This window comes from Amblyomma maculatum, chromosome 3 (genome assembly GCF_055883805.1).
Source record: "Amblyomma maculatum isolate TAMU_Amacu chromosome 3, ASM5588380v1, whole genome shotgun sequence".
Lineage (NCBI taxonomy): Eukaryota > Metazoa > Arthropoda > Arachnida > Ixodida > Ixodidae > Amblyomma > Amblyomma maculatum.
Genome location: NC_139346.1, coordinates 100,013,188 through 100,085,276, shown reverse-complemented (window position 1 = coordinate 100,085,276; position 72,089 = coordinate 100,013,188). Strand labels below are relative to the sequence as shown.

Genomic DNA, 72,089 nt, shown 5'->3' with positions numbered 1-72,089 from the left:
GTACCTGTCCATATGCTTGCCGGTCTTGGAGTATGCGTCGGTTGTTTGGAATGGCACTTGCAAATCGAACTTGGACAAGGTTGGCAGAGTACAAAAAACATTTTTACGGATATTTCATTATCGCTTTCCTTGCGCAACTTCCCCCTCTCGATCCACCAGGAGCGCCCAACTGAATCTTCCTTCTCTTCACTGCCGTCGTATCAGACTTGATATAATATTTCTGTACAAACTCCTTCATGGCCACATTATGTGCCCTCAGCTCTTAGAGTACATCCTACTGCGTGATCCGCGAAAGAGCATGAGGCAATTCAGACCATTTCAGGTATCTTCTCTTCATTCCCACTCCCCTCTGGACAGAATGCAGTGGTTATTTAACTCTTTTTGTCCTCACCTTGACATCTTCCAAAACTCGCTCTGTTCATTTACATTGGATGTTCGTAGCGTTGTATTCTAAATAGTACTTTACTTTCTAGCCTTAATGTTGTATTAACTTCACTTTTTGCTTTTTCTCATGTTTAATGCTGTCTGTATCTTGAACTATTTTTTATCCGTTTCTTACTTATATTTCAAATTTAAACTTTATATTCGAATCTTACAGTCCCTTGTTCAATTTTACTTCTTTATTGTAATATTCTGTACATCTAGCCTGTGTTTTAAGTACCATGCACTTGTTGCGCCTGGAATGGTTGTTTATTTGATGTAAATTTCTTTATTACTATATTCAATGTCAGTTATTTGTTGTTTTTTTCTCTTCTATCTACCGCTCTTTTTTTTTCTTTCCTTGTGTGCTCAAAAATTCTCTCACTGTGTATATAAGTGATGCTACTCATTGATTGCTTACTTTCCGTGATACTTTTTGTTTCAGTTTCATTTCATGTATTATTTATTTCTTTTTTTCTGTTATCGTGTGTGTGTAAACATGTTTGTGCTTTTTCATTTTTGTTTTTTTTTTATTTGTGCTGCAGCACAAAGACCACATTGTTGTTCCTGCGCACACTAAATAAATATTGATTATTATTATTATTATTATTATTATTATTATTATTATTATTATTATTATTATTATTATTATTATTATTATTATTATTATTATTATTATTATTATTATTATTATTATTATCGTCATCATCATCACCTGCTGATATAATGGCTTGCGAATATTTAGGTTTTACAATCATCCCGATATGTCTCATTCGAAATCAGCAGGCATTCAAACGCAGAACCAAATTAACAAATGATGAGCTTATACTCTCTTTAGCGTCAAAACGCAGTCGCACCTAGACTTCATCAACAGTTTCTATGGACTATCTTATTAAATTCATATATAACGTAAACCAAAGTTCCTACACATTTATTAGGTTTCATTTAACCCAAGCGAGGACTTTGTATGCGCTCCACGGCACGGCAAATAAGAGAGCGAAATCTAGTCATTAATTCAGAAAAACATTCAAGATTAAATCTTATTTTCTCTTTATAGTTGCCCAATAGCTTTGGGAAGCAGGATTCAAAGGTCGGCCTGTTTGTGTGTGGCCTCTTTCGCGGTGGTCTTTTTTGTCCGGTATAATTCTTCTTTGAGAAGTGCTGGGAGAATCGTTCTCACGATCTTTGTGGATGATACGGGAGTGTTGTTTATAGAGTAAAAATGTTCATTTTATCGGCATACTTAAGGGAAAAATGCACTGTTTTATTCCTTTCCACTTAGTTGAGCGAAAACAAATTGTGCTGCATTCGTTTGATGCATACAAAGACAAATATTTAAAGCACATGGTTTCGGCAGGAACGTGCGGAAAGAACGCAACTCCACAAACACCGGGGCGACACATAAAACTGAGCTAAAAGCTATGCAGGTAGGGAAAGCGATCATTTTGAGGAGCGGAATAGGGGACATGAAAAAGACCGTGCTTCGACACACCGCCTAAGTCCATGGATGTACTGTACATACCAGTTTTTCTTCCCACGAGAACAGTAATGTCCATGGTAATAATTTTGTAAGAATTAAAACTTAATAATATGATTGAAACATGGCTGAACAGACCCAGACGAATATTTACTACTACAATATTGTCGTATTTGGCAATTGGAAATATGTAAATTAAATTAGCTTACCTCTTGATACACAAATCTCCGACAAGATTGTGATTTATCGTGCTTAAAACCATTTTATTTTTCAATGCGGGGAGCGTTTTATTAGTAAAATTTTCGTGATATTTTACGACTGGTGTTCAGCCTCAAACCTATCGAAAAGCAGGTATTAACCTCAATAATACACCCGTAAAGTGGAATGAAAGACAAGTTAAGAAAATAAATACAATACGACCAGCGGATAACCTTTTATTTTTTTTTCTTGATGGGTGCGATTGGGTGAAATTATTAAAATAAATTCCCTGTAATAATTCAGCTCTAAGCTCCACAATTATCGCGTGGTACCTGATTATTTTGCATGCATGCGGATTTTAAACTGCCCGTGACTCGTCAGCTTATTTCCAGTGGTACGTTGATATGTTGATCATGACTGCATCGTCACATGCACCGACTGGCTGGCGCGGGCGAAGAAACCATCGTAAATATATCAGCCTGCCACTGCAGATTTGCCTTGGAGCCACAGCAGCAGCTGATACCGATCACTCCAACCAGGCATTAGAGAAGCACAATCCTTGCGAGCGAACACGCTAGACACGCGACTTTTTTGTGTGTGTGTTTCGCTGGCTGCCTTTATAGCTCGAAAACGAGGTACACAAGAGGCTTTATCTCAAATAAATGTAGTGGGGATTTCAAAATCTGAAATTTACATTTAATAATGCGTAAGAATAAAGTGGTTGTGTCCGAAAAAGCTCGTCCCCAGAGTCACGAATACCGTGAACTGAAAAGAGTTAGACGAAAAGAACAATTGTGTACAAAAGAGGGCTGAAGAATCTCGCAAAGGAAATCGTGCTCTCGTAGTTGAATCAATAATTTGTTATGACAAAAAAGCCACTCAGCCGTTTAAATAGCTCAACGAGGTAATTTCGACGTCCAAACGGGCGTGTTGTCAAGTAACCGGAAGACGACATGTGTATCGAAATCAGTGCGAAACGGTGCTAGTAAATGATTCAGATCGATCAAAACGGGATCAATGAGTGTCAAATATTTAAAGAAAATATCATTGTATGTAAGTATGTGGTATGTGGTGACGTCACCTCGGTGAGGTTGCCACGGTGACCGCCGCCGGCGTCTGCATGAAGCCGCCATGGGTACCCTAGAAACCGCGTGCTATCATGGCCTGCCCCTAGCAACGGTGAGCACATGGAGGGCGGGTGGCGCAGCCTAGCTATGCACATTGGGAGAGGAGGCACGCTGATAGAAAAAAAGAACTTCATGGTGGCGTTGGGTAGTGTAAGAAATGGTTACGCATTCTTTCAATGCGTGTGGCCGCAGTAATCTCAAAGAGTTTTGTCTACAACCAATATATAGAAGGTTAGAAAATTATTCTGATTACTAGTTAATAGCAAAAAAGAATTGTACATAGTGTGCAAGGTGACTGGCAGCTCTATGCAACTTGTTTATACGGCCTACCTAAATGGTCTTATTTTTACCTCGTAGCTAACTTTAGCTGGCACACTCGGTACAGGCTCGATCACTCCTTCCTGGGGCACTAGTGTTGTATGTTGCGGAGTAACTTACGTCATATGTTAACGCCGCTTCTTTTTCATGGGCGGTGCGCTTGGGGTTCTGCGATTCGCATGGATTTACGGCTGCGCTCAAGCGTCCGCATTATAAATAAATACCAGTGCCTAAATTGGAATTTAACTTTGTGTTCTCCGTATAGCACCTCTCGAGCGCTTTAAAGTGTTTAGCTGGTTTTGTGGGGTTTACCGTTCCAAAGCTGCTCATGCTATGAAAGACGCCGTAGTGGAGAACTCCGGAATTTTCGAACACCTGAGGTTGTTTAACGTGCACTGACATCGCGCAGCACACTGGCGCCTTGCTTTTCATCTCTATCGAAAAGCTGCCGCCGAAGTGTGGTGGACACTGTAGTGTTACCTTCATATTCAGAGTTACTGGTTGAACACATAGGCAAGCAAACTTGTAATGCGTTTCGGAGGGCGACAGTGCAGAACATATATAACCAAGTAGATTGCTATAGCGGGAACATTTCAACATGCCTTGAAATTTTCCGGAATATGTGAACAAGTACTATTTTTTGTTAGAAAATTAAAACATCGCACGCTACTGTATCTTCATCGCTGATTATTAGCTGATGCCGTGCACTGGGGTACGATGAATTCTGTAAGTAGCATGTTCAAAGGAAAGATTTTTGCAAGGACGCTACAGTCTTTGATTTTGATGCAGCCAAATAACTGTAGCGTGCAATATGCAATAAAAATGGGCACTATAAACGCAGCTGAGAACATGCGCTTGAAAGAAAACTCTTGGACAAGTTTAAACTGATGTGTAAACAAACGTACACGAATAAAGATAGTAAACGATGGCTAAGAGGCAGGCTACTGCTTTACCAGTGCATTTAATAGCTACTCAGAAAGAGAGTACGCCTGGCTGTATGATTGTGTTGAGTAAATTTCATGAATTGCTGTCACGAATCAAAGAACACCACACAAGTGTTAAAGGGGCGCTATAGTTCGCAAGCTAACCTTTCGACCCGACAGCAAGAGGGCTATAGGAGTCATTTAATCAAAACGTTGGGTCTGAGGCTCTCTTTTTACTAATGATCTGTTTTCTTAGACGGTGTGCAGCCATCTTTTGCACCGCATTCTGCCTTAGTACCGACAATAAATGATATAATGGTTTACATCCGCTGAGTGGTAAACTCAATCAGAAAAAAAACAAAACACTCAGATTTGAAAAAAAAGCATAAATAATAATGCTTCTGGTAATAATAATGTGCTGATAAGCGTGCATAAATGCACATGCAAAAATTTGCGTACATAACAAGTGGTGTTGTCCCCAATTGTATCGATTCTCCCAGGGCACTCAATCCGGCATCCGATTGGTATCTGTGACAAAATAAGACATTCGGAAAACGATTTTAAAATATAAAAATATTGCACAGAACATAATTGCGTAACAAGTATTGACATTTACTAGATTCACTTGCCGCTCTCAATGTGGTGTTTCATGTTTTTCTTCTTTGCCTGGCGGGGAAAAATTGGTTTGTTGAATCACTGCTCACGTTAAGAGCGAGGCCATCAGAGTCGCGCCTTTTTGACCTCCTTGTAGCATTTGTGAGAAGTAAATACGCATACGTGATTGCGAATAATGATATTATTTTAATAAGGCTTCAAGCTTTTTCTCTGGCTTTTTGAGGAATGCACTTAATGACATTATTTATCCAGTATGTATGCTCCCATTACAATAGCAAAACGGGCAGGCCTTTGTAAGAAACACAAATTAAGTTTAACTTAAGAGAATGGCTTACACTTCCTTCTTCTTAGTGTGGAACAAAATGCCGAGCCACGAGTGTTATTTAAAGAAATTGATATGAATAATGCGTTGCACACGTGCAACTGTGATGTCAGCAATGGACATCACATACCTTGCAAAAGAAAAAAAAACTTTCGTTAGAACATACAGACACAATCAACTGGCTGGAATAAAATTCAAAACTGTACTCGTAAGGCAAAGGTAAAGAAGTGGCAGGGAGCCTTTTGGTACTACTATATACCAAGATATATAATTCGTTGTTCGCAACGGCGGGATGTCTGCGAAACAGATAGGAATACAAAACTTAAAAACAAAACATGAAAACAACCGCAGAATCATAACATGGCCAGTTCTGGCAGAGCCCTCTATCAAATCAGTAGTTTATGCACGGCTGAATAAGGTTAACCATATTTAAATTTTCATAACCGGTATTATTATATTTTGATGTAGTAAACTTGTTTTGCCACGATGCCGCAATAATGCACTATGCAATACCTTAAAAGAATGTTTCATTTTCAACGAACGATGCTATTTGTAGTTTGCCTCGTCAATTAATAATTGGAATGACCACATTGGAGTTTGTAAGAATGGCTTTTAAAGATTTTCACAGGATGCTAAACCTTACTTACCGCTTTCTAAACAGCGTTGCTTATTTATATGTATTGCACAAGAATGGATCATTCATACATAGCTTGGTTATTTACAATTGCCCATATCGCGAGATGCAGTAACAGCACTCATTTTAAAATCTGTGAATTCAGAACGTTCACAAGACACAACGAACAAAGCGCGGAAATTTGTAATGAAGCTGCAGTATCCTGTTTTGAGACAGTCGTTTTGAGGAGAATATCGCCGCTAAATATTTCCGCTAATGCGACAATCTTCCACAAAATTAGAAAAGCTGACCACTGCGATGAAAGATTCATATTCAAAAAGTGAATTCGGATGATATGCAATAAAATGAGATGGTGGCATGTGTTCAACACCATGTAGGTACTAAGTGGAAGCATGCGCTCCAAAGCTTGCCTATGTCATTTTTGTTTTGGTACAGTAAGCCAAGTAGAAAAAGCTGGACAACAATTGCAAACACCGAGTAAATACGGAATGGTTGGTATTCAATATTACCTAGGAAGAGTATAAACGCTCCTGTCTCCAAACTTTGCTATGACTAGGTTACTTGGGTTGAAGTGTCGCTTCCTTACCAGTATGTTCTCATAGCATACCATTGGTCATTTTGAAGGCAAACAAAATATAGTGATCGTTCAATGAATATTTTATTTATTTTCTCCTTAAGAGCCCGAGGTAATTGCATAAGGGCATAAATTGGCAAACACGTATGATTATTCGAATCTCTTCGTAGACTGGAAATCAGATAATACCCCGGAAATTGCGATTATCAGGATGCTGCGGCGTTATCCGCTAGATCTGCGCAGGCTCTAACAGGAAGCTGTTGCAGCCGTCCATTTTGCTTGATGATTAGCGACACTTCTTTCAAGTTTCGCGTAAAGGTTCTGCGACGAATCAAATTCGCGGTCGTATTCAGCCTCAAAACAATTATTCTTGAAGTAAAACCCACACATGCGGTTCTTATCGAGAGCTGGGTGAACTTGTTTATGCTGAGTTAAACCCGCATAATGCTCAGAGGCGATCAAACGGCCTTTTTCAATGATGCCCCCTTTTTCCCAAACCTAAAGGTGCTTTTTTTGTTCTTATTGAACCTTGTAGTTTTCCAAGCATGCCTAATTCATCGAAGCCGTTATATGGTAAAATAAAAAACTCTTTTCATTCAGGGAGGCAGTTACGTTATTCTCGAGCGATATTTTTTTCTTTTAGTTAGAAAACCTCCGTTCCTACAATTGTGACTATCCTTGATTCATTTTTGGCTTTTAAACTGAATCAATGAAAGAATGACTCGATCAATGAAATAATTAAAAACGTATATGAGAAGTCAGAAGAATATTATTTAGTGTTTGGGCCCTCCATCTAGTTTGGTAATAAGCTTTGCAATGACGAATAATATTTTATATCAGCGAGAAACGGCTATCTACAGAAGGTCTCATACCCCAGTCACATGGCACTTCTCCAAGGTGTTTACTGCAAAAGAGCTTTATGTTATTAAAATAGCAAAACTGAAAAGGAGAAGTGGCGCAGCTACACGATAAGTGCGAAGAAGATGGATGAGAATGATGATAGGCATTCTCTGTGACCGCCATCTGTCGAATGGCAATCCCAACGGCTGCAAACCGTAGCGCTTCAAATGGCGCTAGTAAAAGCTACCATAACATAAGTAGACGATATCTTTCAACTTGAATGATAAGTGAACAAGGCGGGCTTTGTTTACGCTAGGAAAAGTAACCTACTTATTAATATAAAAAGATTCTCAAGGTTTGAAGCATGAAGGGTACTTTAGTAACAAAAGCTTTTCCTTTTTCCTTTCCATTCTGACCACGGTAGACGCGCACTCGTTGTTCGGCCTGGTTACGCGTGCTCGCGTGCTAAGCATACTTGAAGAAATCTTTATATGGTGCGTTCGATCAATGTGCGTGTTACAACTATGAGCGACGGGGCCCAGGACGTAGAAGCGAAGGGCGAAATCATAAGGAAACATTGTATTTCGATGCGGCTGTTGAACCGTTCGAACTCTTCTATCAACACTCAAGATTTTAAATTGTTGACTGAAATGCAAAGTTAATGCCTAAAGGACCACCCACATGGAGCGAACTTTACGAACTTCATGAGGCGCAGCGGAACGCCGATGCACCGTCGCCGTGCCGTACCACATGCAGCGAAAAACTGGCGGCATCGGCACCCGAGTGAGAAAACGCACGAGCTAGTCCGCTTCAACAACGCACTTTTCACACTAAATGCCATTTCAAGAGCAACACATAAAATAGGCAGCGTCTAAAATGGCGCCCGACAGCGCTTGTATATATACAGCATTCGAGTACGCCAGACGCCACCAGCAACAGCTATAGATATACTGCAGGCGCATGGCTCTACAGCAGGGTTTGAGAAAGTGTCGTTGAACGAAACGTCGAGAAAGGTCCCACTTCGGCTGCATCATCAAAAACAGACAAAATCACAATGCTTACAGCACCTTATGACGCGACCTTACCAAAGCGCAAAGCAGTGCCGCCCGCTAGCGCGGCGGACAACAGTGCATGCACTAGCCGTGCGCTGCTTCCTAGTCGTCGCTACGCCTGTTTTGTTTCGCACCGATGGCAGATGAAACAGCGCTCTGAAATTCCTTCGTGCTCAGAAAATAGTCTGCTCATAGACCTGCCTAACACTCAGTCTCATTCACTAGTAATGAAAGCAAAATATGATTAATTTCGCAAGGTTTGCAGCGGGGCAATCGCTCCATGTGGGCCAGCCTTAAGTAGCGTCAATTAGGCTTAAATATAATATTACAAATTATATTTGTGTCAACTTTTTTCTTTCTCTGTTTTTTTTTTTTGTCCGCTCCGTGGCGTTCAGGTTCGGGCTGCTCCTTTACGAAGCTGAAGGCCGCTGACGACCGCCTTTAACCGCTGGGGGCCTTTATCTCAAACGGCTCATGAATTTGCCGTGTAGCTGCGCGTCAACCGTCTTTGGAGCAAAGAACCTTAATTCTCAAGGCCTTACAAGGGCCCGTGTGACAGGGGTATCAGTAACCTACCTTCAAGGCTGTATGCGCTGCAACTATTGTTTGGTTTAATTTGAGGGGTTTAACGTTCCAAAGTGACTCAGGCTATGAGAGACGCCGTAGGAGGACCCGGAAATTTCGACCACGGGGGGTTTTTGACGGTGCGAAGACGTCGCACAACACACAGGCGCCTTGGTTTCCACCTGCACTGAAAAGTGGCCGTCGAGGCCGGGTTTCGATCTCACATCCTTGGGAACAGTAGTCGAGCGCTGCAACCCCTGTCCCACCCCGGCGGGAAGGTTGCAATTATCAAACATATGCATAGGTAACAAAGATAAAAAACTGGCGGTGGTTTAATTTCGGCTCAACCTAGTGTGAATAGACAAATGAAGCAGAGTCCGGGCTGAAGCACGGGGACGAAGAAGCGGCGGCGCCAACGCACTTCTTTGCTGCTCGTCACTCACACCTTGCAGCATCGTCGCGGCGTGCTTTCGTAAGACACTCCTAACGTTGTTGCGGCGTTTCCGCTGCCCTTTTGGCTTCGGCCATTCTGTTCTCCGCAAACAGTCCACTCGCAACAATGTCCTCCGGCTAATCAGTGATCGACGTCAGCAATCAAATGTCTTGCCACACAGCTGCTCCTCGATAAACTATTGCCCCCTTCAGTTGACCTTGCACTCTGACCTTTGTTGGAAATATAGCTACCCAAAGTTGTTGTGGTTTCACCCCACCGCGGCGGTGCCATGGCTAAGATGCGCGACTACTGTGCCAGCGTACAAGATTTCTATCCCGACCTCCTGCGGCTGCGTGTTCGATGGAGGCAAAAGAGAGGGGCGTCTTTGTGCTTTGCGATGTCACTGCAAGCCATAGATCCCCAGGTGGTCGAAGTTACTCAGGAGTCCTCTACTACCACACCCTTTCTTTCAGCTTTCACTTCCACATTCCTTCCTTCCATTATGGTGCGGTACAGGTTTCCACAGAACAAGTGTGACAGATACTGTGCATTTACTTTCTTGTGAACCAATGAAATTCAGTTCCAACTTGACCTAAAACCTGTTTGAAATTGTTGAGCTTGGATTTACTCGGGTAGTGAATCTGTCGCTTCAATATATTGCGAGAACAATAGGACAGAATCCAGAGGCTTAGGATTGTGCGCGTTGCCGTCGTTTCTAAACACAGGCGTCCTTTAAGACTAAGAGAGAAATGGTGGGGGCCCACCGATTGTTTAAAAAAATATCCATCCCAAAGAAAAACCCTCGTTTAAGCCTTCAACAATCCCAAAGGTAAAGACTACATAAAGTGAAAAAAATGGCTTCTATTTAACCTGACAACATGACGCGCAACATTGACGCGCTGACATGTTTGTCCTACTAGTTTTCTCTTTTTTTTTACCCGTTCTTTATCTTTTGAACCCGATGTCTTGAGGCAATAACCACCATTATTTGGAATAAGAAACCTTTATTGATGCCACTCAGGGTTATATATGTCCAACCTCTGTTAGTCCTGTGGCAAAATTGAGTCCATTAATGACTGTTTTCTCTCCTGCCAATGGTTTCCTTCTCTGTAGAAATTACTTGGAGATAACAACAATTTCTACGCCAAACTATTTGAACCCTTCACTCCTTTTTGATGGTCAATTTTCCGCTGTGGGCATGTACCATTGCGACGGAGTACATTATCATCCTCTGCATGAAGCTGACCGAAATCTTTTAAAGAAAATTTCCGGGTTAAATTCATCAAAACAAGCTATATCTCTGCTCGGTAAATGTATAGCAAGCATACGATGGTTGCTGCTTTCTGAACGTTGACGGTAGCGAAAGCTTCACTACGCCTTGTAAGATCAAGGTGGCCGTACAAACACTGACGTGCTACTGCTAATGAGCCCTAACAATGTAAACCAGCTGCACTTATCCACAGGTGTTCTGCCGCTGCGCACATTCCAGAGAGGAAGATGAAAGCAGCGGCATCCCAGCAGATGAACGTGCTGTCGCAGAGAGCTGACCGATTGATTGGCGTAGGAGAGCATCTGCCGGCACCGCATTTGCCGGACTAAAAAGTGAAATCTGGCTAGAACGCCGGTGAACATACATTGATGCGTTCAACATAATGATGGATATATTTGATGCAACTGTCGGTCTCCGAAAGCCAAAGCTCTTGCTCTACATTTGGTTTAGCAGCGTTGAACAACTTTTACTTTTTCACACACACACATAAAGGACATACAACTCCACCAGGACTACACTCGGTAATGTGAGCCTAGAATATAGTGCTGGAATATGAAGTTAAGCGTCCCAAAAGACGCCATGGTCTATGAAAAATATGCTGGTGGAAAGAGGCGGAAAATTTTAAGGCAAAAACATTTATTTGCTTATACTCGCGGCTATGACCCTATCCGTCCGGCCTCAAGAAGTGTCACAGAAGGGGCATGTGATGTCATCACACAAACGCTAATGATGTGAGCAGACAGTGAAATAAATAAATAAATTTTGCCTCTACCAAGAATCGAATCTCAACCCCATGGATCCCCAGCCGAGCGCTGTAACCAACTGCACCACGCCCGGAACCGTGAAACGAACATCCTAATTCTCCTTGTCTACCGTGAGGATGATAGTAGTATTGACAATGGCGCTACGATTAGTAATAATGACAATGATGATATTGGCAATGATAATGATGGTCTATTTAGCTGATAATGCTAACGAGAGCAAACGTGATGCACCGAATGCATCAGCCAAGCTTAGGCTTTCGCATTTCTGCTGTGTATATTCCACAGTACACTTGGAATATTTTTTCACCCTTTGTTGGTTTTTGAAGTGCCCTGACATCACAAACTACTGCATCGAAACGAAATTGCCAATGTCGAGATTGCCCTCGAAAGAAATAAAAAAGCGAACGTTGAACGTACGGGGTCCAATATATCGCCCCGTAGAACGCCTAGTGTGTCTCCTGCGTGCACATTCCGGTTTTCTTAAGGAGGTAGGAGATCAAAATTAGTTTTACATCCTATGATAAACATGCTGGAATTATATTTTAAAGTTTGTTTAATTATCGTGGGAATCAATTTTGTTTACATACAGCGGCGTAGAACTTAGCGGGTAAACCTTCTCGGCGATCGGCCCAGTTTTCCTTCATTGAAATATAAATGAAAAATGCTAATTCTACTGCCACAGCGAGTGTATATTTGAGAAGTTTTTAGTTCATACGAAACGTTTATTATCCATATTTTGAGGTGCTGTCTGTGTTTCAGATTTTTTCAGTACGGACTTGTGGTCCGTGACGAGGCTCATTCCTCCACCAGCTGCTTTCCGAACGCAATATAATTAATGGCAGTTTATGCATGACGGTAGAAAGTTGCCTTAGCCATGTAATAAGCATTAGATTTCTGATAGCTGGAGAATTCTGCTACTTCGCGACCAGTGGCTTCGTCAGAAGATGGCTGTGTACTGTCAGCGTAATAATATGTACCAAACAAATAATGTCCTCGTGAAAATAAATATAGGAATTGGTTGTGAAGACGGGAAAGTAGCACACACAATGTCTCTGTGAACACTGCCGCCTTACCTTTCCTATCATTCTCTTCTATCTTTCTCCTTTAAACTCCTCATTCCCCTTCCCCAGTGCAGGGTAGCAAACCGGAAGCTTTCCTGGTTAACCTCTCTGCCTTCTCTCTCTCTCTCTCCCTCACCCGGGCCGTGAGGGAACGATTGAAAGATAGAGGGGATGAAGAGGCGTCTTAGGGGAGCAGTTCTATATACGTTTCACCATGTGATCATTTACCTTGCTCGTGCAATGCATCAGGACCCAGGCGGCTTTTCCGTTTTGATTACACCGAATTGCAGCCGTCCCGTTCTGTAGTGGCCGTGCATGATTGACCTCAAAAGCTATGTGCACCAGTCAGAAAGCCACACACATGCAACATGATGGCGGCCAACGGCATCGACGAGGGTCTGCCAGGAACCACTGGTGAATTTTTAAACGCTTCGTCATCTGTCACGGAATGACTTTATAGGCTTCCGGCGCTCTCTTGTTTTGTTCTTCCGTGCAGCTTCGTGATGTCGCCTTTTTACCGTTTCTTATAAGGTGTGTATTTGATGGCTAATGTGATGAGTCTAGGACACACTGTTTGGGTTTACTAATTTTTAAAAGCGTCAGTTTTGCGTAAGGAGCCGCAAACTTCACCTTTCGCTCTAACCGAGAGGTGTAGCCGTGGTGTTTCAGTTTTATCTAAGTTGCTGCGCAACTGATTTGGGAAGTTGTATACCATAATCATTTTTCGTGTTAAGTACGTCTTGGGTGTTCAGTCGGCCTTTTAGGATGTCTGAGCTACTGCTCATAAAGAAAAATAACAACCCCACAGCCGGCGAGTTTCGTATTCGTCAGCAAAGTTTGTCTTAGGAGAAGCCATCAAAGAAAATTTACAACAGAAGAACCCAATGAATGACAAGTGGTTAAATCGCCGTGAATTGCCGTGAATATCGCTCTACATTATGAAGACAAAGATCACGGCATTTTGCCCGATCAAGTCTTGGAACATACAGGTACAAGAAGTGGAAGCCCAGAAGTGTTTTCACTTGGGCTCCAAGATTACCTCAGAAGTTGGCTGTAGTCATAAAATTAGGAGACGCCTGCTGCTGGGAAAAAGAGCCATGGCTATCCTCAACAGCCTAGTAAATAGCAGAAACATCACACTGCCAACAATTATCCGGATATATCGTGGTATGGTTTTTCCAGTTGTGATGTATGGACGCGTGAGCTGACTGCGAAGTTCCGATCACTGAAAAGTTGACGCTTTTGCTTTGTGGTATGCTTGATGATGGAGAGTTTCTACCATTGAGAGATATCAAAGGAGTCAACACCGGTGAGCATAAACCCTGACTAGTCATTAGAAAGTACAATTTTAAATGGAAAGGTCAGCTATTTTGGTTACCTGATGCGAAGAGAGGAGTCACTGGAGGGATTCTGGGGAAGATTGAGGGACACGGAAGAAGGGGTAGGGAGCGACCGCGATGGCTGAATGGCATGCTCGGTGACTGCTGCTAAATCTGTTTGATATTCGAAAGTAGTGGGCGACAAGACCGCTAAGCCTAATATTGTATATAGATCAGCAAGAGTCGGAAATGATTGAACGACTGAACTGAACTTAAACCATAATATATGTTGCGGGTGGCGCGTTGCGAGAAAAGAGCACACGATGTCCATGCGCGTGAACTACGCTAGGAGACGTTGGGAAGTGGGGCAAATACGGTGCCACCGTGGTGCATTGTAAAATGTAAACAAATCTCTTTTTCGAAGGCCTTCTTTAGAAGCGCTACGTCCCCGCGATTTGCAGATGTTTTGTCTAGCCTTATATTTGTGGCACTAGGCACAACACGCACGCTTTCTGCGTAATTGCAGTTGGCGTCACATGAACTCATTCTCATTGCCTGCATCAGGCACGGCACTCGACCTTCCCACTAACTGCACTTCGCTCGATGCCGTTTATCGTATTATCCTCTCCTACTAGGGTTTTCCAAGTTGGATTGGAACCACAGAACAGTACAAGAGCACCAAAAATCGTTAGGAAATTAACTCCTGCTTCCTCATCACACAGAAATACGTTGGGCAAGAGCCTTGACACATTTTTGCTAGGATCCTCACCGGAAAACATAACTAGTTTTTCGGTAGGGATGCATCTGATGCATATTGTGGTACTGGACTAAAGGCGTTCTACAGGCACCAACCATAAGGTTGATGTATATTTCGAGCCTCATTTATTGTTTAAACAATGTTGACAGAACTAGTTAGTAGTGCCTGCACCATCTTTCTACTAGTAAGCCACATAATTTACATGTTGGATTCATTCGAGGTTTTAGGTGTTGGGCGTACCGGTTCCTCAAGACATAAGCAGGTTCGCACTCTAAAATGGTTAGAAGTTGTGCTTCTGCTTCACATATCAGCCACCGAGTTTTCGCATAGCTAGAAAATAAAGTTGGATTTAGACTACACTAGAGTTACAAACATAACATACTTCACGCCCTAGAGTTTGGATCTATAACAGTAAAGTACTTTTCGGTAAACATTCTGAAACCGTGAAGAGAGATGTTATTAATTATAAAATCACTAGAGCGGACTGCGGCGGCCGGATATCCGTTGTCTTGGACTCGGAGTGCAGCTGCCTAGTTTTTCGAATACATCCGGTTCGCACCTTGTTTAATGTTCAGATGTCAACTGCGGCAGTATAAGAGCCCCGCGGTCTTTCTTCTTCTCAATCCTGCTTTCGCGAGCTCACAGGCTCTACGCCTATCACATACGCTGAACAAACCATACGCCTTCTTTGGAAACGTTTTGCTACGCCTTTTGTGTGGAACACATGCACCCTATTCTGGGAGACTGAATACATGCCTCTTTTTTTTTGTATTTCCGTCATGTTGGATATTGTGAATGTACTCACACGCTAAATTGTTTTACGATGCCGCTCCATGAAGCTACAGCTATATATAGTGTATAGCACATGTGTTTCGCACGCAAAGCAAATAGCAAAGTCGCTAACGTGGTACCAAAAGAAAGCACATACTTTCCAAAGTCATGTAACCAGGAAGTGTATGCATCGTGTGCTACACCCATTGCTGCATTCTTGATAGTTTTTATGAATGGTCGTCATCCCTATTGTGATCAAGCTGTCAATTCATCATCAATATAACACAGAAATATATTTGAGGACGTTTTCTGTTCTAGCATTCTGTGTTTCATTGGGGTCCATTGGGCTAATTTCGCGGCGCATGCCACATGTAGTGATAAAGCGATCTGGTTTTCATTGGGTGTTGCAGAGGCGAGAAGAAATTCAAAGGACGCGTGAACCTTTGTGATCACGTATGCTGTCGAAAAGCAACACGATGCAAACGCGAGGCAATCGGTAAGTCAAACGTCTTGTCGAATTCGCTGATGAGAACAAATAATATATTTGGCGATCGACAGAAATCGGCACAGAAAGAAACAATAATAAAAAAATCTTTTGGATTTTACGTTTTGTGGGTAGCGTTCAGTTATCACGGAAGAGCCAAGCACAACATACGTGGGGAATAAGCACTTCCCACAAAATACTAATTGCAATCGCCATTACGCATATCAACATCATCATTTATAATTTCAGCAGGACAGATATTTGAGCTAGTTTCCACAACGTTCGCCAAAAGTGCTGAGCCCTGGGGTCCGGCTTCTAAACCGCCTACAGGCGCTGATTTAGCATTAGTCAAGGTCTTTCCCATTTTAAAGGGTAAGGCGAAATATCTTCTTACTATCAAGAGATTCGGAACACTGAAAATGCATTACTAGCCACACGAATTAGTTCAGAAGGAGACCCCCTGGGCTCTACCCCTTTGACAAAGACTGGTAAACTGGACGGAATAAAATCGCGAACACGAAAATCAAAGAAGAAAGACGAGAACGGTGTTGGCTTTCAAGTAATTGTTAATTAGAAAAACACGCAAACTATATCTTTTGCCCAATCAGAAGTGCACGTGCAAAGCAAGAAGCCATACTTATACATTCGTTCACAGTCATGCACGCAAAAGTCATGGTTTTATCAAACGCTTCATTATTTTCCATTGTAAGTTTATATTTGTCTTTGTGGACGATCGTGGTTTCATTAAAAAGATGGTTTTATCAAACGCTTCATTAATATCCATTGTTAGTTTATATTTGTCTTTGTGGATAATCCTGGTTTCATTAAAAAGATGAATGCATGGTTGTACAGACGTTTTTAATCTGAAAATCTATGTATTTCCCTTTTAATAAAAAGCATCCTGCAAAAACAGAAATGCAAGCTATTAAAGGATACCAATGAAGCTCTTCACATTCAGAAAAAAACAATGGGGCCCGTACGTAAGCGCCATTTCCGTGAATGTTCATGAATGTTCAACGATTTCGGTTTTATTATGGCTTCTGGCTTTACGCATGTGCTCCTGGTTGTGAAAAGAGTACATTTTGCGTGTTTCTAATAAAGTTTCATTTGACAGTGAGCGCCGGACCTGTCTTCAATTTATCCCTCGTCTTAGCGCTGGTGTTTCATTTAGGCCTTCAGCTCTTACTGTCGTGACAAGTAAATTTGCACAAAAGGTGGCGCCTACGCACTCCACTTCTGAATAATATATTTGTTGCGCTTTTACATGGTGGCAAGGTGACGTTGCTGCACCCGTCCAAGTTAGAGTGCTGGGTGAACGCAGCATTATTTTTCTCGAGCATTGATAAAGACCGGAGTAAACAAACTGGATGAGCACAGCGTGTGGCGGCACGCTTTTTCTTATAACATTTTTTTAAATCTAATGCCGCACGAAATCTCGTCTGTTCGGGTAACACATTTATTTGAACAACAAAAATACCACCGACCAAAGTTTGGATGAAGAAAAAAAGACGTTCAGGGGGTCGTGTACAAGATTGCCTGCAGCGAATGCGACCATGCCGCGCCGTATGCAAGATGGCTCGGACGAATATTGAAACCAACCTAAACGGAGCTTTATGGAAGCAGAAACGTCGTGTTTTCTGGGCACAAACCTATAGTCAATGTTCCCTTTGTTCTTGAAATGAATTTATTAATCAACCAGACCAGATTTCGTCCAACCTTAGATTTCATACAGCTACGCCTGTCGTATGGCCAGTTTTTCAAAACTCAAGTCCGCCAGTGCGTTTCCATGGTTGTCAGAGTGTCCTCGTTCAAGGATTATTTTAAATTCATCCTCGCCTGCAAAGCAAGAAACCTGATCCTCAAGGTCCATTCGATTGCTGCGGTCTGCAAACTTGTCATTTGGTCACAACGTCATAGCAAATACGGAACGTCAGATACTGCAGGTCAGGTTCCTGGACTGCGAAGAAACAACCAGGTACCTTCAAAATCAACTTTTCTTTGCTCGCCGCCGCCTTGAGTACATATGCCCGGACGAATCCGCGAGCATTAAGCTACATGCCAACTACAAAGCCAGCCTTCACTCCCGGTAACGAGACACGACTGCAGGAACAAACTCATGACACTGATGCCCCGCCACAAAGGAAACCAGCTCTGTTATTTCCCCATTAGGCCTGAGTTCAACAGTCCATAATATTTCTACCTACAAGCCTATCCAACCTGCGGCAGCCATGCTTGAACTCGGAATATACTTCAATGCAGGCCCCACGCTTAAAGTAGAACGAGAGTTGTAACAAATTTTGATGGCGTTTCCCTCTTCCCCCCCCCCCCCCCACACACACACACAACACAAGTCACTCTACTACAGCCTCCTGTACCGCAATGGGTCCGCAGCCGCTTTATACGGCATTCTGAAAATATACAAATTATGCGTTCCTATGCAAACAATAGTAGATTTCTCCCCTTATCCTATATGCCAGGTGTCGGGCTACCTCCATTACGTTTTTGCGCCGCTAATTGGAAAAGGATCCACGTTTCTACGAAACTTTTACGAATTCATAGAAATCATTCGTGGACGTTTACTGAGGACGACATAATGTCTTTCGGCGCCAAGTCGCTATTCGCCAGCATTTCCGGGGAACCTAGTGGTGCAAGCGTGCGCGGTTGCTCTTGAGAATGACAAGAAGCGCAGCGAAAGAACACCTTTTCAGGCGCAGGACTTATTGAGACCGCTGGAACTCTCCTCGAAAGCATATACTTTTATTTTTATTTTTTTTTTTTTTGGGGGGGGGAGAGGGGCACCACACTCGCTATGAAAGCAATAAAAAACCGGGCCCTACCAACTTTCAAACCCCGACCTAAGTCTTCTTGTGGTACGTTGATGACTTCTTTCGTATACTGAAATGAAGGATGCACTTACCGCATTGACCGAGCTTTATGGAAGAGTATGGAAGTATGGCAGAGTATGGAAGCAGTATGGAAGAGGCCATCAAGTTTACCTACGAGGAGGAGGCTGCCAACCACGTGACTTTTGTGGACGTATTAGTGAATCGTTACGACCTTATCCGTTCCTTCAAAGTATTAGGAAGAACACCCACACAGGCAGGTACCTGCATTTCGATTCGGTAAATCCGGTATGCCACAAACACGCTGTAGCAGTGTCGCTCTTTCAATGTTCCAGAAAATCTGCTCTAGACTTCAAGACCATGCCTGGGACCTGGTACAAGAAGGCCGTGAACTGACCAGTTGTGGCTACACCAAAACATTTTTGGATTCCGTGGAGCGCCACTCGTTGCAACCAGAAAACATAGTCCGCAGTTGGTGTCAATCACGTGCCGCCATTCCTTATGTACCTGGAATCAGTGAGGCGCTGGGACGTGTGCTGAGTACATAAGATGCGCACATTGCCCATGTTACTACCCCCAAGTTGCGGAACGAAGTCGTTACTGTGAAAAAGAAACTGAGCAGAGGAAAATTTCAGGGAGTCGTGCACAAGTTTCAGGGTGGCGATTGCGACCATGTCTACATAGGTGAAAGCCGGAATTTTGAAAGACGTTTGAAGGAACACGTGAATGATGTCAAGAACAGGAAAGATGCCTCCAACGAGCTTGCCGAGCACGCCATGTCAGCAGCGCACAGTATCTGCTGTGAAGGAGCCTCAAATATTGTCAATCAAAGGAACTGGCTTTCACGCCAGTATCTTGAATCACTTGTGATACAGACAACGGGAAAAAACTCTTAACCTCGTGAATGGCAATCTCCCACTGACGTATGCAAGATGCCTCGGACGATTATTGAAACGAACTCTTCAAATGCTTCTTTCCAAGCGTAGTTGTTAGTGAACAAGGCTTCCGTATGGAAACCCAAACGTCTTGTCTTCTTGACGCAAACCTTTGGTTGGTGTTTCTCTTGTTTAAACTAACTATTTTTTGCATCTGTATTTTTATTCAGTAAACATCGCTTCCTTAGCGCCACAAGCTTAGCTGTGCAGGTGCGTTATTAAAGGGGCTGATAAATATTCTTACCATTTTAGTTCCATTGTTGAGATACTGAATGCCGCAACTACCCGTTGCCTCGTTCGGACTACCAACTGAAAGAAAAAAACAGCAGTCGCTAAATAGGTTGTCCATATTGAACCTACGCATTAAAAAAAGGGTCTTTCCAGCAAGGTAGATGGATAAAGGCTGCTTTATGCGTTTTACCATTGTACACAGCTGTGTAAAATACTGATGACCATGTTAAGTTGAAACAGTTGTTCATGGCAGGAACAAACGTAAATTGTAGCATTCTTCAAGAAAGTGTTAATGGCAGAGAGGTTCGGAGTATCTTGCGACTGAAAATGCATGCCTGAAGGTAACGACCAGATTTAAAAACACACGAAATACACAATGGTGCCTAAATTTAAAGAGAAAAAATAACATTTTTCTTGATTTTCAATGTGTGTGTAACTCGCTTTAACCTCCCCCCCTTCGTTGCCCAGCAGACTAAAAGCATTGCACCGAATTGCGTGAGGGTTAATGTTGTCTTCAATTGATCACTAATAGGCTGCGAGGTCGTGATTGAGGAGATTGAGGAGATTTGTACGCTAAAAGGCAAGATATGTAGGAACAAAACATCGCAAAGAAAAAGGCGCTTTTTATGTTTATATGCCGACCTGGTGCAGTATCCTGGTAAAAGTATGACGGCGGGAAGTAAAATCACTTGTGCGCCATTTCAAACATAAATTTGAGGAATATTATATAAATAAAGAACTCGCAGGGGGCAGTAAATGCTTTCCACATGCTTTTTATCTTAGCCCTTTGTATTGCCTTATAATTACAAATCTGGATTCTTTAACGAGGTGGATCTATTTGGGGAACGTAGAACAAATTCTGAAAAAATTTTATCGCGGGAAATAAAGAGGGTTTGGTGTTTAGGTTTGCAAGTTTTTGTAAAAAGATTTTGGGGTGAATAATAATTATGTACTTTTTTTAGAACGTTCTTCATCGCCTGAATAGGCACCATTTAGGACATATCTATATTTACCTGTTAAATTCACAACACTGGTTCTGGCTCTATGAGCAAACCAACCCAATTTTCAACAGTACCCCGCGACCGTGCACTTTCCATTGCAATGGAGCCGAGCTGAAGAAAAGCGGAAATCAAGATTGCGAACTAGCCTGGGGCGCAGTGTTAATGCTCGTCTGCTTCGAATCACGTTTCATGTCAAAATTGTGAGAGTGCCTATTATATCTGCTGTGAACTTGTGGCCCTGAGTGGTGCAAACTTATGTGATGTTTATATCTTTTACAATTTACTCTTTGGAATGCAGCAATTACAATTAATTATTTGATATTCTAGGTCTTTTATCAGAAATGTGCGCTTTTCACCGATGTCATTCGCCCTATAGGTAGCGGCAGTGGATAAAAACATCCAGAGGCGGCTTCCTATAGCTCCCATACATAGCAGCCAATTGTTGGCAGGAGTGCTGCGCACTAATCAGAACATTCCAGCATACCATGCTCAATGCGGCAGCAGGAATCTGGAGCTTGACATTTACCTTTCTTGCCTCTCATTGCCAACGACTTCCGGGGCAGCATCGCCGGGAAATCGGCGGTTGCCCGGTAGTGTTAAAGAATTGTCCGGGTATACAATCCTCAACATATACTTTCTAGAGTTTCTTTTCCAGGTGCCCTTTTTGTGTCGATTTATAGAAATGAATAACTGCGCTCCTTTTCTTCTGAAATTGAATGAATCCGACTTGCTGATCATAACCCGTTTTACCTCTTTGTCACTGCATAGGCCCCCTCGCCGCGAACATGTTGTGGGAAATCCCAACCTGCTAAATAATCATGTTAGGACAACGTACCCGAGTCTAAGCTAAAGGCAAGCAAGGTTTTAAATATATATTTGCGCCCTAGCACAGTGAAAGTAACACAGACCTGTTATGAGTCGCTTATCCTAATCCAAAGTTTGTTTTTTTGTTTAAGTCTAATAATTAGTAAATACCATAGGCTATATTCAGTTAATCGGTGGAGGCATAAATATGAAAGCAAAAATAGTATCTTGCCTCAAAAAAAAAAAAAAAAACGCTAGGTACGTTTCCTCCGTCGCACTACGTTTCACAGCAGCTTTATTTTATGTGCAGCTTATAGCAGCACATAAACTTGCTGCTATTTTAAATCATTCGTCAAGTGCATACAAAAAGCTTTATTGGAGAAGGCAATACAGAGAAAACGAGATTTTTCTTTATCTGGGAGGTGTCTCGGAACATTGAGGTGGCGCCACCGTCACGAGGAAGTGATTTTTGTAGCGCCGGCTATCGTTTACGTTGGTAAAACGTCAGTTAACGTGAGCGCTAATTTGATGAAAGCAGCGCAGCCATCCTTTTTTAGATAAGATCTGCCCTGTGAATAATAATGTACCTTATTATCTGTGCTAATTACTCTCGCGAACGAAATGAAAAAAAGTAGAATATAAACATCCTCTAACTGGTTACCCTGAGCAAGGGCTCTTCATGTTTTTCTAATCTTGATAATATTTAGATGGTACACTCTCTGCATGGTATTAGCCTCAGCACTAGTCGGAGTTCAGCTCTGACAACCGCTTGCAAAAGGGTGCATCATGCAGCTGCTGTCAATTCTTGCTTTTTTTTTTTTGCTTTTGAATTTTCAAACCTTTCAATCTCTATTTTTCTTCCAATCTGCCCATATTCCTTGCATATCTTTCGTTAGCAGTTACTGCTAAACATATCATATCGGATAAACATAGGCTATAATATTTTGTTTATTTGAAATCTCTTTTTCTAGTGTTGTTTTTTGCCCTTACTCATAGCTGACTAAACGATTTATTACCGTGAGCTATTTTCTCTCCTTAACGCACAATAAAATATTCCTTAAGCTGTCTTTTACAACCGCTTTTTAAGAGTTGAAACTCCAATAAATTCTCTACCACTTTGCACAAAGCAATAATTATGAAGGTAATATTCATGACGCTAATTTTTTGTAAGATAACTAACCTAAACGCACAGAATTATACGCACGTCGACATAATTACGTTGAATCGACTAAAATAGTAGCCTTTTACGCCACCCTTGCGTTCTTAGTGAATAAAATCTGGTACATGGTTCATGATAGCAAAAAAAGTTGGAGAGTTTAAATTACATTTTTCACAAAATATATTTCATTGGTTTCTCTTTATTTTTAAACTGTGATAAATATTTACTCTCTTCCTATAAATATATGACGAGCTGCAAGTGTTTTAGCACAATTTACATTTTTAATTTATTTTTATCTTTGTTTTGTGGTTGGCTTGGCTTGTTTTGTGCTTCAGGCTTATTCACATGGGCATTCTGCTTCGCGCTATTTACCAAGTTTCTCCTAAAAGTGCGTGAGTGTGGGTTCCACGTTCCTTAGAGCATTGCTGCCCGCCTTCTGAGGACAGATACATTTGTTTTCTTCGTAATGTGGTAGTGTAGCGCTTCTTGCACAGTTGAGCTTCCTGAATTTTCAACTCTTTCTTTCAACATCTTAACGTAGAGGAGTTTTATGACAACCAGCATTTATTTACAGAAAGTTTTAGCGAAAGATGCTTCCACATTCGACATATATCATTTACATTAACAAAAGAATATGAAATGTCTTCCAGATATACGCGCGTAATTTTTTTGTACAATGTTTAGCGCGGTATTATTGCAGTCATGGAAGCACTCCATTCGGTAAAGTGCAGCCAGAAATGATTCATAGGGCTAAAATACTTAAGAAATGGCCTTGCTGTCCAACAATTTGTGGAATTGTTGCTTATTATTCGAAAAATAGTTGAGCCAGAAGCAAAGGGCCATATAAGCGGAAGAAAAAGATTCTGTTAATATGCTCGATACTCGAATGGGCGCAATAGCGTTCTATCGCGCGCATTTAAGAAGATGAGCTTCTGTGTACTTACGGTTTATATTAATGTCCAATTTCGGCTCTGGAAAAATAAAAGCTCGTTATGTCAAACAAAAATTACAGAAAAAGAATGCATGAAATTATTGGAAACATTTAGACAGAATTGTTTATTTAATATTGCGATTGAGAAAACTTTCTCGGAAAACAAAACAGACATTACTGTTAGTAAAATACCTTTGAAGGAATTTACAAACTCCACATAATTATCCTCAGGATAAAAAGAAATTCAGAAAATAGCTCCGTGGGGCACAATATTTTAACCGAGTGATGAGAACGAGTATATTTGGATTATCGCGCTTGAAAACTGTCTCATAATTATGTTGTTCAGTACGGCTCAAGCCCGCCACGCGGCGGTGATAAAGCTGTAGACGCCCTGTTGGGCCGTAGGCGACAAACAAGCAGACAGATGCGACACGGAAAGTAACTCTTTATGATGCAGACGCGCCCGCAGGAATACTAAGTGATTCGGAGATGTCGATGGCAGCAAAATAGCTCGCTGGTCGTCTCAGCGATCAATTCAGAGCAGCCGAAGCAACACCTGTATAAAGTTGTCAAAAGCGCCTAGAATAAATTGGAACAATGTGCATGTAAACACGAGTGGGTGTAATCATTCGAGATATTTCTCGATCTATCTTGCGCGACAAACAAGATACTCAAAACCGCACCAGGTGGCATATAAGTGCTCAAAAAGTGCATTTAAAACAGTCGCGCCACTGCATATATCATTAAGCGCGTTACAAGGGACGTGACATGACCACTTGCCTTTGGCTAATAACAGCAATAAAAAAGATTTCAAGAGTTCGCTGCAATGCTTCCCCTTTGATTACAGTGCCCCAATCTCCGAAAAAAATTAAGAAGGATAAACATTAACATTAGTAAATCAAATATTAGCGGGTCATTTACGCTCGCAGCAGGCCTTAAGGCAAACAAAATGCCCTAAACATGGGGGCACGCCGTCGGGGGTGACTTCGTAGCCCAGCTCTGCGATAAGGAGAAGTGCTTTGTATGAACTCGAGTACAGCTGTAAAAGCTTTTCACTCAGTTTGCGACAGTGAATTGGCTTACATATCCAGGCATTGTTTCCCGGCTTGTTCTGGGTGTCGCGACTCGTAACGTCCAATGTCGGCTATCGATGCATTCCTGGTCACTAATGCGTAGTCGGGCGAGTCGTCGGGCTTGTTCGGCGCTTTGACGTAGAGGCGACGCAATTTTTTTTTCGTCTGTGACAAACTTACGGGCTCAACACGTCAAGTGGTGCCTGATGCCTAGGCTCCCTGCCATTGTGGGGCTGGAAAGGGATGCATCTGATCATCTCCTGGATCGCGGTGTTATAGGCGAAGATCACATCTTGCACAATGACATACCATGTCTTGTGTTCTGCGTAGAGGTAAAGGTGATCCATTTCTAGCTATAACACGGTCACTGCTTTCAAAGCAGCATTGCGTCGGATGCAGGCGCTAATCGAAGCAAAGCGATATATGCACAGTGGGACGCGGAGGTGATGATTCGCATGGCCTGCCTCCTAGCTTTATGGAATGGCCGGGTCAGACGCAATGATGCTTTGAAAGCAGTGGCTGCGTTATAGCTAGAAGTGTATCACCCTGTATATGGTAGTCACGTCGGCATTTGGTTTGCTGTGTCGGTAAATAGGTGTTCTGGTCTAGGGATGTTGCACTGTTGAAATTTGGTAGGTTTTATCGCTAGTCCGAGATCTCAAAAAGCTCAGCCGTAAACGTTGTGCGTCTGTCCTTGGTGAGCAATTCTGCTGTGACGTGACTTATAAACTTTGATAGAATAAAAATTCATCACTCCCGCCGCAGTACAATTTGCGGGGGTTTTTACATCAGCGCAGCGGGTAAGTTAGCGGAGGTCACGATTATCCATTTGTTGCCAGTTAATGAAGTTGGGAAGAAGCTGATGAAGTCTGCTCAATTTCTTGCAGCCGTTATAGAGCTCCGTACACCTATAGTTCTGGTCTAGGGCGTCTTGTGTCGTTGACATAAAGGGCAATTTTTTACATAATGTACATTGCAGGCTGCTAACCGCGGCCAATAACTCACTTCACACTTCCTTTGAATTCGGAGCAACTTGCGTGAAAACTTGAGAGGCTCTGCAGTCGGCCCATCGCAAGCAGCTTGCGGAATTTGTTGGCCGCGAAGTTTTTCCGGTTGGCTCCATTGTGTAAAGTGAAGGACGGCAACTGACGTCTGAACACAGCAGGAGAGGAAGCGGTCATATCCTTCAAGGTAATTGGCCATAAATATTGCAACTCTGGATCCGAGTGCTGCTGTTGCACGAAACTTCTGGCGCTCGCCAGTGACAGGTAAGCGTTGTCGTTGTGTTCTTTGGAGGGAGAGTTCACGGGGGCTGGGTATAAGCAGCCTGCGTTGTTGACCCATGTTGACCAATGACACAGGCTGCAGGGCGACGCCATGATGATACAAATATGTGCGGATGGAAATCGGTTCAAGTTTTTCCGGCGGCAAAAATCCGTTCGCTACTGGAATGGCTTTCTGTCGAGATTCCCGGCAGATTCGCTGCCGCGGTGGTATATTTTGCTCGCTTTCACCGCCGAATGCTCTTGTGTTAACGAGCCACAAAAGACGTTGCAGGTGCGGTGATGGGCGAATGATTCCTCACAAATCACCGCTAATACGGGCCTAGTTCAATAAATCGGACCACAACTTTCGTGCCACCAGGCTGTTGAAAATTTGCGATCGCAGCTGTTTCCACAGGTATAGGTGAACTCTGTCCATTCTTAAAATAGGACTTCAGAACAACAGCGCCCCCTATGCGAACTATCTCTTTGACCAAAGCCGTTTCATGCTTTGTTCAAAGTTATAGTTGAGAAGACAACGACATCATCTAAGTAATCCACACAAATATGCCATTAAAGTATCCATTAAGATCTGAAACGTTCGGGTATGGATTATAGGTCAAATGACATTGCTTTGCCCTTTCTACCTGTCTTAAGGCCTTTCGTTTTTCTCCAACTTTTCTCCAGTACGATGATCAGTATGAACTCTTTTTTTATTTTGGCAGCGCTTGTCCCGTGTCCCGCCTTTTCTCTTGTGTGCGTGTGTGTTTTTTTGCGCTAAGTATGCTGTCTGAAGCTGAAAACCATCTAGCCCGTCTAAAAGTTCTTTTTAACCGTATGAACTCGAACAGGTAGTCTGGCGTGGTAAACGCAGTCTTCATGGAGCTTCCTTCATAAACATCAATTTCCCACCAGCCGCAGCTCAGGTCTATGGTTGAGAAATGCTTAGCTTTGGACCGACGGTTCAGGTTTCGTCTGTGCGGAGAGAGAAGTTTGCCGTCTTTCCTCTTCACTAAAACGTCTGGCGCCGCTCATTATAGTTCCGATACCAGATGACACCACCTCGAAGCATTTTCTCCAGTTACACCCGGCTGGTATGGGGTCCTCATGGCGATACACGGCGGAGGCTTTGGCGCAGAAGACGGATGATTTCGAGAGAGACAGTATAGTACTTGACCACAGTACTTTGACGTATATTAGATTCTGACGAAAAGTACTCGTTTTATAAAATAAAAGTGCGTATTTGGTGTTGGCTGAAAATAGTGCTGGGTTGATGTCCAAGAGGGAATGGCAGCCTCGGTTAGGTTCATGTTCTTCGGGTTGATTGGAAGGTTGAAGATGGCTCGGATGTCTGCTGGCTCGTTGAGGAAAGCTATTGTTGTGATGCTTTCTAGATGCGCTAGTCACCGGTAAATTTAGTCACCATCTCATCAACGTGTCCTTTCCGATACCTTTTGCAATACCAAATCTTCGTTCCAAGTACAACTGGGCGTTTCCTTCGACGACGCCATTGGACGGTTCCGACGACTGGGGTATCTATGTGGATGATAACGCTCTATCGGGATGGCACGTTCAATTATTTACCAATAATATTTAGAGTGGCATGATACTTCAATGTTGTAGCCAGTGGCTGTAATAATTCGAGATATTGCTTGACGCATCTTATGCGGCAAAGAAGATTATAAAGGCGCTTCCGGTGGCCTGAGCGCCCATAGAGATACGTACCAAAATACTTGCGGCATCGGCTAGGTAACTCTGCGGGTTACGAACAAGATGATAACGCCGCATATCTGCGGTTGTTGAAAGCACCTAATACGGATTACAACAGTTCGCGGCAATATGTTGATTCATAACGTTGGTCCAGTGGAGAAGAAGTTGACGTCAGGAGCAATATTAAACATAATTTCCTCCTTCGAAGCTGAATTAGATTATTACTTCCTAGTAGCAGTATTTTGGCTGCCAATTTAGGAACACAGTTAAACCTTGGTCTTGCACAACACTTGGCACATTTCGAGGTGAGAAACATGTACCCATAAAGACAAAACTTAATACTTAGGCGCATTGGAACTTTGTTACGCGGAGAAGGAATGTAAAAAAGCACCTTACAGACGAAGCAAATTGTTGGTTGGTTGGTTTGGTTGGTTTGTGGGGTTTAACGTCCCAAAGCAACTCAGGCTATGAGAGACGCCGTAGTGGAGGACTCCGGAACTTTCGACCACCTGTGGTTCTTTAACGTGCACTGACATCGCACAGCACACGGGCGCCTTGCTTTTCGCCTCCCTTCATCAAAAAGCTGCCTCCGAGGCACATTAGATAGAAAGGAAGTATGAGTATAGTCTTGTTTACGGTATGCTCGCTTCAACAAATTAACCTAAAATACTTTGCACATGTGCCAGGATCACACTATTTTTATTTTACTGTGGAGTAGTTGAAGCTTTTCATTTGTCTTTGGCGGTCCACACCACGGGAAACAATATATTTTCGTGTTGAGATATTTAGGTTCCTACTAGATAAAACGTGGCCTTGATAGCCGGCTTTTCTACAGATTCAAAAGTAGGCAACCTTTTTACTGTTTCATATCACAACGCGTAAGAGCACTCCACGGCCCCAAAATAACGAAAGTGATATTTACGCTGCCTCTTGAATCTTGAATTGCTTGTGTACCTTGTGGAGGTAAGCCCTACAAACAACTATCTAGCGTAAAAGCAATTTGTGTAGTTCTCTTTTGATAACCGATTGCGATTCTTTCTGTTCTCTTGTTCTATTGAACGTCATGATAGCAAATACAATAAGGCAGTGATGATATAAATTGGATCAGTAAGTTGTCTTACGGGTACTTTGTGCCTTGATTGCCGAGCATGTGAGGACGAGGTAGAGAATCCATTGCATGCCTGCGGAACGCTGAAAAAAGTATGTTGGGATAACACTTGGTGCTAAAATTCGTCTATTCTTTCAGCTCTATACATAAGGTTTTAAAATTGATTCCTAAACTAGAATGTCTACAAAGCGCTCGCATCTATTGTGTATTTAAGCTGCACTGAAAAAACGATGACAAGCGAAATGCCACCAACGTGCGTACTGCATTTGCAAATTATTTTTGATTGTGCTTTAAAGCAAACAAGGTTTAAGGTTGAGGTACATGAAAATGATCGCGAGATAGCGTTCGAGGCTTCGACCGGAAGAGCATAAACGTGTTCAACGAAAGTGCTCATATTATATTTAAATCTTGAATAAATTTATAGTAATAACCTTGCTTCCTTTGGGAAACAGCAAACTAGCAATTGTATCGATATAGAGAAATGATGCACCAGTCCCGCAGTGTCATGGAAGAAGGCAATGGGAAAATGTCTATACGGCCTGTGTTTCATTGTGTGTAAAAAGTTTCTCCGTTATTATTAAGACCTATAAGACAAACCATAAACATTTGAGAATAAGAGTCTTTTGTGGCGTCATTTCAGTAATATATCTATATTACCTCGCAATCATTTTGATTCACATTAAATCCTATATTGTTCCGAAGCAGAAAAAAAAATCTTCCTCAGGTAGATCACCTGAAAACCAAGCCAAACACAACATTACAGCATAAAAACAAGGCAATGTATGCTGAGAGTCCCTACGATGAGGCAACTATCTCTTTGTACCTTTTATAAACAACGTTTTTGAAAAGTGAGGGGAGCTTTCTTAAAGTGTATTCTCATTGCGCAATAATAATTCAGTGACCGCCGGCGTGTTTATGTTTTGTTCCAACTGAGTTTTCACCAAGGTTGCCGACTCAGCGAGTTGGCACTGATTCATCTTAAAAGCAGCCAAAAGACAAAACACAAAGAAGCCTCGTGCTGTTTGCTTCTGATCTGTGTGATCTGTCGTTTGGCTCAGTTTACGGTGCGTTTTCCTTGGCAGCACAAAAACCGTTCTTATCCAACGTTTATTGTTCCTTGGGTATACACACTACTCTGAACATATCGCAATGGAATCAAAAGTTAAATATAGTGCAGATGATCAGTATGTATACTAAGATGAACAAAGCGTACGAATTTCGGGAGCAGAATAAAACACCGAGATCAAGTGCACTAGCCATTAGGTTGCATTTATTGTTGTTAGCTCGTTTAAGTGTAGAACCGTATTCCACCCTTAGGAAATCATGCCTAGTTTCATCTACTTCCGGTTCATAGGAATCTCTCATAGAGTGTCCCTTTTCATAATAGTGCAATTTACTGCAAAAGTAACGGAATATATTGCACACGGTTTCAACATAAAGCCTCTATAGAGCTGGCACCATACCTCAAAATTTAGTGTACAAATACAATCATTCGATGTGAGCAGTACGTACATTGGTTCTCATCCTTTCCAATGGACGGGCGATAGATGAAAGGCTAAAACGCTGTGGTTGCTTATTCTTATTCTAAAGCGTGACTTGAAGAAAAAAACGTCTGCTGAAGAGCGCTTTTCTGTATGAAAGCCAATTTCAATATGCTTTACAGTACCCTTTGTAAAGCCCTTTCTATGCACAAAACTTTTATTTAGACCTGCATTTACTGTTCTCGCTGATATTTTGTTTGCTCAAACTGAGGATAACATGAGGGCTCTGCACAACGACACATAAATGCTAGTCGAGCAATCCAACCGGCATCTGTCAGCATGATATGCGCCTTAATGTCCCTTTAATGTTAGCTTCCTGATATTTTTGAAAGGCTTATATAACACAGGACACACTGATGTGCTTATAAAATTCTTGGGCTGCTTTGAGCTGCATGATCGTAAACACAGCTGTACTGATTCTGTTTTACGTTCTTTTTGCCCGCTCTGAATGGACGCATGCGGCGATAGCATAAAGCCTGATATATAATTTTATATTTCTTACCATATACGCTCTCTAGCGAGGTAATTTCGTGAAAATAATCAAGTTTTGATCTGCGGAAATAACAAATCAGCATGGCTAGGAGCCTTTTCTTCATATGTTCTGGCGTTCAACCACCCTGTTACGACGTAGAAGTCAACATATTGAAGTTACGAAGTGCAATTTTCTTACCTAAATTGAAATGGCAAGTAAAAACTGAAGCGATGTCGATCTCAAATAAGAATCTTATGCTGTTAGGTGTGGTGTGGGCTTGCCGTGTGGCCAAACGCAGCATCAAATAATGAGAAGGGCTCGTAGGCGAAGAAAAAGGACAACATGGCTGTGGAACCTAAACGAATTCTTGTACACCACCCCTTTGTTTCTGCAAGCTGAGTTTTATCCTGAGCAGAGTATGTGCCAATAAGAGCCTGCTTTCACATCGCGCCATTTTCGAAGTAGAAGATTGACTAATGAAGTTTATTGCCGATATATACTTGTCCCTCCAAGTTTGAGACTGTAGTCCGGCACCGATTCAATTTGTACCCCCCAGGCATTTCTGAGCAGCAGCGATGGAGGAGTTACTATTGCCGCGCAAAATGTTTAGGAATGGTTAGTGTCGTGTTTGCGCGTCGTCGATGTAGAAAAGACGTACGCGCTACTGTTAAACTGTTAACTTTGTTTATTCACCAGACACGAGGGTGCGACCGGCGTCGGCCGAGGCATAAGCCGAACTGGCCGGGCGAAGAACAGAGGGAACTGAGACCAGAGATGGGGATGGGGCTTGCTTCCCAGAACTAGAGGAAGGTGAGGGAGCCGGCCGTGGGGGGCATCGCGCTGCACGCAGGCAGGTGGTGAGTTTTCCTAGCGACGCGCGAGGAGAGTTGTCGGGGCCTGTCCATTAACGCGCACTGCTTCAGTCACAGAACGGACGAGGACACAGCACTTCGAACACAACACTTCCTTCCCCCTTAAAAAGTTGCCTGATAGCGTTCAGGGGGTCGGTGAGGACGCGTGGAGACGCGCTGGCTCTGTGCGCACAGGGAAGAACCAATTGTAGGCTGGATGTTGCCCGCTGTGCTTTGTAGGTCTGCCCTGGGTTCAGTCTTTTCTTCTGAGAAGTGATGTCATGCTGTGTGGGAGGATGGTTCAGATGTCCTCGCTGCTGCCAGACCGCTCTCGGAAGGCGTCGTAAATCCACGCAGCTGGTTGAGGTGTCGGCGCGTCACTGTTCTATGTATGTTGACGAGCCAAGAGCGCAGGCCTATGCGTCTCACAACAGTAGCTTCCTCCCAGCATGGTTGTCTGAGAAACTGGCGGGCGAGGACGCGCTGCTCCTCAACAAGTGTCCCGCCTAACGGAATCAGTCTTTCTTTCCGGATAATCTCTGTTTCTTGCTCGGGGAGAATAGCTGTGAGCTGCGGTCGCATTTCGCGCTCGAACTGCATTTTCTCTCGGGTGTGGCCCGTTGTGTTTTGAACTGTCGTGTGCTGCTTGAAAAGAAAATGTGCAAGGCGGTGTTGTAATATCATGAGATATTACAACGTCTCAATACCCGACGCTGCTTGGGAATCCTGTCGCTTGTGTAATCTTAATTAAAATGTTTCAACACATAAGAAGCACTATACTTGACTATTGTCACTGAACGTTTTCTTTGATGGGAATTATTGGCTTGCTATTTCGCATCCTTTAAATTATATGCCGCAGGTTTTATTTTTCTACATATCTCCTCCTAAAGGTTACCTATGTTGTTTTCTTTTTCTCTTCATTTCTGTCCTAATCCATTTTATCTAAATATATATATATATATATATATATATATACCGGGTGTCCCAGCTAACTTGAACCAAGGGTTACAAAATAATGTATTTGAGGTAGGTCAGTGAAATCAAATGCATACAACTGCCTGCCTGTTCGTGCACTACAGGCAATTTTTTGTTTTGCGTTTACTTAATTAGCTAATTATGTTAATTTCTCTATTTTTTTTAAATATCGACTTTAGACCAAAGATGTGAATTGGAAAGTTGTAGAGCACCTTCAGAAACCCCCATTCCATTAACTTCGATAAAGAAAGTCTCACGTGCATCTTTTTTTCCGGGCTCAGAAGAAAGCGCGCGAAATACAAATATTACCACGTGACTAGCGCATTTGTGCGCCGCGATTGTGGTGCTCTCAGTCGTGGTTTGAGCGAACGACATAAGCTGCGTCTGTGACCCGATGGTCCCGTTGCAGCAGCAGGCAGAAATGTTGGCGATGGTTCGAGCGAGCTCGAGCTCGCCCGTCGCCACCGCGATTTTGGCCACGCCTGCGCACCGCAGCAGCCTACATCACTACAGGCGGATGGCGATAAAAAACCGGCAAATGAAGGTGCAGCGCTAATTTTAGTCGAGTCACATGATGTAATCTCTCCCCTTTACCCAAGCCTGCATGCGCAGATTCAGTGGCTGATACCTTATCGCTCATTCGTTTGTCGCGACGTTCGCTGATGGGAGAGAAGGAGGCCTTGTTAGGATGTCGGTGGTGTCGGCTCGCCGCTCTCGCTGCTACTGCACCGTCACGTGGGCTGGTTGTCTGAAGCGGGCGAAGAAGCCATCGCAGGCATATCGGCCTGCCGCTTTAACGGGGCCAAGAAGACACGGCCGCAGCTGATTTCGCTCGCTCAAACCACGACTGAGAGCACCACAATCGCGGCGCACAAGTGCACTAGTCACGTGGTATTATTTGTATTTCGCGGGCTTTCTTCTGAGCCCGGAAAAAACGATACAAGTGAGATGTTCTTTATCGCAATTAATGAAATGGGGATTTCTGAAGGTGCTCTACAACTTTCCAATTTACATGTTTGGTCTAAAGTCGATATTTAATAAATTAGACAAATTAACATAATTAGCTAATTAAGTAATTGCAAAAGAAAAAATTGCCTGTAGTGCCCAAGGAGGCTGGCAGTTGAATACAATTGGTTTCACTGACCTACCTCAAATATATTATTTTGTACCCCTTGGTTCAAGTTAGCTGGGACACCCAGTATATATATATAAGAAATGCGTTGGGGATGGTACTTTATGTCTTTCTTTTAATGTTTACTTGGATTGGATAATAACAGAAATTAGTAATGTAATCTGTTTAGGGGACAGATAATTAAACACAAAGTAGAAGAAAAAACAACGTGCTAATGTTGGGAACCGAACCCACGACCTCCGAATATCGCGTCCGGTGCTCTTCCAACTGAGCTACATCGGCCGCTGTCCCCCCTGCTACTTTCTTGGGTATTTATGTTGTCTGTATACGAACCTTGAGAGTGTTCACCAGACAACATAAATACCGAAGCAAGTAGCAGGCTGGACAGCGGCCGATGTAGCTCAGTTGGAAGAGCACCGGACGCGATATTCGGAGGTCGTGGGTTCGGTTCCCACCATCGGCACGTTGTTTTTTCTTCTACTTTGTGTTTAATTATCTTTCCCCTAAACAGATTACTTTACTCATTTCTGTGATTATCCAAGTAAACATTAAAAAAAAGACAAAGTACCATCCCCAACGCTTTCCTTGGCCTCGCCGACTGTTGGCTTCTCTCCTTCACACACACATATATATATATATATATATATATATATATATATATATATATATATATATATATATATATATATATATATATATATGTGTGTGTTTGTGTGTGTGTGTGTGTATAGTATAAGTAAATAGACGAACTTGGTTGCTAGAGGTTACATACAAGAGAAAAATTGCTTCATACTGTTTCCAAATTTATTTGTAGTAGATGTTTAGGCAGGAGCCCTGCCTTTCTCAAGACTGAGGGTACATGATTCTTGTTCGTCTTCTTATAGCGTTGGTAAGAGGTGATACAAACAGAATATGGGCACATACAGGTGAATTAGCTGGACACGCACAACACACACATACACACACATGTGTGGAGAGCAGGCTAGGCCCAAAGGGTCATCAAACCAAGGCACCGGCCGCCGGGAGTCATCTGTATACAATACAATACACAATACAGGCAACCGCGGAACAGCCTTGAAAGGAAAAAAAAGGGGGAAGAAAACAGGTGGGGAAACGTGTTTGCTGCAGGTGGTGAGAAAATTAGTTTTCTTGTTCTCACTAAAAGATGGGAGCACCCAGCGTGATGAAAAAACCAGGTGGACATTGCTGGTTAGAAGAACTTGACAGCGGCGAGTAAAGTTCGAGCAACTCGCGACGAGAGATGAACCTCAAAGAAAGAATAAGAAGAAAAAAAAAATAAATATGTTGGACAGTAGAATGGTGAAATACTTTGAGGTTTTCGCTAAAAGATGTGAGGGCCAAGCAAGAGAAGAAAACAGGTGGGGGAACGTGTTTGCTGCAGGTGGTGAGAAAATTATTTTTCATGTTCTCACTAAAAGATGGGAGCGCCCAGCGTGATTAAAAAACTAGGTGGGCATTGCTGGTTAGAAGAACCTGACAGCGGTGAGTAAAGTTCGAGCAACTCGCGACGAGAGATGAACTTCAAAGAAAGAATAAGATGAAAAAAAAAATAAATATGTGGGACAGTAGAATGGTGAAATACTTTGAGGTTTTCGCTGAAAGATGTGAGCGCCAAGCATGATGAAAGTTTTTACGAGAAGTGGGATGTGGAGGGAATCTAAGAAACGAAAAATAAAAAAGGGAAGAGGGGGAGGAAAAAAAAAGAAAAAAGAGAGAAAAAAAAAACGAGGAAAAACTGTAAAGGGATAATGATTGATATATGTGCATAGCATTAAACTTGCAGGGCTCGTAAGGACGACATTGCCCCAATGTTTTCATTTATCCCAGTAATAATTGTCCTAAACTTATAAATAAAGTACGACTCACGCTGCTCCCGCTCCCGTGTATTTTTGAATCCCCCCTGAAGAACTGTTAGTTTGACTGAGTCGAATGAGTGCTGTTTCTGGTTGATATGTTTTGAAAAAAGGAAGGTTGGGCAGAGAGCGAACATGAGCTCGGTGATTATTAAACCCCATTCGTAGAGGGGTAGCTGTCTGGCCAATATACTGCATGCGGCATACACCGCATTCTAGGAGATATATAACGTTTGAGGCATCGCAATCAAAGTTACCATCTATTCTCCACTTAAAATTTGACGCTGTGCTTGTTGCGCAGCTTGATGTCTGCATGTGCCTGCACACCTGGCATCTACTCTTTCCGCAAGGCCGGCACCCCAACCGCGGGTTATTACCTATTTTTGAGTGGACTAGGATGTTGTGGATGTTTTTTGGTCGTCGGTAGACAACCAGGGGAGGAGTCGTGAAAATACTGGAGAGACGTTCGCTCTGTTCTAGAATGTTGAAGTGTTTATTTAGGATTTTATTCACGCTTGGGGGGTTACTGGTGTAGTTTAGTACCAGGCTTGTTCGGCGGTCTATGTTTTCCTTTCGTGGACGTCCCTCCAGTATTTCCTCTCGGTTGAGTTCATATGCCTTTTTTATGGCGTCGTCAACAATATTTGGCGGGTACCGTTGTTTAGTCAGGACTCCCCGTATACGTTTTGAGTTTCGTGCAAAGTCCTGATCTTGGGAACGAAATCTTTTGAATCGATGAGCCTAAGAATATGGAATGCTTGTTTTTGAGCGATGAGGATGACAGCTTTGAAAATGTAAGTATTGTTGTCGGTCCGTGGGTTTTCTGTATACGCTTATGGTGAGTGAACCTTCATGAACCGCAATTTCAACGTCCAGAAAGTTAATTTTGTTTCGGGAATATGTGTGCGTGAATGATATGCTAGGATGGAGGAGATTGAAGTTTTCAATGAAATGTAGGAGTGATTGTTCTGTGTCAGTCCAAATTAAGAAAATATCATCCAAGTAGCGTTTGATAGGGTGGGCTTAATAGGGGAAGTAAGTAAAAATTCAAATTCGATGCTATGCATGAAGATATTCGCATAAGTAGGGGCCATTTTTGTACCCATGGCGGTGCCGTTAATTTGTAAGTAGTGTTCGTTGTCGAATTCAAAGTTGTTGTATTCTAGTACTAGTTTTGTCAATACCTCTAGGACTTCTGGAGTGGGGGATCCTTCCTTCCTATTCTGATTATATGCCTCAATTAGAGCTTTGATTCCGTCGGAATGCGGGATATTTGTATATAGAGAGACTACATCTAAGGTTACAAAGAAGGCCCCCTGAGGAAGATTTAGACCTGCAATTTCGCGAAGGAAGTGGTTTGTGTCACGTATGTGGGATGGGTGTGTTTCAGGTATGTGTCCAATTAATGTGTCAATGTAACTGGAGATTGGTTCTGTGATTGTGCCGATGCCAGATACTATAGGGCGGCCAGGATTACCCTTTTTATGAATTTTCGGAAGCATGTAGAATCGGCCCGGCGACGGGTGTGAGGCGGTCAGCGCTTTACATAATCGCAGGGAGATGTCCCCACTTTTTGCGAGCTCATTTAGGGTCCCTGCTATGAAGTTTTGATGCTCTAGAGTGGGGTCCGCTTTTAGGTGTTTATAATATTTAGTGTTAGAGAGTTGTCTAATTCCTTCCTCAATATACTTGTCCTTGTCCATTACCACTATGCCGCCTCCTTTATCTGCCGGTTTGATGACTACATCCTTCCGTCTACTGAGCGCCTTCAATGCGTCACGTTCCTTTTTGGAAAGGTTTTGCTTCCCTGGTCTGTAGTCCTTCCCTGATTACATCGTTCTGGACGACACTAATGTACATGTCCAAATGTTTATCTCTCCCTGTATTCGGAGTCCATCTTTTAGTGAGAACAAGAAAAATAATTTTCTCACCACCTGCAGCAAACACGTTTTCCCACCTGTTTTCTTCCCCTTTTTTGCCTTTCAAGGTTGTTCCGCGGTTGCCTGTATTGTGCATTGTATTGTATACAGATGATTCCCGGCGGCCGGTGCCTTGGGTTGATGACCCTTTGGGCCTAGCCCGCTCTCCGCACCTGTGTGTGTATGTGTGTGTTGTGCCTGTCCAGCTGATTCACCTGTATGTGACCATATTCTGTTTGTATCACCTCTTACCAACGCTATAAGAAGACGAACAAGAATCATGTACCCTCAGTCTTGAGAAGGCAGGGCTCCTGCCGAAACGTCGACTACAAATAAACTTGGAAACAGTATGAAGCAATTTTTCACTTGTATATATATATATATATATATATATATATATATATATATATATATATATATATATTCGAAATATGCGTTCCACAGTGGCCACGTGACACCTCACTTCCGGTAATGTGTTACCTCTTTTTTGGTCACGTAGCCTTTGTCGACTTTGGAATAATCCCGTAGGTATATCAACGTGGGCATGTGACCCCATTGTGTTCCGAGAGCACTTCACACTGTGCAGGGGAGAAATGCGAAAGCCGCAGTGGTGCTGCTTAACACTGTACATCGCGTGCCCCTTGTCGAACACAACCAATTTCCAGTTCAGCGCATTGAAGTTCAACAACGTTCTGTGACTGTTTCACCGAAAAGGAAAGAAGCAGTATCTGTCACTCGTAAAATCTAGCTGACACATATATATATCGCGGACAAATGTAGCGTTTCTGTAAAAAATAAACGAACATCCGCAGCTTGCTGCACGATGTCGTGTAACGAAGCAGCTGCTACCCTTATATACCATATGAAATGTGCAACGCTCAGGCTCATGCATTTCTCCAGTGAAGATATTTTAGTGCTCTCGGAACGTTTTTGTACTTTTGATGCTTCAAATGGCAAATTTTTATTATAACTTTGTTTACACGCTGAATATGCTGCCGACATGTGGATAAAACAACTATACTCTCTTTGTGCTAGCAATACTGTGTTTCGTTATTTATGAAACTAAGCGAAAATCACCGTCTCCGCAGAAGCCGAGGGGCGAGCAGTAGGTTACTCGCGCCCTAAGAAGAGGTAGAGACGGATGATTTGAGTAGGGAAACTGTGTTGATCGCCGAAGCGTTTGCGAAAGGCGTATATTGAAAAAAGCACGCGCTTTCATAGTCTGTCCGTCAGTGTAGATGTGCGATCGCGTTGTCTGCTAGACATCACATTTTACATGCTCACATACGAAGTATAGGCGTATTGAATGTATTTTTAAGGTTCTGTGTTTTTTTTTTATTTTTCTTCAGTTTACGAAATATAGTTAAAAGGAAACCAAAGAACTTTCCCATCTTTTATGTTATGGTCGATGAAAACATCGTTCTGTCGACCGAAGTCGCTTAGTGTTCTTTACTGCGCGGTTACTCATACACAATACGGAAGCTATTGGGCGGGGTATCAGCGAAACCCGAGCTCAAACCTGCTGATCACTCAATGCAATAAGGGATCTAAGAGATTGTATACATCCTTTTTTGCTGTCCATCCGTCAGGCACTGAAGCATGAGACTGAAGTAAGACTTCTTTCAGCGGAATAAAATTTGACCAGGCAATTCCTTGCCCTTTGCGTGCGCTAGATTTTTGTTGCTTTCTTCTCTTCACTTTATTGTTATATAAATATACTCGTAAGTCATATAACTATATATATATATATATATATATATATATATATATATATATATATATTGTCACATCACGGTAGAACACCAAGGTAAACCTAGCGATAGATGGTTTGAATGGTAGACCAGAACAAGTCTTGCGTTCAAGCTTCTTTCACTTCCAGGCTCGCGCTTGTCATCTCAGATGTCATCTTTTGCGTCGTCTTTTATATGCGTCATTTGCCCCCCTCCTCAGGAAGCATCGTCTCGATGAGGTCAGTCCGAGTTGTACAGCTTCATACGCACAACGTGGACGACGTCTGCTTGTTGCTGGCGTCGCTTTGATGTCGGCACCTTGCCTGGCACCACCTCATAAGTGACGTCGGTTAAACGTCGCTGAACAACATAGGGCCCGAAGTATCGCCGCAATAGTTTTTCGGAGAGTCCACAGCAGGGAATAAGAGTCCAGATCCACACTTTGTCGCCAGGTTCGTACATGACATGTCGGTGTCTCTGATTGTGCCGTCGTCCATCATGCTCTTGCTGATTTTTGATCCGCACACGCGCTAGTTGGCGAGCTTCCTCTGCACGTTGAGCGAATTCCTCGGCGTCCTGATTGAGGTCATCGGTGTCAGCATTCGGGAGCAACATGGCATCCAGCATAGTTGTTACTGGTCGCCCGTGAAGGAGGCTGAATGGCGTCATACAAGTGGTGTCTTTGCGTGCCGTATTGTCGGCGAACGTGACGTAGGGAAGAATTTCGTCCCAATTCTTGTGGTTCACGTCGGCGTCCATGCAAAACATGTCTGTGATGGTCTTATTGAGACGTTCCGTCAACCCATTGGTTTGGGGGTGATAGGCTGTAGTTTTACGATGACTGGTGCCACTGAGGCGGAGAACGGTCTCCAAAAGTTCGGCCGTAAATGCAGTTCCTCAGTCGGTTATAATGAGTGCCGGAGCGCCATGCCTCAGGACAATGTTCTCAACGAAGAACCGATCTGCTTCAGCGGCGGTACCCCTTGGCAGAGCCTTGGTCTCCGCGTAGCGGGTTAGATAATCGGTGGCGACAATTATCCATTTATTCCGGCTGTGGACGTCGGAAATGGTCCCAGGAGGTCCATGCCGATTTATTTAAAAGGTGTCGTTGGCACTTGAAGAGGGTGGAGTAAGCCAGCTGGTTTTACAGAGGTGATTTACGGCGCTGGCAGTCTATGCACGTACGTACATAGTGTTTCACTGTCGCCGGCAGTTTTGGCCAGTAGTATCCATGCTGTACTTTAGCCAAAGTGCGGGTGTAGCCTAGGTGACCGGCGGTTGGCTCGTCGTGACACGCTTGCAAAACTTCACTGCGGAGAGCTGATGGACGACGAGTAAATGACTGTTTCCCCCTGGGCGGAAGGTCTTCTTGTAAAGTACGTTGTTGCGAATAAAGAACGAAGGCATTACTCGGGCGAAAATCTTAGGCACAACCGTAGTTCGCTTTTCCAAGAAATCAATAAGAGGGAGCAATTGCTGGTCCTCTCGCTGCTGTTGGGAAAGCGTTGCGTCATCTATGACACCTAAAAACGCAGTGCCTTCATCGGTCATAGTGGAAGGTTCGACCGGCGCTCGGGAAAGGCAATCAGCGTCCGTGTGCTTCCTTCCAGATTTGTAAATAGCCATGTGAAATTCTTGTAATCGAAAGCTCCAACGCGCGAATCTCCCTGAAGGGTCCTTTAGGTTCGTCAGCCAACAGAGAGAGTGATGGTCGCTAACGACTTCAAAGGGGCGAGCGTACAAATAAGGGCGGAACTTCATAACCGCCCATACCACTGCAAGGCATTCTTTTTTGGTTGTCGAGTAGTTCGCTTCCGCTTTAGATAGGGTCCTGCTGGCGTAAGCAATTACTTTTTCCACACCATCCTGGCGCTGCACCAGCACAGCACCTAAGCCCACGTTGCTGGCATCCGTATGAAGCAGTGTAGGGGCGTCGTCATCAAAGTGTGCCAGAACAGGTGGTGTCTGTAAACGCCTCCGCAGCTCATTAAAAGCTGTTGCTGTTCTTCACCCCAGCTAAAGACAGCGTTGTTACGCGACAACGAAGTTAATGGCCAGGCAATTCGTGAGAAGCCAGCAATAAACCGACGGTAATAGGCGCAAAGACCCAGGAAGCGCCGCAATGTCTTTTTGTCCGTAGGTGTTGGGAACTTGGCGACTGCGCAGAGCTTTTCAGGATCAGGCCGCACACCTTCTTGGCTAACGACGTGGCCTAAGAATTGCAGCTCCTCGTAACCGAAGTGGCACTTCTCGGGTTTTAGGGTGAGGCCTGCAGATCGTATGGCTTGAAACACAGCTAGCAAACGGCGTAGATGCTCTTCAAATGTGGCCGAAAACACAATCACGTCGTCAAGATACACCAGGCATGTTTGCCACTTAAGTCCCGAGAGCACAGTGTCCATCAGCCTCTGAAATGTTGCTGGTGCCGAGCACAAACCGAAGGGAAGCGCCTTGAACTCATACAATCCGTCGGGAGTGACGAATGCTGTATTCTCCCGATCCCTCTCATCTACTTACTTGTATCTGCCAATATCCACTTTTCAAGTCCATTGATGAGAAGTAACGTGCATTTCGTAGGCGATCAAGGGAATCGTCGATGCGAGGAGAGGGTACACGTCTTTTTTAGTCACTTGGTTGAGCTTGCGGTAGTCTATGCAAATTCGTAAGCGGCGGTCCTTATTTTTAACAAGCACCACGGGGGAAGCCCAGGGGCTCTGTGACGGCTGGATAACGTCGTCTCTAAGCATTTCGGCCACCTGGCGCTGAATGGCTTCACGTTCTTTCGGAGCCACACGGTAAGGATTTTGTCGAATCGGGCGAATCGAGTCATCCGTAATGATTCGATGTTTTGCCAAGGGCGTTTGGCCGACCCGTGATTCGGAAGAAAAGCAGTCTCGAAATTGATCTATGAGATCCAAAAGGCGGTCCCGGTCTCAAGAAGACAAGTTTGGACTCACATCGACGACGGTTACTGTTGTCTTGCACATTGGCCCTTCCTGTTGTAGTGCGAAGCAGTGCTATATATATATATATATATATATATATATATATATATATATATATATATATATATAACCTCACAGCGAGCGGCTGATTCGGGGTTATGGTGTTCGAGCGCTGAGTCCGACGCTCTATAGTGATCAGAGAAAACGCATAGCGCCGCTTTTGTGTCCGATGTCCCTGCAAGTGAAACTACACCAAGCTGCGAAGGTTACGGAGACCCTGCACTATGCGCATTTCTTGCTTGATGTCGCTTCCGGATGTCAGCCTCCTAAATTTATGTTGGTAGTAAACTTGAAGCCTACTCTGAGTAATAAGAGAAGCAGTACTGAAGCGTGTCTTCAAAGATCTGCGGAAACGTTTGAGAAATCACATCTATCCCACCAGTTAAATAATATTGCGAATATTACGTCAAATATTACGCGGTAAAGGTCGATAAATGCGCCCCCTGTTAGCCTCGTAAGATTGCTATTCGGCTAAGTGCTGCTGCTCGCTCCCGCGCTAGCCCGTTTTGTGTACCGTGTGAATTGAAATAGTAAATCTTATGCGCGCTTCTCTGCTATTTCTGTTTCCTCCTTGTTTCACGGTTTTTATTTCGAAGAAACATAGTTCTTGATAGTCGCATGAATACGAACAAAATCAATTGCTTATTTATCAGTTTCACAATCCAGTAATTGTCACGAAAATATTCCATAAGTATTATTTGAATAGGAATGTCACTGCTTCGTATTTGCACTGTTAAATGAATCCATATTTTCTGGAAGCTCCTTGCTTCAGTATAGGTGCACCCTGACTTGTTGTTCGCTACCTTCGGAGCGGCTAATTCGAACCTGGCGCTTCAATGTAATGGAATGAAATTGCAAAATAGAAATGTTGGCCGGTGTGTCACACGGCCAACTTTTATTGCTTTATCACGACGCTTACTAAAATAATTACCCATTGGTTAATTACTATGCTTGCAAGAAAATAGCATAAGCTTTCCAACTTTCCAGAAATGTTTACTTGCAACATACTGGATTTTAGATCTTCCGTGCAGGATCACACCATAAAGTTCACTCACACTGGTAGCAATAATCACTCGCCTGGTATTGAGTTCGGAGAACCCATTGGAAGCCTGTGGCTGCACAGGAGCTCTCTGCTTTTTTTTCTGGCCAGAATTCGTGCACAGTATCCGCGTGGTCTTCGCTGGCTGGAATAGCTTAGATCAATGCCGCGGTTGTCTAACCGGAGCTGATCTTCGCACTGTCTTCTATCTTCCAGCTGAACAATTGTTCGTGGTCGGTGTTGTTCTTCGATTATTCTTGGAGTTAAATAATATAATTAGTAGGAAATCATGTCCCCTTTCATCAGGCAGCTAAGAGGGCTAAATCTGCATTTCTTAGCCTTCACGATGCAAGGAGAGTAATTAGCATATCATACCGCAGTTCATCGCGGCCTGCAATTCGCTTGTCATGGGATACAAGTAAAGCAACTTAGCCTTACAAAATAAAAGAAAGACGAAAGAAAGGGTATGACTAGCACTCTTATAGCAATAGTATAATGTAGGAAGATGCAAAGTACAAGTGCGAAGAGGGCCCACATTTATGCCAAGCTAACCACTTTCACTGCTTGGTTTGCAACAGAAAGTGTAATTAAATCGGCGCAAATCTCCATCAAATCTATCCTGAAACTTGACTCGCAAATATGCTAAATGGAAAACGTAATGGTATATAATATCTCTCTAAATGCAGCACAATAAACGACTGCGCCCCAATTTGTATTGGAAAAATTAGAAATGTGGCCACACTTGGTGTTAGTGATGCTTTAGTTGCAAATGGTATTCCAGAAGTAGTTTGTTCTAGAAGAATCTAGAGGCGACAGGGCACGACGCCCTGCCACAGGAGTGTCTTTTGTGCATGCGGTGATCCCACCGCCGTTTTGCTGGGTCGACAACATCTGGCAACCCATTTAGTAGGGCAACTAGCAAAGCGCAAACCAGATTCTATTTCGGTGATCGTGTGAGTGCTTTCGCACTGATTAGGCGAACGTTAAAGTTTTATTTTATTTTCTTTAGTTTTATTTATAATACTGCTAGCTCCTGAAGCTTCTCCTTGGGAGAAGGCACGATACCGACTTTAAAGCCGCCTCTTTAGTCCTCAAAATTTAAACAAAATTTTTTATTCGTGAATTAGGTTAATATGTCATTATTTCAACATCAGTACACATTCCCCAAACACATCAGTAAGCCATATGAAGCACAATCATTCTAACATGACTGTTTCCAACTTCGCTTCGCGGCCGACGTGTTCCGCGACCGCCTCTCCTGTAGACAGCGTCAGTTGAGTACAAGTGGCGTCAAATGTATTAGCGATACCTTACACAACTCGTTTGGTCGAAACACCATTTGCGTAGTAGTATTGGCAGTAGCACCAGTCGGCACAGCATCTCGGATATAATTGAAAGCTGCATGAAGAAAGCATATCATGGTAAATTGCGGTTGTAGTGATTGATGGTTCACGTTTGTGACAGGCGATGATGGGTTAATGAAATATTTGCAATTAATTTATGAAATCAGTAAATTGATATTGTAAAAGAGATCAATGTAAAAAGGCTGACAATAAAAACCCAATGCTTGACAATGCTAATTAAAAAAACAAATTCGACTGTAATTGACCAATAATTTATTGAAAAATTTAAATATGTTTAAAGGTCTCAAACTGCTCAGAATGAAAAGACAATTATTGCTGGCGTAAAGTATTGCTGTGTTAAAAATTGAAAAAAGAAGCTTCGGAAGGAACTAAAAAGTAAAAATAATAAAGTGAAACTATCATCATCTGTGTGGAACGCTTTCGTGTGATACCCTTACCAGCAGAGTCTATGTGTCCACCTTGTTTTCTGCAGATAGGATTCTTAATTCTGGGATACGGTGACGACGTTTCGGCTAAGAGGGTTGAATAGCACTTCGCGTGGAAAATTTACCCCGGATTTAGCTTCGCTTAAGCGATTTAAAACTCCCAAAAGCACTATTGGATATTATTCAGCATGGTGTCTCAGCGATTTAGCATTATGAATATAAAACAGAGTTTGAACGAGTGTCAGTTGTATTTGATTTCGTTTTGGGGGAAGGAAAAGCGCACACTCTGACTTCTCGGGGATATCTACATTCAAAATTGACGACACACAATGTTTGGTTTGTATGTCAACGGTTCAGATCCCTATCGCATCTAAATAGCAAATGAATGCAAATTTGGAAGCGAAAGAGTATAATACCATCCTGACAAACACACAAAGGAGGGTTGCCCAAAAATTCTGAAAAGAAAACGGAGGATCGTGGAGAAATATAGTTTTTTTTAGTGATAATTGCAAACAAATGGCGCGAAAAGGGGAAGAAAGGTCATTTGACGGGGACCATAGGGCACAGGAAGCTAACGTCGTGTATGTTTGGTGTTAAACTGCGAGATTGCACGCCGCACAGTTCATCGCACGTTACAGTGGCAGTATTAAAAATCTAAAAATTTGCCTCAGGCTTGCATTTGTTTTGTAGGTTATGTGGTGCGGCGGTATAATGAAGTCGCCCACAGTTCGCAATGAATATGTTGCTTCTGACATTCTGGTTTCAGATATCAAGCACTATAATACGGCGCTCGTTGTTCTAGGGGAAGGTATATCTTCTTGGGCAGTTGGTCAATACTACTCATCAGTGTTGAACAGGAGCTGCTGCTCCTTCGTTGTTCGGTTTGGTAGCATTTTGTCTGAAATGTCTGTTTTATGCACCTATATGTCTCTTCATTATCCTGCCTATTTTACATGCCACGATTTGTGTCCCAATACCGGATTGTGGTATAGCCCTTTGAGTTGCTGTTTGTTCTTTTTGTGAGCTTAAAATAAGTCCCACAATGAAACTATTCCTTGGTAGATTAATTCAAGACTACTTTTAAACACACTAAAAAATATGTTATTGATATATGTTCATATATGACACGAAAGATCTCCAAAGCTTTAAAAAGTAAACAACAGTGCGACCAGCAATGCAAAAGTGATTGTAGGCCGAAGCCAGCTTCTTGGCTGATCTCTCTGCGCTTACTTAAATGACCCAGCAGAGGGCTAGTAGTATAATTCCTATCGAAGTAGGGTAGCGAGAGAGGCTCACATGCTAGGTGTGCCTTAAAGCGACAGATTTCATTTCATTTAGTTTCATTTTATTACCTTAAAAACCCCTCGCGGGGTATTACATAAGGGGTGGGATGAGCAGCAAAGGTACAAGACAATGCAATATATGTGATCATGTACAAGAAATGTTGTTTAGATTGCTAGTAAACGATAACGGGTAGGCGATGATATGCTGGGGAAGGCCGTTCAAATCTTTAGCTGCACGTTTGAAGAAGGAGGCTGAAAAAGTAACAGTTCGGGCACGTGGGCGAAAAACTTGAAGCCTGTGGCTAGTGCGGTGGGAAACGTAAGATGCTGGCTTGATGTAGGGGGCACGGTTAAGTGATGAGTGGAAGAACTTGTGGTACAGTGATAGCGTGGCTATGCGACGACGAACGGAAACAGGCGATAGTACTGATTAGCTTTTGGGCTGAAACCCTGACGTCGTACGAGTAGGAAGAATGAATGAACCTTGTAGCGCGGTTTTGAACGGCTTCTAGATCGTTTGTGAGGTTAATATGATGCGGGTCCCATATGGCGGATGCATATTCAAGTTTAGGTCTAATGAGTGACTTGTAGGCGAGCAATTTCACGTGATGCGAGGTAAGGCGAAGGTGACGTTTAAGAAATCCCAGAGTTTTGTTGGCAGATGATATCACGTTAGCAACATGTGCATTCCATGTTAGGTCATTAGATAATGTGACGCCCAAGTACTTGAAATATGATACAGATTCAATGGACTCGTTAGCGATTTTGTAATGGAAGGCATGACTCTTTTTGCGACGGGTAATGGAAAGAAGCTTGCATTTGCTAGGGTTCAGGGTCATAAGCCAATTTTTGCACCACTGTTCAATTTGGTTTTGGTGGGAACGGCTCTGAGATCAAAGATAAAGCCATTTATTTTGAGAGTTTGACTAAAAATGCTATATGGTTCAGTTCAAAAGGCCAAGTTAAATCGGCTATAACTAGTATTTATCTCCCAATCTTAAGTATAATACATCCGTTACAGCTGTGTCAAAGGAGAGCGACGATTGTGTTATAAATCAGAATATATAATCAGCATTGAGGAACGTTGCTGGAAGAAGTTGATACTTGAAGTATCTGAAGAGAAAAATGCGCAGGAATATGTTCTCATAATCTACAAACTCCAGGATAAAATAGATTTCAGCTATATCAAATAATTAACTTCGTCTAGAGGGAAAAGCCATGGCGTTAACAGAACAGGAAGCAGTTTATCCTATAAAGGAACTTCAGAGCGCTGGCGAAAAAACACAACGAATTAAGTCAGTATATTAGAGGGAATGGGAGAGACGGAACAAAAATGGTACAGACCGTTTAGATAAATTTGCTTATACGCAGGCTGATAATGCATAGGGTGAACCTAAAACAGAGACTAAGAGAGAAATTATTTACTAAGTGAAATTCTGAACTAATTCATAAGCGGCAGGCGCTTGCATGATCGCCGTGTTTGCTTAACCGAAGTGTAGAAAAGGGAATGGCGCCAAGCAGGCCACTGTGCATACCCATCCTACACATAGACAATGCTTGGGGATAAGTGAATGAAAAACAACTTTAAAAAATTTGAATGTAATCTAGTGGAAATTCCTTGGGAATAGATAGAATGTGCTACCGGAGTATATAATTGGAACTAATTAAAGCAGATATTTACAATATCACCCCAGTATTTCATTATTTACATCAATTTATGCAACAAAGGACTTGTGAAGATGATAATTTGATATTTTTCTTACGATTAGGCAGCTAAGCACTCTAGTGAATACACGCGGAAAAGGAAAAGCTCTATAATTTACGTTTAGTCCCTATAAGTCTTCTAGATTAATATTCACACTTCCACCTGTCATATATTTACTACAAAAGGCGAATAAATTCCCTCACAAAATGACCTATATACCTTATGGTGTGTGAAATTGAAGGACGGGTGTAGTTGCAAAGAAAGAAAAAGACTACCAGGGAGAAAGAGTGAAAGGGTGCAGCGATAATAAAACTTGGATCATTATGATGGCATTCGAGATGTTGAATTAGTGAGCGGTATTGTGAATGACACAATGGTGCAAGATATTCTTTTTGAAAATGTGGTGTCGTGTCTGGGGCAGATATTCCGTAGAGACTGCCAATTAATAAGAGATTTGATGTCTGGCTACTACTAAGGGAGCAAAGTGAAGCTTCAACGTAAGAATTAAAGCGAACTTGAGGGCTCTGGTCGTGCGCATTGTGTGTTACCCCAAGCACCGGCAGAACAAACGGTCGGCTTTTGCGTGTTTGTTTATGCCGTGCGTCCCACGAAGCATTGGCTGACTAAACACGTTCCCGAAACCAGAGCAGCGAAGCTGCGGTGGGGATCGGAGAACCGGCGCCGTGATGACGGCAAGGACAAAAATTTATGGGCACCCGCAGGGCGCACTGCCCATGTCATCAGCGGGCAGTGCGGTCACCAGCTTCTGGGAAGTGTTCGAACCTCCGACGAGTTGGAAGACAGCCGGGAACATGGCGAGGAGGACTCTCGGAGGGAGATAGGGGCGGAGGGAGCACGGCGGACGCAAGGACGAGAGAGGACGACAGAAGGGACTGAACTGGAGTGTCGTGCGGAGTGGGCGCTCTCTGAGTGATACGTACCAAATGCGCGCTATTTGTAAATAAATTCATAATAATCAGGAGATGCTAAGTGTGGTCGAGCTTCGTCGGATAATGCCAGAGGGGCGGAGCAAGAGACCTGCCTGACTGCTCTCGTGTCGTTATTTGGTGCTGAAAGAGGTCCGTCGGTTAGGCTAGCTGTAGCAAAACATCTACAATTCCAGGCGAAGTCTTTATTATAACTTGAGCATGAACAAGGTGCTAACTCTGATGAATCATCATCAAAAAGCAAGTTTCATAGCGTACCCATAGAAACAGCGTCAGCATTATAAAATTATCGACCATTACGCGCCGAAGCGTTACTTCAGTACACAGAAATGCGTACTTTCCTCTTTGAGAAAAAAAAAAATCAGCTCGAAAACATTCTTTTTTTCTTCTAATGTGCCGGAAGCATGAAGGTGTTTTGCAGCATAGGGCACATGGAGCTTCGGAGAAAATCTAAAATATATTTTCTGGACCATTTCCACCCTCCGATGTCGTCACAATGCGCACTCTGATGACAGCCGAACATCCAGCCGTTTTTCTTTTTGCTTAGGTTTATCAATAACAATCTATTGAATCTGGGACTGAGTGTTCAATACGGACGACAAGGAAAATGAAGCGGAGAACGTGTGGCTCTAGGCTATTTAAATAAAAAATGTTTTCTTTTAAATCCATGGATTTCAGAAGCAGTAGCGCAAATGCATCAACGCTGTCAGGATTTTCTCGATATGGAATGCAGGTCAAATTTAAGACTCAATGGATTTTTAATGTACAACCTCAAAATAAACAATGATTTATGGCCAATGTACAGTCCTGTTCTGTTTCTAAAGCAATGAAATCCGCACCGACTCGACACGCTTACAAAGCATTGCAGCAAGAATGTTCTTGAAGTGTGAATTATTCAATGTGAAAAACCCATGTTTATCTCAACAGTAGGAAATGAACTGTTCACTTCTGGAACGATTATCATTTTTAGTATGAAACTAGGTTAAGGTTATTTTACTTTCGCTTTTAAAGAATTGAGAAAGAAATGCACGAAGATCAAATTCCTTTTTTCATTCATTCATAATATATTGCGTAGATAGAATATTTTATAAGAAATGCAGGATTCGAACTCTTGGAGTTCGCCATATTTGGTCCTATTTGGCAGAAAAAATAATTAAGACACGGGTATTTTGTGGTGAGAATGATGTTTTTTTTTTTTGAAAAAGTACTGCAGGGTGGATAAATCAGGAATAATAAGGCTCCATGAGGTTTCATAAATGGCCTTATTTCAAAGTAAACATAGGCCTCTTTATGCAGTTTATGTTCTGAACACTTGGAAATGTCCCGAACGATAAGGAAGGAGAGAAGTGGCGAGCTCAAGCTTAGTTTGAGGCCCCCCGTGTGCCTCAAACCATAGGAGCTGATAAGCTCGCAAAGCGTTGAGCGCTTCAATCTGCAGATAAGTGTTGATTTGGAATATATGGGTTGGGTTTCAGGGCTTGATAAGTGTAGACTCTGATTCCGAGCATAGCGGCCTGCTGGTGGGCGAAAAAGCGATTAGAACTTAACAGTGGTGCGCAAGAAAAGAGCAACTACGTCTTACATCGGATTGCAGTCTGTGTCTTGCCCTTGACAATCCGAGAACGTAGGCTGCTCAGATAGCTCACAGAAGGCAGATTAGTCGGCTCCATCCTTAGTGTGAAGCTCCTTGCTCTGAGCTTCAATTATTTTTTAGGTCGCTTAGAAGGCTGAATCCAAGATGCGGCTTTTAATCGGCGCTTTGCTGTTCTATTATCTCCAACATTGTTGCACTTCTAGCGAGCCGTCATGTGAAATGTTTAGGGGGAACCGAGGCGTAGTGTTCCTTACTTGCCGGCATATAACCGACGTGTCGCAGCTGAGCGCCACCATTCCGAGACCACAGCGCACTGGCGACATCTTTTTCACGCTTTCCGAAAGCCACCTGCAATTCCTTCCAGAAGATGTATTCGAAGGTATTTCCATCAAGAACCTCACCTTCGACAAAGCGACAGTCGATGACTTTACCGCCCAGCATCCCAATGTTTTTGACACACTTAACGCCACTATGCGTGAAGTGTTCTTCAGAGGCAAGAGCACTCTACCAGTTTCTTGGAAAGCTCTCGGCGAAATCACTGCTCTCGAGACTTTGAAGCTAGAGCAGCAAAATGTGTCCCTCGACAGAGACTGGGCAGAGCTTCCACGCGGCGTAAAGAGATTTTTCATAATGAAATGCAACATCATCAGCCAAGAAGACAACGCTCTTGCTTCTTTCAGCGACTTAGAAGCATTCATACTATCTGAGAGCGATGTGGAAAGATTCTCTTGGGCTCTACTGCCAAACCCTGCTCCAAAACTGACCACCCTTCGTCTCGAGTGAGTCATGCTTAGCAGCATATTGTGCCTCCTACTACTACCTACAACTAGTCTCAAAATAACCGTAAATGTTTAGTATTTGGTAGATGCTATGCTTTGACTTCTCTCGGTTTCCTTGCACAATTGTTGTTGCTATACGTCTGGAATGTGTGCCATAGATGCCTGGTATAAATCAGCCACTCTGTTTTTCCTGCTTTAATAAGACGAAAACTTTCGTGCGCCGAAAGGGCCTCACGCCAGCTCTCTCCTATTTTGTCTCTTTAATCATGATAAACCATCAATGTGAATATACATTTAGGAAGAGAAGCATTAGCAGACTGTGTGAAAGAAAATGTCATTTTTATTGATCTTGACTCGGCATCTAAAAAAATTCCTTGAAAAGGAATCTTTCTGCAGGTTTAAAAATTCTACAGTAATCATTTTGATGAAAACTGATGATACTTTCAGTGTGTTGACATTTGACGCAGACAGACTTTCTCCTGTGCACCTTTTTAGTGTTCCCTTCGCGATAGTCTTTTTTTTTTATCACAAAATCAACCGTCTCTTTATCGAGATAGCGCCGTTACTTCTCCACTATCGATGTGACGCGGGTCATTATCCGTCAAGTGCCGTCAAGCTCAAATTGACCGTATTGCTGCAACCCCAGAAGCAAAGAATCATTGAAAATATTTATATATTCTTAGGGAATCGCGGTTCTTGCTCCTCTTCTACAAATTAAAACCACGTAATCGGAAAGCAAAACGCGTCACTCAATGCTTAGATAAAGGCAAATCTTACTCCTTGAGGCATGTGTTAAATGTGAAGGCGAAAATTTGAAACTTTTTGTGCTCTTGCTTTTGGAAAATCCCAACAAAACAGAGCACAAAGGAACGAATTATAATAGAAAGCACTTGAAAACTCATTAAGGAGCTTCAAGCCTTATAAATCAAAAAGTTTAATTTTGACGTCTTTTACTTGTCTGTGATTTAAAATAAACTTGAAGACACATTTATTGATAAAGATGTTGATTTGGTGAGAACTAAATTATCCACGCGGCCCCTGGAGACGAAATGCAAACTATTGTCGTAAGCCAGACCACCGAGGATGAAAAAAACTGTTACTGTGGTCGAAATGACGACTTATTAAAAATGGTGGCTAAAGTCGTGGGAAGCATCACGCCAAACATATCAGTGGCTGCTTCAGAGTACACATTCCTGTGACTGGTAATCAGCATTACCCTTATTATTCTTAGCTCTTCATGAAGTTCAAAGGTTGTCTCTTATACCGACGGGCGTCGGCCGAAAACTTTCATTTCGCTCGTTTACTTACGAGTAATTAGAAGCAACATTCTCGACCGCAGGGATTGAAAAGCAAAATCTCTTAGAAAGATAATATGCAACACTAAAAGCAAGGATATAAAAAGGTATGATTGGAATGTATTGCCCTTCTGTTCAGTGAAAAAGGCTTATATTTAAGCGACGGTAAGTAAAAAAAAAATGAAATGAAAATCCTACAAGGTATGTTGTTGGGCGAGTTGGTGACGATGTTCCATATCTACAGCGTGTTTGTCGTTATTGTGTTCTCTTGTCCCGTTTATCGCGCTGTAGATATGGGATGAAAATCCTATTCTCTACGTTACCGCATCGGAAAACATAATTCTAGAATTTTCCCTAACTATTTCTGTCACTGGAGCGCAATTCTAGCATAAAATAATTCAAATAGTTCGAAAAGCAGCGCCTGGTATAGTGAAGTCCCATTGTTAAAATCTTGTGTGCTTTTTCGTTTTCAGGCGCAACAAGCTGACAGAAATCCCAGAAGGATTTACCGTCGATCAGTTCCCTGCTCTGAAAGCGCTGCACGTTGAGTACAATCCCATTACGAAATGGAATGAAGACACACTCACTGCCCTGAAAAACCACCCTAAACGACCTAAATTGATTATTCGTAAGTATTCGAATCTCGAGAATGCAGTTCAGTAAATGCTTTAGAAGTTAGATGCTCTATTTCACCGTGGTTGTATTCTAACACGTGGTAAGGTACGTAAACATTCATAATAGCTACAACTGTTTGTTGTTTTCGTAGCAACTTTCTCTATTGCATTTTTTATCTTGCTTTCGAAAACTTAAAAAATGGTATAGATTGACATAGTCTGGCGTCAATAATTCAGCAGATGAAATTTATCTTTTATAACGAACAGCTGAATTCCTGAGCTAACCAGCTGTTAGCGTTACAAGATGAAGGTAGGTTTGTGTCTTGCTTCAATTGCTACATACGTACATACATCTAAACATACTCCCAAAAATGCCTTGCTTGCTTTTCAGTCGCGCTTACGACGAGTGAGCAATTCGAAAGGGTGTAACGTTTTCAGACTTATCAGGTGTTTTATGAGATTAAACCTGAAAGTTCTTGCTTTTTTTTGTACTTCTCAGAAAGGAGGTAATTAGCGTCATTTAAAAGAACCATTTCTAATGGCATTATTATTTAATGGGGAAAGGAGCTCCCACTCCGTGTGAAAAGCTTGATGTGGAGGTTTTCATAGCATTTTTGTGGTGTCTAGTTAAATCGAACTCGCTTAATTAGAGGGTGAAGTTTATTTCAGCCCAAGCATGAGCATGTAAAAATTAAATAAAACGAAATCATTGACCTTATTAAATGTGCGATCCATTAGAGCGAATACTTTTCTGTTCAGGCCCAATTATTGCGAGACAATACAAAATAAGCTCTCTCCTGCGTTTTACAGGAGGTATCAGCATTTGAGCAAGATTAATTGTATTGTCTTAAAACGGACAGTGACATTCGCATTTGGCCCTTTGACGCGTATAGTAAACATAGCTTGGACCCAGGGAAAAAGGTTGCTAGTAGGCACTAAAAAAACGCACTTTCGAGATGAGTTTTGCTATAGAGCCATTCAGTAGTAGGCGTGTATAATAGCGGCATCATATTAAAGCTCTTTACGGGTTTGAAATAAATTTGCTATCTGATGGCAGAGTATGCAGTGTTCAGCACATTTGAAATTATATGTTTTAGGTAGCCAGCGGAAATACACTTCTGGTGTTTGTGTGCATCCGAGTAGCTTCTTGGAGCGCTTAGTCGCTGCAGTGGCGGCTTAGAATGCCGAAGATATATCTTCAACCTAACTGTGTAATATGAAACAAGGTACAATGTAACGCAGCATGTGTGCTCATAATAAAATGAGCTGCTTTGTCTGAACCCTCTAGTGTGTTTAATCAAGCAACGGTGGTAGTTTCGTACACATAATTTTATCTAATTTCATATTCTGTGCATATATTTCAAAAACAAATAGAGGACATGTCGAGCTTATTTGAGAATTTAAGCTTTTTGGAGCAGTGAAATGTATTTAAAGTTAAAGATCATTATCACAATCCGCTTGAGTAAGACTGTATACCCTTCAAGGGAAAAGCCTCGCCCATGTCCTCCAACTAAAGCAAATAATGAGGTCATGTGCCTGCTGTACCTGCTTAAACCTGCCCCTCCCCCCCCCCCCCCCCCCGCCCCCAATATTCTTAGTCTTATCCGCCCACCAAACCTTCTGCCTCAAAGTGTTACGCTTGCCTTGTTGCCTTCCTTTGGAAACCATTTCGCTACATTTACCGACGGCCGAATATCTCGCGTTCGCATTACATGTTCTGCAAATTTGCTTTTTTTAGTTCGATGTGCATGATCCTCACTGTAGTATTTCTGTGCACCACTCTGCAGACTCCCGGCCACTTGATGTTTTCGCCAGTCACTAATCACTTTCTGTTCTATAGTTCTTTTCATTGTCCCCATTTTAAGTAGAACCCTGGTCGGTAGCCTGCATTTTTTAGCCCCACAGACGAGTACCGGCATTGCACAGTGGTTATATGAATCTCATAAACGTTTTATCGAGGGCGTTAATTGCAAACTTGAACAATTACTGCACAAAACGAAGACTACACGAATAATTATAGGGATGTTGTGTCATGTTTGACATCTTAAATATCTGCTCAGCGAACTATGAAAGCTTAGCTAAACACGACTTCCGCTGGAATCGAAAAGCAAAATGTCAAGTTCCCCCTTGTAAATTTAAACCCAATATCTGTGTAAATGCGTTTCATTTCAAAATAGTGAAAATCAATTATTTACTATGATCAATACTGTAGTTAGGCTAATATGCATCTGAACGGCACCACAGTATTTTGCCAATGCAGCTTGTCATGCAGTCCTATATGGCTCTACAACCAGTTTAAAAGATTCACACTGTTACTCTTATTTATTACCTATACATAACATAAAAAACAATGCTAGAGAGTCAAATATTTCATGGCAAAGCAAAGCGCTATAGGAGCTCGTAGGATGCCGTGTATGAAGCGGGTGCGCTGCTGTCCCAGCTGGGCTAACTTCAGCTAGGCAGTCAAGAAATATGAGGTATAGGGAAGAAATTATTCGTGGAGTCATACTGGACACTCATTGTTTCATAGCGGTACAGTGTAAAGGAATTTTTAACAGGAAAAGTCAGGCAGGGGGTACGTGAGGTTTAAAAGAATATTGGCGAGACGGGCGTCGGTGTGAAGGGTGTTGTGAACAAAAATCTTCGGCGAATAGAGAGTGCTGCGTTCGAAGGGTCTCACAGAACACGTGGTGTGTGTGTACAGTGTGCATTCATGGCACGTGTGTAGTGCACAGCCTCTTCCTAGGAACAAGGCGTTTACCACGAAATCACAAGCGTCGCATGAAAATTTCCGTGAGGTGTTAGACAAGCTTATCGCCTCTAATTGCAGGAATATAAAAATCCGCTTTTGACCGTGGCTCAGATTTTGCATGAAGAAATCAATGACGGAGTACAAATAAAATCAAAATGAGTGACTTCTTCCATACCTCAGAGAAACCATATAAAAATGCAAATTATAAACAAAATTTATTGTCTTTGTCAAAGGTAAGTTGTTGGTGTTTCTCCCCGGGTAAATAAAATCATTCTAAAATAAAGGAAGTTTGTGTGTGGAGTTCCGAGAAAGAAGTTGGAGTCAGCGCCTGCCCGTTGTGTCTATTTGTGCCTATTTGTGAGTGTCTTTTTGTTGCGCTATTAACCTCTTTCTTTATGTGACTATGCACCAACTAGACCAGCAATCAGTTATAAAATGATTCTCACCTATTGAGTGATAGCGATGACTCATACTCCCGCAAGGCAGGCGTTCTAAGTCTTGAAGACAGTATCATCGCCGCTCTGCAATCAGCAAGCGTTTTCCACGGCAGTGGCGACTAGCTTGGTTTACACTGATAGGAGCGCAGTTAGTGTTACTGAAAAAATTTTGTACTTGAAAAATAACACTTAGGTCCTGTTATGTTCTTCTTCCAGGTGAAATACATTGTGACTGCAGCGCCGAGCCTCTTCGCCATTTCCCACAAGATCGCTTACAGGGGAAATGTGTTTCACCAGAGCACTTGAAAGGAAGGCGAATCGGCGATCTCTCTGAAAGTGACCTGCAGTGCTCCGCCTAATGAATCAAATTGTGCAAGTGATTCATTTAGGGATGAGTCGTAAGTGCTCATCATAGCTGTAATGTACAGGGTGGTCCACTCTAAGTGCGAACACGGCTCCGCGTGGCCGCGCTCCGCGGAGCGCCAGCGGATAAGGCGCGTTGGCGCATCGAAGCAAAGCCGCGCAGGCGCACAGGGGCCCGAGGGAGGACCTTCGTGTCGTCTGCTACAGCGCTGGCGCGCACCTCGCTTGCATTGCTCGCATTGCTTGCATTGCTCGCTTGCATTGCATTGCATCGCTTGCGCCAGCGCGGTAGCAGACGACACGAAGCTCCTCCCCCGGGCCCCTGTGCGCCTGCGCGGCTTTGCTTCGATGCGCGAACGCGCCGGATCCGCTGGCGCTCCGCGGAGTGCGGCCACGCGGAGCCGTGTTCGCACTTAGAGTGGACCACCCTGTACATTGGCTCCTTCCGACAAGTGACTACGAAGCCCTTTCAGGCGACGCGCAGCAATAAACACTGGTCTTATTCTGATCAGACAGCCTAGCCCACTGTGCGCGCGCACACACACACACACGTACGCACGCACGCACGCACGCACGCACACACACACACACACACACACAAACACACGCGGGTGTGTGTGTGTGTGTGTGTGTGTGTGGTGTGCGTGTATGTATATATATATATATATATATATATATATATATATATATATATAAACTAATTATTACATAAGCCTTTTTGCTTAAATCAATAATGCTTTTAACATGTCAGTGTGATTTGCAAATTGAAGAGGCTTATGAAACCCCTCTTCCATTTATTTTCGATAGAAAAAACCTCATGGCCATCTTTTATTCCAAGTTTTCAAGACATCTCACTAAATACCAAACTACCTATGACCAGCGCTTTCGCGCGCCGCTATTGTGGTGCTCCAGTCCTGGTTTGAGTGAAAGAAATGAAGTGCGACCGTGAATCAACTTTACAATTTCTGGGGTAGGTTGATACGTTGGCAATGGGTGCGGCGAGCGTGGCGAGCTCGTAGCAACTTGCGCCATCACGTAAGCCGGCTAGCTGATGCGGCCGAAGTAACCGTCGCGGATATATCGGCCTGCCGCTGCAGCGGGGTCATAGAGCCAGGCCGCAGCTAATTTTGTTATCTCAAACCAAAGTTCTGAGCACCACAATCGTGACGCGCGAATGTCGTAATGACGGGATTGTTTTTGTAGTTTTTTTTGTATACCGCGACCTTTTTTTGAAACTCGGAATAAAGATAGACGTGAGATGCGCTCACCGCAAATAAATGCAACATGGGTTTCTGAAGGCACTCTCCAACTCTACAAATCACATTTATTTTCAAAAATAGACTATTGAGTAATTTAAAAAGAATTATCTGTAATATATATTTGATTCGATAAAAAAATCTCGATGTGGTGCGCACGATGGCTAGCAGCTCTATGCCACTGGTTTTACATTCCTACATCAAGTGTTTTATTTATGAACTCATGGCTAACGGCTAAATATATCCGAGGTTTTGAAAAATACTATGCTCCCGGGTGCCGCGAAACTAACAGAGCTGTTCCGTGTAGCTATATGTAAATCTTAATTATAGCATTTAGAAAAAAAGTGTTAGTACGAAAGGTGAAGATATCCAAATGAGGTTTTTGTTGCTTGTCACCTTGTGGTGGTAGCACCCCTATCAATAAGGATGCGCTTAGAAAACTGCTTATTGTTGGCGCCACGTTTGAAAATTCTTATTTTAAAGGTCGCCTACAACTCGGTATTGTTTTCTATGGCGGGGCTCTGTTTTCCGTCGGTCTTTCGCTGCCGAAAGGTGTAAAGTAAGCAAACAAGAGACAACAAAGAAATCGCTTCCTAGTGTGTGAAAACTGCTGGGAAAGTGGACAGTGAACTTTGGATGTTTCTACAGCTGCAAGAATGAAGTTGAAGAGATCACCCTTTGAAGCTTGTAAACATATGCGCGGTGGAAGAGTAGAGGTGACAATTTTCTCACGAGTATAATGTGTCACGAGTATGCAGCAGGCACACTTATGGACGCCCTGCCACGTATTATGCGTTTACACAATTTCTGAATTGGTTATATATTAGGGTACTCTGATCTGAAGTACATTCTCAAAAATTCAATTCTTTTCCCAGCTTTCCGTATGCAATAGATATTGCATTGGCCTCTCCCTGTGCCAGAAAGTCTCCTTTGCCAGCTACATTTTTTACACTCCCTACAACAAAGCATGGCATGCCCTGAGTACGCTGAATGGCGAAAATTGGCGCTAGCGGAATGGCTAGGGACCGGATAAAGAAACAAAATCACTTAATCACTACCGCCAGAAGCCAAACTCGGATCTGGCATATTCATTTATTAAAAAGGATTTGACCTTGGAATCAATGGGAATGTATGAAACTATGATTCGCCATGTTGTAAACGTGCTTACGGGTAAGAAAATTGTTTCATTTGATGCTTGATTTGGACGGTGCAGCGTTTCGTGTCTGTACCGCCTGCCACTCAGTGCACCACATCGAAGAGTTGTACGCATGTAAATAAACCCCATCTGAGGCCTGCCTAAAGCGCGTGAACAGAAGAAATGATTAATATTTCTTGTTTCTTGAAAACCTCAACCTAACACCCATGTTAACAGATTTTTGTGTCGAACTCGGAAATTGACAAGGAAATTTTGCACCTTCACCAGTTTGGTTATTTCAATGGGCTGCAACTCAAAATAAGTGCACACTGACCAACCCGCAATTGCATGTTGTGCCGTCGCCTTGGTAAGAGCTTCTTATAGATTCTGCCGCTTGTCGGTAAATGTTGCTTTCTGTGAATGAACCCTTCCAGTGTGTTCCATCTAGCGAGGAGGGCGTGTACAAAGAAGCGAGGACAAACACAAACAAGTAAACCAGGAGTGCTGCTGACCACAATAACATTCCAGGCAGCAAGACATGGGGTCCTGTGGGTACCACATAGACAAGTGGGGATGGGGAAGCCATCATAATACCTGAATGCGTCCATGACGGGGAACAAGTCCGCAATTCTAAAAGGGTTTCCCGTCTTCATGCTACACAGAAACCATAGTTAACTGGTCAAAGGGGGCCACATTCTATCAAGAAGTCAGACATCAAAGGTCGCTAATCGGATATGTGAGGGCGTATATAACATAAATGTGCACCCTATATTGAAATAAGACTTCCTCTAACCGAGCTGTGGTAGCTAGAAACAATTCAATTTAGGTACCTGCCACATCGGCTAATGCGGGGCAAAAACAAATAAACGGGCATGCTTCAATAACTTTCTTTTCGACTACTTGAAGGCAGGCGAAATTTGTACGTGCGAATTGTATGAGCAAAAAATCTCGAAGACCAATTTATGTGGCTGGCGTTAAATGGCTCTAAGTCCCATATTGGTCATAATTGGAATTGAAGACGGGCGAATCGACATTCTGACAAAGCAGAACCCTAAGGGTAGTGGCTTTCAGCTGCAACATTAAGGTCGGTTCTTATTAGACACAAAAATTTTCCTTCCAAGTTAGAGTGTTGAAACATAACTGCTGCAGGACCGATATGCAATCCCGTGCGTCCTTCTCACAATTGCTAAATAACCTTGATGCGCATGAGGGTTCTGTTCAAAAATAAAACATGGGATCTATTTATTCAAACATAGGCACTGCTGGAGAGCCATACATGAGCTAGCTCTTCGAGCGAAGAAAACGAGCCCGTGTGTGTCCCCAGCACGACCACATGACGGAGCAAGTAGCTAACATTGCGTCAATAGCTCCAGCCGAAATGTATGGGTCCATAGGTTTAAGCCCTTTGTGACAGCATACGTTCCATCCTCTATTTGTATTAGACAACTAAATTACCTGCCTGAATAATTTACAAGATGAAGTGACTGTTAACAGGCCACATTTTCAGAAACTAGGTGATCAAAAGAAAATTTAGTATAGTCCGCCCAAAAATAGCACACGTGAAAAAAGCTCATGATGATGAGCTGAGATTCGACACACTCATCTGTATGTTCTTGAGGCCACCACAGCGGGAACCTTTAGAACCCCTATCACTTTCATATCATTATGGGCCGGCAAAACGGGCCTCAAACGCAGACTTTCGAAATGAGGTGACGCCGATCTCTGTTTAAATCTGGGGAAATTGAGCACATGCGCACTTTATCTATGCGGGAGAGATGTATAGTTAGCAACACATATGCAGTCTATATTTGTTTGTGCTAGATCAGTCAAGAAAGATATATAAAACTTGCTGGAGTGGAGAGAGAGCTGGTCAACTGATGCCGGCCGCCGCCATCTTGCCAGGGGCAGAAAGCGCGCTCGACGCCGGCTCGCGCTGCTGCTTCCATGCGCTGTTTCAGTGCAAGTTGACGCGATGGGCATGTAAACACCAACGGTCTGATAATGGCGACTACTTGGGTTGCCTATGGATGTTCAAACAGGCTGAAGAAGGGTTGTGGCCCCCCATTTCCCATCTAAGTACACGAAAACGTGTTCAGTAGAGCGCGCGTCGCCGAGCGGGGCTCACTGATGTGGTAGATGTGGGCCACAAATATTAGTCCCAAGATCATTGACAGGTTTCCAAAGATGCCGAACTGCGGAGCCTGTGGGAGCGGGCCGTTCGCCGTGAAAGGTGGCATGCAAAAGATCGAGATCGCCTGTGCTCCGTTCACTTCACTCTCGAGTGCTTTGCCGCACCGGACAGGCGACGTGGCTGCGCGCGGACAGTGTGTCTTCTGTTTTTCCTGCGTTTCGGCAGCATCTACAGAAGCCCATAAGTATTACTGCACAATGTTAAACCATGACATGCTCGGCAGAAGTATTCGCCTCTCTCACTTGAGATGTGTTCATTGCATTAATACGGCTGCCGAAATCGAGAGTCGACGAAGGCTCTTGTCGGATTGTAGATGGAAGCAAATGGAAGGAAACGTCTCCACTTTTTGTCGTTAGTACATTATTTGTTTTTCCAGTTTTGTGCTTCAGAATTGTGTTCGTGTAAAAACAATGTGCCTTATAACGCCATTATTCCGCTTCGGTTTGTTGAAAAGAAGTTATTGTGATTGTGTGGTAACAGTCAAGCCAGATATAAAGATGTAGTTATGAAGCACTAAGTAATTGGTGGGAAATGAAACACATTTGTATTCGTAGCTACATTTTCTTTTCACTTGAGTCTCAACAAAAATATCTTCAAACAACTTATCTTGGAAGTCCTGGGTACTTCCTCAGAGAAAATGTGGTTCCAGAAACTGGAACAGCACATCCTTGATTTCGATCCATCCAGCACATCCTTCAATCTTGTCCCCAATTTGGCCAAAAATATCCCTGAATACGTGAAAGTGAGTATACACCACATGACGAAGGAAAAAGACCGCAAATTTATCAAGAGATAATTTCAGACCAGTTCTGTCAAGGGCGATTTTCAATCACCAGTAGGGTGCCTCTCACCATTGTTTTTACTGTATGTCTAAGTTATTAAGCTTTTCTTCTTAGCATTTGTGCAGGTTAACTGCCTTTTACACGCCAGTTGGCTGCTGATGGATGGAAAAATTTAAAGAGCACTGCAGCAGAATCCGCTTAATTCACTTCTTATTTACCCATTTTAGCCTTTGGTACTTTCAAATTGCGCGCCACTTCCCTCCTATTTCCTTTTTCGGATCTATTTCCGGTTGCGTGATGTCACATCATTGAAGTCATCCTAATTAACTGCCCTAATTAACTACTTTTGTATTTGGTGCTTTCAAGTTGCAAGCAAATGCTTTGCTATGCTTCTTTTTTGCTCGACCTCAGGATGCGTGACGTCACATTTTGACGTAACGTTATTTGACGGATTTAAATAACTATTTTAGTATTTGATATATACAAATGTAGCGCCAAGCCACTGCATTAATAATTCAAACATTTTTTCGTTTACTTTTACGTTTTTTGCCTTTAAATTAGTACGTAATTATCTGTTTGATATAATTATTTTTTGGAGACAATTTTACATCACTCTCTATCGATTGACACCAGTCATTAACCTCTACCACTTTTCAATTCCTCACAACTGTTGCGGACACAAATTCGTCTTTTTGCCTCTAATTAATTACCTAATTACTTATTGGCCAATATATTTTTTGGAACACAACATTATGTCACCCTGTATCGATTGACAACACTCTTTAACCTCTACCTCTCCTCAGTTACAACTGCTGCTGACAAGATTTTGCTGACGCGTTCTGCGGACGCGGCCTGCGGACAGAAATTTGTAAACATAGCGAAGTAATGCTTTCGTAATAATAAATGTTCCCGATCAAATCGGCTTGCTTTCATTGCTTTGTAAACGCAACTTCATCGGAAGCGCGAAGAAGTACGAGCGCGGATGCGCTCTGCTGCTTTTTGTCAATGGCAAGATGGCCGTCGCCCTCTCGGCGAGGCTTCACTCACCCGCATAAGCGCTTATAAGCGGCTTCTACTCCAGAAAGTTTTGTTATATCCTTCTTGGGATCCATCAGGTTATTAGTTTGCAGCCCTTTCAGGCCTACGTCGGCCCTCGTTGCAGATCTCACACTCATCTCACCGCGACTCCTACTTGGTCCCCACATCGGACATACAAGCGCCTCAGTTTTGTAGAAGGAATATCATAGTCTAGCTGCTAGGAAGACAATTTCGAAAGGCTTCGAGTAGTTTCCTTAGATCTGTTTAAGAGTGACGGCTCGGAATCATGATCGTCTTTTGGATACTGGTAGAAAGGTATTCCGCATATAGCATTTGCACGAGACGTTAAGATGAAGCGCCTAAGGTCAAGCTAGCATGCGCCCAAAAAATATTTCAGAGCAGAGCTCGATGCCCCCTTGCTTACCTTTTTGTCGTTTTCGCGTTCCGTCTCTGCAGAACAAAGGTTCCTTCTTTCCTCGGGCTTCGCCGTTTCCTTCGCTACCGAGATTCACCTTCTATAGCATTGCGTCTCCAAAAGGGAAGAAGCACTACTTAAAACCCCTTCCCCAGCTTGTTACCGTGTCTGCTCTGATGAATACATAACGATTCATATCAAGGTTGCTAGAAAACTGAGGCTATCTTGGGACGTTTCGCTTTTTCTTTTGCATTGTGTGGAATATAATTATCATACATTCATTTTAACGTGGCATCTATCCGAGATGGGACTTTCCTCTTGGCCAATCCATCTTCCATTCCTCGTCGTACAGACGCATAGCTAACTCTAGATTAAAAGCGGTGCTGAGATACCAGATTTTCAATTGAAGGCCCTGGACTGTAAGATTAATCATTTTGTTTTCATATTTTTATGTACTATGCAGCTTAAGGCTACGTTTCTTCTGGTTTACGGGGATTCACTGGAGATAGAGAGAGGCCCGAAAGAAAGACTACGAAAAACTCAGAAGATTACGATATTCCTTAACTGGGAATTGGAGCGAAGCTTTTTAGCTTTGATGGCGCGAACCGCCATTGGTTACTACATTTTAGTCGTACATTATTTTTTACGTATTCAAGCCGCGTTCTCCCTTCCTCTTCTCTCTTCTGAGTCACTGACAACTTCATCCCCGCGTACCAGCGGCTACGCGGTGCAGCAACCGCTACCACATCTTTTATTCATAACTCTGCTGTGGTTAGCGTTAGAGCGCGGTGATTGAACAAACCACAACACTTGTAGACGAATACACAAAGGTATAACTGCGGTTGACTAAACTATATTCGTTATTTATCTTCGTCTCTTGTATGCCGTGATCCATTAATGAGTGGCAGAAAGAAACTTGCCCAGTAAAATACACCCTAAGCAGTATAGGTACATCGCGCCCGTATGCCATCCGTGCAAGAGCTACGAGAGGTATGTCAGTCTATCTTCGAACAGACGTCAGAGCAGCACCTTTCTGTCAATAAGCGTGCTACCGCGCTTGGGAAAGCGCCTTTTTACTTACCAAATACAGCGGTGGCCAACGCAGAGGCAGCCGGATAGCAATGATACAATACCTGCCTTGCCAGTCCGAGAGGTTAAGCTGTGGGTCATCCCGAAAGCCTTGAATTCGCCGACCGGACCCCTAATAGGAGCCCCTTTGGCAGCGGTGTTGCGACTTCGGGAGCTTATGGCTTTGAGGAAGGTCTGGCACTGTTGCTCTAGCAAATATCGAGATAGAGACAGCAAAACAGCCGTTTTCGATGCCTTTCGAGATGTGAGATACGATAGGCTAACAGGGCCAAACCGTCCTGAGGATGCCGACGTTTCTGCGGTAAATACCTGTCAGCTAATTAGTCTGATGGCCAAAGTGTGAAGCTTTGCTCTATCATTATTTTCTACTGTTTCTGCAGTCCTGTACTGTAGTGCTCCTAGCGAGCCGCTAAGGCCTGTTTTGAGATGGGCACCCAGAGGTCAACAACGGGATAAATATCTGAACTGCCTGCTGCTGCAGCCACCTCGCTTTCTGATGGCGTAATGGCTACATGGCGCTCGACTGCTGAACACAAGGATGCGGAATGGAATCCCTGCCGCCGTGGCCGCTTTTCGACGGATGAGAAAAGTAAGGCAAACTTGAGGTGGACGATGTCTCTTAATGGTAAAAAACCCAGATGGCGAACTTTTTAAAAGCCCTCAACTAAGCGTTTCTCTCAGCTTGAGTCGGTTTTGGAAATTTAACCCCATGAAACAAAAGAAGGAACCATGTGCATCGTGAAAAAGAACTAGTTTTCCCTCAGCACTTTGTGCAATAGCTCTCTCTGATTGTCTATGTAGATCTAAGAATGCTGGTGCTGGAGAATTTCGTTAGAGTAATAGTAACGATTATGTCAGGCTAACGTCAAAAATTGTGCATCTCTATAAAAGGAACATTAGTGGCAGGTGTGCACACCTCTGCATGAAATTATCCTGCCCACCGCTTGTACATGCCCATGAGTAAAGTTGTAAACAGCCCTCTGCCTAAGTTCAAAAAACAGCCAGTGCTCTTCGCTTTATCAACGCGAAACGTCGATTCGCTTACTGTTCTAGAAAAATATTTGTCTTGATTATTTAACGTTTTTCACGCCACATCGCACTGGTTAGCACGTGAGCGCAGGCAGTGTCATTCCAAAAAAAAGGTTTATTAATCGTTCACGGCTGCTAAAATTAGCTTTCCGTATAGTTTTCTTAAATTTATTGATATCTGGTGCGCCGCTTCAAGCAGGCGGATACAATTTAGAGCCACGAAAAAAGTGCAATATGTGGCACACCGAAGAAATTAGGGAATAGGAAATTTCACAGGGAGCATTACATTATTTGGACCTCTGTCTGCTAGAAGTCTTGCAAAAAAACTGAGTGTTAGATTTTTTCCTTCAGCTACTGCTCTCAGTCCATCGCAAAATGTTACTGAATTTCAATATTTTTTTTCTATTTTTGCACACACATTCTGAAATATCAAATTGGACATGAGCAGTTTAGATAGCGTGCTTTAAACGAAATTAACTTATAAATAGCTTTTAAACAAAATTTTGCGACTATACCTAGATGTTGCTCTTATACCATACATGTCCAGGCTTTTTCCAATGTGTTTGTCTCTCGTAGGAAGCACGTAGAAAACAAGATGTGTAATATTTGCCGTCAATTCAGGCCTTCAATGGCCAGGCATGAGAATGTGTTTGTAGCAGTAACGAGCGTCCATGACTGCAATTAAATTAATAAAGGAAGGTGTCACCGCTGGAGAGTTTAGAATATTGCCTGGCATAATGAAGGAGGATATTCCAAGGAATTCGTCCTCTTCAATAAAACGCCATGAAAACATTCCGCATGGAAGGTAGAAATACCAATGCATGTTTAAAAATTTTCATTTTGTGTTAAGGACTGGGAAACGCAAAGGTGTACAATGGTGCGTAATATGTTTGGCAAAAAAATATTATTGCCCCGCTCCATGAAGCGCACGAGCGGCGCTCCAGCGAGGTGCCTACGCCCCCCGTGCCGCACCCCGACAACTCTGGAAGAAGTACGCATCTCCTTGAAGCGTCTCTGGCACGCGCGCTGCTCTGCTGCTGCAAAACTCCGTAAGTAGGAACCGGCAAAAACACTCAGACTGCTACTTGACGCATGTCCCGGAGCTACTTCCATCACCTTTGCGCACGCTCGCTACTCTCTGCGCGATTGCAACACGAGGATTTTTAGGCGCATTTCGCTTATTCCATGCTTGCCGTAAACAATTCGCTTACCTGCGCTAAGTGCTCACGGCAGCGCCTAAGAGGTTCAGATGCTACCTCTCTCCCCATAGATATATCACATATTTATTTTATGCTGCTTGTGACTGGCTAGCCATTGCCTGTGCCGCCGCTACATTACGGCGATGAGCCTTACGTTGTCGGTCGACTGTATGCCCATCTCTACGTATCGAAGCACCGATGTAAAAAAAAAAAAAGCGAACAGAGAGAAAGAACGCAAAGACGGCGCGAAAGAAAGTGCCAGTAGTCACCAAAAACCTCTTATTTGTGCACGCCATTCAATAAACTGCGAGCCTCCTCCGGCGGCAGGGCAAGCGCGCAGCGAACGCCCCGTAAATCTCTGACATGGACAGATATCTGCTAGGCGCGCACCGCAGCTAGCGCCTCGCGCGTCACGCATGCGCAGATAGACTCCAGCGCGCGCTCATGCGCGTAGACGCGCGCTCGGGCACCCAGGGGAGCGCGGCCTTTAAGCTGAATTCTCATAGTACGTGCTATTTGTGCACAAAATTGACAACACGTATATGCAAAACAGATAGGAACGTGTGCCGAAACTGAAAGTAGCCTAAGTGGAACTTACTTCCTGAAAAACGGCTAATTTTTGTCTTTTCTGGGTTTTCAAGATGTATGCAGTATTTCTTCTACCGTGTATGCATGACGAAAGTACTTTAAAATTCATGCACATAAGCACAATGGGCGTGTTTCTTTGAACCGTCTCATCAATTGTATATGCGGAAAAAACAATACTTGCGGTGGCCTCACTATGTTAAAACCTCGAACAGAGGTCTCAATATTGAATCCAAATGTGAAGTGTCGCTACACTGCCAGGGGGGTGATAATGGCCGTCCTTCATCACAGAACACGCATACGAATATTGGAACACATTACATCGGCCGCCCTAGGAGTTAAAAAACCTACACATGTGTGAATACCGGCTTAACGCACTCCCTAGGAAAAATCACCTTGTACGCGTCTATAAGACCGCTCTTTGGGAGCAAGGTTGATGGCTGAATGGAGTGGAAGTACGGTATTACACACTTCCACTAATGTACAAGCCTTGCCATTGGGATATATAGGGCGAGAATAATATTTTCTAAATAACAATGTGGCGTTCCAGGTGTAAACAATCGACACATACCGAATACGTATATGTGTGTTTGCCCTCGCATTCCCCTAATGCTTACTGTCGCTAGCGGTATTTGGCAAGACCAACGGAGTAAGCCTCACAAAAACCTGTGGCAAGCGCTTCGTTGCGGCTGTAGGAGAATTAGGTGGCACAGCAGGAACATTTATCTTACAAAATGTTTCGTGAGCTTCTATGCGTTCAGGTTTCAGGTTGTCACTACCAACACACCTATTCGATGAGAGTCCACCGGTATCCTAGGTTATTGCTAGTCAGCAGCGCCTCTCAAAAGGAATATGTGTTCCACAATCCGCAGTTGCTAGAGAATATAGGCCATTTTTCAAGACAGCTGGGATAATTGTGAGACATTGTGGAGGGCATCAATGCACTCGCGCTTTTCACTAAGGACTAAGTTATGTACCATTGCTGCCATCTCAGTTCAGGAGGTCGCCAGATATAATACAGTTCTGTGTGTTACGACCCATCGAAATTATAAAATATGCATTTTCGCATACTACAATTGAGTGCTGAGAAGCCAGCAGTATGACGTTGTCTAAAAATCCTCTTCCTTCATGTTCATATAAATATTGCACTAGCTCTTCAAGGTTTGTGCACATGGAAAGATAAAACCTTGAACATCAATTACTTTCACTGCATCCTTTACTGAATTAGAGGTGCTTTGCCACAACTTTTCATATTTGGAATGAGAACGGTAGTGGGAATTTTATTAGGCAGCAACCAAATTATGAAAAACAAAAGCAAAAAAAAAGTTTACTGCTCCCTTCAAAGCACCCCAGGCTTTGTTGCAAATTCTAGCCCATGCCACCGCCGCAAAGGGTAGTAATGCAGTCTCCGCCGATGCGCCCTTCCGCATCTTGGGGACCTTCAGCTACGCGTTCAAATGACTGGTCGGCAGTCCTTGCTTCAGGCGCTGCTTCTGCTGCTGAGATCATGGCCCCTAAAAAGGAAAACGACAAACATATGTGCTAAATTCCAGGTAATGTTCTTTCTTTATACGTCCCACCGTAAGCGGATCATTAGGGCACCCTCAGTGCGATGCTATTAATTGATGAGATCGTTAACGGGACCGGTAAAAATGCAAGTAGAAGCGTCTTAGAATTTATGTTGCACAAAGTATTGAATATGTGCACGATTTCTCTGTTTTAGTTCCTAAACCGGCCATGGCATTCTCTATTTAGCCCTTTGTGTATTTGCATCGCTACAAGTACGGAATAACAATGCTCGGCATCGGGAACATATTTTCACTAAAATCCATGCGAAGCTCTAACAATTACGGCCTAAACCTTGGTTTTAATAACTTGAATTAAAAATAACCTTATTTTTCCATCACAAAGGACATAGTGGCAGGGTGCCTACAGTAAAAGCTGACTCTTGGGCAGCTTGACAGGTCACAGGCACCCGCCTAGCCGCTCACTTTGGCAGCAATCGGAGTACATCATATTTAGAAAATGACAATACGTGTATGACAGAATATAATTAACCTGAAAATGCCTGGGGCAGACGTTGTCTCTTCTTACATTGTTAGCTACACACAATAAATATAACGTGATGAGCAAATACGCACCTGTGGTCAAAGCTGTAACATTCTGAACATTTAGTGGCAAAAATATACTAGAGCATCTAAAGAATGCCGCTGCCCTACATAGCAGTGCGCAGGGGACATGTCATTCCCATTCCCTCCCTTTATTGCCTAATTGATGCTTAGTGCGTAAAAGCACGCCTCAAACCACTGACAATGATTTTGTTTTTGTCCTCTACTGCTTTCGCATGATGCTGCCGTCGGCTGAGCTCCCTCGGAATAAAATGAAAAATGCATGCCCTGTCAGTTACTGCATATTGAATTCATCCCTGTTGTGCTATCGGAAATAGTGTGCATCGCTGTCAGTTCTGAAAAACTAGTCGACGCACCAAAATCACAGTTTACATTCTTGAGTATGACGGGCGCCTCATTAAAAAAAAAAAGATGTTCTCTTAGGTGTCTCTAAAGAGGATAATGGCGGAAGCCTACTCTTCCTTTCCAATTGTTTCTCACAAATCGTCTGCCTCTTATCGGCGTTCGTTGGAGTGGTGCATATAGTTATAATTGACTTACAGGAGAGTAAAGGCACAGCATCTGGCACATTTTCTAGCGCAAGTGTGATTTTGGAAGGTATACCATCCCTCCAGTAGCGTGGCTTTCCTTAGCGGGCCTTTGTGTGGCATTAAGGGTGGACAAGAATTAATGTCGTGTAATCTTGCGGAATATGACAGATCTAGCGCACAACTATCGCGCACGGGATTTCGTTCCATGAGGTAAAAAGGCTTTCATCTTAAAAATACGAAAATGTAATTCCCTACCTTCGTAATCTGGGCCCTATCGGTGTGCTTCACTGTTCCTCTACATATAGTAATATTTTATGGGTGTGTAATATTCAAATGAAATACTTCCTTTATTTTGAGCAGATGTATCAACATTGATTACAGAGAGCGTTTTTTGAAGTAGACCATAATTAATGAAATATTTATCTTCTTACCTGGCATGAGGCACCCCAAAATGGCCACGCCAATCAGAAGAATCTTAAAATGCATAGCTGTTGGCGAAGGCACCTGCGAACCAAGTAGTGCATCAGACTACTGTCTTCATAACTGGATTGACAAAACAAATTCTTTTGCTTTCGCTGCGCTCATTAACCCATAAGCTTTCTCCTACTTGACAGCAGATATCTGAATATTTCTTTTATAAGGAATAGAAAACTGTCGCAGGAAATACGCATACAGGAATGATTTAGAGTGCACTCCGTCACTATGGAATAATGGTAATGCGTTCGGTGACTATCTCGGGATGTAAGTCTTATCAACGTCTCCTTTTACATGGGCTTCCTGCAGGTACGCCTCGAAACCTTAATTACGTTGCTACTATATAGTGAAACCTTATGCATATCTAGAGTTGACAGCAGATAGTGCTTTGAACTTTTGCACATATCTTCATTTCAAAAGGTAATTCTTGCTGCGGCATTCGCAGTGGGTGCTTTCTGAAGCTGATTTACACAGTAGATACACTTTATAAATGGACAGCATTTTATAAAAAAAATATCTTCCGCCTCAAACGCAAGAGCAGTTTACCGTACGAACTTGAAAACATCAATACATACAATATGACTTATGTCGTTTATAGCAGTTCTTGTCAGTAGAAAGCCATCCTGTGTAACAGGGACTAAGATTAGGTTTTGCTAACTACAGCACAGGCGATTGTTCCTGAGCAAATTGAATTAAGCCTTTCCTATTTATAAGTCACGTATGACATTTCTGATGATATACGAAGATTATTTGGCTACCTATCTGCTAGTTGCTGCTTATTATGAATTACATGCTATATATTTAAAGTTAGCAAAAAGCTGCTCTAAAGAGGGTTTCTCCAATGCATGCACTCTGCTTAATATTGTGGAAGTTGAGATGACCTGCAACTTTGGCATCAAATTATGCCCCATCAAGCATGTCATGGGAGATTCTGTCGCCGTGCTTACACCTCTGTCGAAGCATTCCACATATGATTTATGTTCTACAAATACTCCACCAACAACACGACGAAGAGAGCATGAAAACTTACGTTTATTCTGTGTTCCGCTGTGTGAGATATGATAGGATCTAGAATGTGAATCCTTTTATACTCTTCAACTAGACCAACACGTGCCGAAAAGTGCAGCTTTTTTCTTTTAGTCCACAAGCAATGTGCTTTTC

At 42.9% G+C, this 72,089-nt stretch overlaps 1 protein-coding gene and 2 long non-coding RNA genes across 3 annotated transcripts; 1 reads left to right on the top strand and 2 right to left on the bottom strand.

Moving 5' to 3' along the window:
* Positions 1-19,885: 19,885 nt before the first annotated feature.
* Positions 19,886-30,557, bottom strand: LOC146195423 (uncharacterized). Its single transcript, XR_014705703.1, has 4 exons — positions 30,493-30,557; positions 28,994-29,063; positions 23,841-23,867; positions 19,886-20,010 (listed from the first exon to the last, which is right to left on the bottom strand). It is a non-coding gene; the product is annotated as an uncharacterized LOC146195423 (long non-coding RNA).
* Positions 30,558-50,861: 20,304 nt separating this feature from the next.
* On the top strand, positions 50,862-57,155 carry LOC146195422 (uncharacterized). Its single transcript, XM_084596233.1, has 3 exons — positions 50,862-51,615; positions 53,384-53,538; positions 56,930-57,155. Exons 1-3 carry the CDS (start codon positions 50,981-50,983, stop codon positions 57,070-57,072), a joined length of 933 nt encoding a protein of 310 aa, XP_084452359.1. The 5' UTR covers positions 50,862-50,980; the 3' UTR covers positions 57,073-57,155.
* An 11,921-nt stretch (positions 57,156-69,076) lies between these two features.
* LOC146195421 (uncharacterized) lies at positions 69,077-70,952 on the bottom strand. The gene is made up of 2 exons (XR_014705572.1): positions 70,886-70,952; positions 69,077-69,309 (listed from the first exon to the last, which is right to left on the bottom strand). It is a non-coding gene; the product is annotated as an uncharacterized LOC146195421 (long non-coding RNA).
* Positions 70,953-72,089: the final 1,137 nt, after the last annotated feature.

Coding starts and splice junctions, on each gene's coding strand:
- LOC146195422 (XM_084596233.1), top strand. CDS start 50,981: ATGCGGCTTTTAATCGGCGCTTTGCTGTTCTATTATCTCCAACATTGT. Junction 51,616..53,383: donor CTGACCACCCTTCGTCTCGA/GTGAGTCATGCT, acceptor TTTCGTTTTCAG/GCGCAACAAGCTGACAGAAA. Junction 53,539..56,929: donor ACGACCTAAATTGATTATTC/GTAAGTATTCGA, acceptor TTCTTCTTCCAG/GTGAAATACATTGTGACTGC.